The 60,948-nt window shown below is 39.2% G+C and overlaps 4 protein-coding genes across 5 annotated transcripts in view; 2 read left to right on the top strand and 2 right to left on the bottom strand.

Moving 5' to 3' along the window:
- Window positions 1–2,069, bottom strand: part of mfsd2aa (MFSD2 lysolipid transporter A, lysophospholipid a) — a 33,076-nt gene extending 31,007 nt beyond the window's left edge. Inside the window, exon 1 of the mRNA XM_056254988.1 lies at window positions 1,866–2,069. Within this exon, the coding sequence (XP_056110963.1) occupies window positions 1,866–1,958 (93 nt within the window). The 5' untranslated portion in view covers window positions 1,959–2,069. The remainder of the gene's footprint in view (window positions 1–1,865) is intronic.
- Window positions 2,070–8,684: 6,615 nt separating this feature from the next.
- Window positions 8,685–12,205, top strand: mycla (MYCL proto-oncogene, bHLH transcription factor a). The gene is made up of 3 exons (XM_056254990.1): window positions 8,685–9,063; window positions 9,725–10,314; window positions 11,299–12,205. The coding sequence occupies exons 2-3, from the start codon at window positions 9,750–9,752 to the stop codon at window positions 11,862–11,864; spliced, it is 1,131 nt and encodes a 376-aa protein (XP_056110965.1). The 5' UTR covers window positions 8,685–9,063; window positions 9,725–9,749; the 3' UTR covers window positions 11,865–12,205.
- Window positions 12,206–26,754: 14,549 nt separating this feature from the next.
- Window positions 26,755–38,408, top strand: tacc3 (transforming, acidic coiled-coil containing protein 3). Of its 2 annotated transcripts, XM_056254987.1 has the most exons (18): window positions 26,755–26,868; window positions 27,458–27,574; window positions 28,067–28,232; window positions 30,616–30,743; window positions 30,955–32,171; window positions 32,361–32,817; window positions 34,001–34,067; window positions 34,222–34,330; window positions 34,423–34,484; window positions 35,306–35,439; window positions 35,613–35,694; window positions 35,818–35,967; window positions 36,039–36,106; window positions 37,380–37,423; window positions 37,499–37,659; window positions 37,759–37,865; window positions 37,982–38,102; window positions 38,252–38,408. In XM_056254987.1, exons 3-18 carry the CDS (start codon window positions 28,068–28,070, stop codon window positions 38,321–38,323), a joined length of 3,144 nt encoding a protein of 1,047 aa, XP_056110962.1. In that variant the 5' UTR covers window positions 26,755–26,868; window positions 27,458–27,574; window position 28,067; the 3' UTR covers window positions 38,324–38,408. The 2 variants fall into 2 exon arrangements, with proteins under 2 accessions (XP_056110962.1, XP_056110960.1); XM_056254985.1 differs by lacking the exon at window positions 27,458–27,574 and having other exon boundaries at window positions 34,171–34,330.
- A 4,455-nt stretch (window positions 38,409–42,863) lies between these two features.
- Window positions 42,864–52,350, bottom strand: kcnk1b (potassium channel, subfamily K, member 1b). The gene is made up of 3 exons (XM_056254991.1): window positions 51,836–52,350; window positions 47,773–48,168; window positions 42,864–43,193 (listed from the first exon to the last, which is right to left on the bottom strand). Exons 1-3 carry the CDS (start codon window positions 52,188–52,190, stop codon window positions 42,931–42,933), a joined length of 1,014 nt encoding a protein of 337 aa, XP_056110966.1. The 5' UTR covers window positions 52,191–52,350; the 3' UTR covers window positions 42,864–42,930.
- Between the last annotated feature and the right edge of the window lie 8,598 nt (window positions 52,351–60,948).

A 60,948-nucleotide genomic window follows, 5' to 3' on the forward strand; every position in this document is an offset into this window, starting at 1 on the left:
CTAGATGTTAGTTCTTCACAAATGGTTATGGTCTATGCTTTGTCAGTTAACGTTGACCAGTCATTGACAAGATTTTAAACTTCAAACATTAAATCGGCAGTCTCTTTAAACACTGAGAACCTGCACATGGTCTGCAGAGTGTGTTAATCTAGTAACAAGGGTCTGTTGGGAAATTGCTGCATTAACAATATTTTACTAGGCCGTTTGCCTTGTGCTTTACAATAACTTTAAGACTTCTGAAACTTAAAATAAATGTAAAACTGTAAAATATATACAGAGAAAGAGAACTAATGCAGTGCCAGACATGATTTACATATGACTTTGTATGCCATGTAGTGGCATATGTGAAAGTTCACAGTGTAATTTTAACTGTAAAATATTGTAAAAATGCTACAGAAAAAAAAAAATGTTAAAGGGATATTTCACCCAAAAATGAAAATTGTCAATTACTCACCCTCATGTTGTTCCAAACCTATATGAGTTTCTTTCTTCTGTTGAACACAAAATAAGATATTTTAAAGAATGTTGGTAACCAGACAATTGACGGCACCCATTGACTTTCATAGTAGGAAAAAAAATACTATGGAAGTCGATGGGTGCCGTCAACTATCTGGTTACCGGCATTCTTTAAAATATCATCTTTTGTGTTCAGCTGAAGAAAGAAACTCATTTCAAACAACTTGAGGGTGAGTAAGTAATGACAAAAATGTTCATTTTGAGTGAACTAAAGTAAAGTAACTTAACGTAAATTATAATTTACAGTGAAAAACTGTAAACTGAAATTCCCAGAATTCCTTGGTGACACTTCACATTATAAAGTATTTTGTTTAAATAATTATGATTCTTAATTATTTTTGTAATCAGTTATGCACATTTGGGTTTTACATTACATCTTCTGTTGTTTAATGCATTATTTTAGTGTCATGCATGTTACCATGAGGATGTTTTTGTTTGCGTGAATGCACCTTGTATACTAGTATAATTCAGCTTGTGAAAGGGCTACTTGTGATGAACTTCTTTATACCTCATGTGGCTTCCTCTTTTACCACCTGCAATATGGTGGTTGTCAGTATGTTACTCAATAGATTTTAGTAGTAGTTGTGCATTGTTGGATTTACCAGTTTAAATTGCAATTTTCTTGTTAGTAAAAATGTATAGGTTGTTTTGTAAATATATACATTTTTACTGTATTTTTTACAAAATTAATCTGACAACCACAGCTGCCAGGATTTTTTTTGTAAAAACAATGCGATTTATTTTACAGTGTAGTCTTCTCTGACCTGTAATTAGCACAGACTGTGAGACATATCTACGGTACAATATCATGGACAGGATTAGTTAGCCAACAACAGCAAACAAATAACAGGGAACTATTCATTCAAATAATGTGCAACACCGTCTGTAACTTAAGGAATAGTTCAACCACAAAGTTTTGACGCTGTCAGCACCTGCCATCTTTTGTTTTGCACAGGAAAGAAAAAGCTAAAAACATTTCGAACAACACGAAAATGAACACACGTCCCCTTTAAATCCGGCTTTTCTTCGCGGTGTTCACAGACACGCCTCAGTAAAGCTAGGGTGTATAGGAAACAAATATAATGTGAGTAAGTTATATCCCCAAATATATAAGACCATTGGCTTAGCCTATATTTCTATTACAAATATGACATCAATGTCTTTCGTCGGTAGCCAGCTGTTCCGCATGAAATAACGGCTGCCACGTGCTGCTGTAATCATTATATTCAGCATCAATCTAAACTGCCGCCTTATCATTTAATCAAACCATTTGCTCTGAGAGTACCTACTTGGAGCCAAAAATACACAGTGCTAAAAAACATACATCAATGATTTAATTTCTGACTTACCTTAGCTATTTTGATTCCGTCTTGATGTACGGTTTTGGATGTAGGAAACAGACCGGATGATGAGAACTGCTCAACTCCCTCTCCTCTTGCCATTACACTGATCAGAGGTAATTTTATTGCAGGAGCAGAGTGCACTGCTTTATCCTTGTGTTGACAGGGTGTTGCTTCCAAGGTCGAACAGAACGAGATGCTGTTCAGTGTTCAGTCTCCACTTCTGCCTCGTTTGAATGAATGCTGCTGAAGTGTCGTGGCGTGTTCACGCCCACACGCTTTTTTCCCTTGTCACGCATCGAGAGATGTGCACACGCTGTTGCTCCAAAATCACACACACACATAAAAAGTTTATGTTTATGATATAATATTTTCCGAAATGCAGTAGTGCACTTCATGTTCTGCATGTAGTAGCCTAAGTAGACATTGCTCATATTTCAGCTGCACACAGATGGTACGGATACGTACGGAAGCCCTGAACCGCAACATAAAAAATCTGTAAAAAAAAAAAAAAAAAATCTAGCATTTCGAGATTAAAGTCGAAAAATTTCGAGATTAAAATCCAAACATTTCGAGAATAAAGTCAACACATTACGATAATACAGTCTTCTATAGAAGTGTGTGCATTCATAACAGTGCGCGTCCACTGGCTCAGAGCGCGCGCGCGTGTGTGTGTGTGTGTGTGTAAAGAAATGCACTTGTGAAGTCGAACTGCCATGGATCAACACAAAATAGTAGCTTTTTACTTTTATCTGGGCTTTCAACAAAATACACAGGTGCTAATAATCTACCAACAAGAATTACCATGGCGTTGTGAAATGCAGTGAAATGCAAACTCAGGATATTACACAAAACTGCAATGATTAAATATGTTAAATAACACAAATAATCTTTTATACAATTATTTACTTTTTTAAGGAGGGTCCAAAAGGAGGTTTTCACAATCCCATAAGAACCATTTTTGGTTCCTCAAAGAACCTTCCAGTATATACCTTCCAGATTGGTTTTTCTTAGTGGGAAGAACTAGCCTGGATGCCAGCCCGAACCCCGCCCACAACATTTTTTGATCGGGAAGTTCATTCTGACTAGAATATGAGTATGACGAAGGGAAGAACATTTTAATAATCTGAAGAAACTTTTTCCATTTAAAGAACCTTTTGTGCATTGTAAAGGTTCTATGGATGTTAAAGGTTCTTAATGGAACCATTGATGCCAATAAAATAAAATAATTTTAAAGACATCCAAGAGTGATGGTTTATCGAGAAAATTTTTTTTTCTATTCTTTAGTCGATGATTGGACAATTTTTAGTCAAAAATTTTTTTTCTATTCTTTAGTCGATGATTGGATTTTGAGATGTGGGCATTTTCAATGGAGGCAGATGAAATAATTCACCCTTATTTTGCCTCTAAAAATGGCTTCTCCTTTCATTAGAGTCCATCTGTGTGCAGTAAAACTGAAAATTACTGTATTTTCATGAAGGGTGATGAGAGAGCAGTATCAGGAAAACACCACTTTATGACTAATCATGCCCTTCAAGGCCATGCAACATGTAAAGATCTGAGATGATGAGGTCCTTAAACAATTTTTTTTTTAAATTCCAAAACTCACAAGAAGAAATGTGGAAATTCCAAAGCATACAACAATTTCAATTTAAGGAAATAATGTGACATAAAAATAACTTTTGTGCAATACTAATTGCAATATTTGACATATACATACATTATATCAAGAACATTTATTTTATTACTTTATTATTTTGTGTAAGCTGAACAGTTCTGAAGATGTTTGTAAGGGGAATAGATGGAGCAAAGTACAACAATCCCGGTGCAATATGGTGGAGCTAGGAATAATTCACCTTTAAGCAGGAAAATAAATGAAAACAGATAGCAAAAGCTGGAGTGGTTTAAAAATAAAAAGGTAATATCCTGAACTGGCCAAGTCAAAGCCCTGATCTCAATCCTACTGAGCCTCTTTGGAATGACAGAATGTGGAAAGTTTACAAAAAACTGGATGGAGTAAAAAGCTTACTTTGCATATAAGCACCATTGGGGAAGACTGTTCTTTTGACTAAAGAGTGCAGATTCAAGTTCAGATCACACAATTGATGCATGAATGAGACACCTAACAACCACGAGTTGATCAGAGAGGCTGTTCCTGTATTAAAAGTAGGCCTACAGTAGTTGCTTTGGAAAGCATTTGCTAAATATAATTTACAAGAAAGTTACTGTTACTTTTCTTACAGGAGAATTTGAAACACTTAAAGTACTTAAAGAGACTGCTGCCAACTGTTACCTGTGTGGATGATGGAATTAATGAGGGTATAAAATTAGTCAATTCTGTGTTTGCGGTGAAGAGGGAGTTTCAAAAAGAGTTCCAAAAAGACTCATTGTATCTATATTCTTAGATCGACTAAAACATACTCAGACTCTTAAATCACAGCCAATCAGGGTGTGGGTGATACACAGCCCATTTGCAGCTGTTCAGCATATAGCCTACTTCAGTGCAAATCTTTCAAAAGCTTGTCGATCTGTTATATCTGATGTGTAGGCTCTGTGCGTTCAGCTTCTTTCATACTGTTTCTGTCCAATATTTAGGACTTCCAATATTTAAAACTATTTTTTTAAAGCCTTCCTGTAGCTCAATCAGTAAAGCATGCTAGTAGCAAGGTCATGGGTTTGATTCCCAGGGAAAGCAAGAACTATTTTTTTAAAAAGTGCACCCTGAATGCAATTTAATTGCTTTAGATAAAAGTGTCTGCCAAATGCATAAATATGTAGAGGTCATATTATGTAGAGTGGTCTGTAACTTTACACACACACATTCTATGAGTATGCTGTGAACCTGATACTGTGGACATCTGTCGCCTCTAACTCGCACGTGTTCTCATAAGCGTGCATGTATGTTCATTCATGGACACACAGTCTATGTTATCGTTAAGATACATTTCTGAAACGGATTTCTTGTCTGCAGAGCTGTTGTCATTTGTTACAGATGAGATATATTCTGTATTCTTGTTCTCTATTATTATATTGTTTTGGAGAAGTGACATCACAGACATCCCAAGTCTCCCGGAAGTTCCTTTGGAGAAGTGACATGGTCACAGACATCCCAATACCTCCCTGAAATGACTTTTTGCAGGTTGGGATGTCTAGCATTTAAACTATTACAATTCTCAACTATCAACAAACACCATGGCTATTTAAACAGTTTGGTCTCCGTTCCAAAGATGAATGAATTTAAGGGTGTGGCGTCATCTGCTGGACAGCAATGCAATTACAACCAATACAAGCAATAATCAATGCAACTAAGTTTTATTCAAATGAACTTGGATTAGAACATCGTACTTAATGATAAAAAGTAAATGATTCACCAGACACAGCAAAATGATTTTAAAAAATGCCACCTTTAGCGAGATCTCCCCTTCTAACTGACTGAACAAATCAGTATGAGCACATTTCCCTCACAAGCTGTTGCATGTTTCATGACACATGAAATTTCCATGACAATTACAATGACAGTTACATTTTAAACTGGCTTCTCTGATCTCTGTAGTTCGCTTATCATGTGAATTGTGCTGCATGCATGGCTTGTGTTGTGTATATTGCCCATCCTCAGGAAACAATAGGTTTACTGCTAATGTATGTATTTAAACGAGACAAATGACACAACTGATATATATACAGTTGTTCTTTTGAATTGTAATATAATTTCAAAATATTTTTGTTTTTACTGTATTTTGATTCAAATAAATGCTGATTTGATACGTTTCTGATTATTATCAATGTTGAAAACAGTTGTGCTGCTTAATAGCCTAACCATACATTTTTCAGGATTCTATGATGAATATAAAGTTAAAAAACAACAGCATTTGTTTGAATAGAAACCTTCTGTAGAATTATAATTTATTTTAACAATCGTATTGGCCCCAAACTTTTGAACGGTATAATGATGAGACAAACATGTGCAACATAAACTCATGTGCAACTCAAACTCATTTTCAGAGCTCTCACAAAAAATCTTTCTGGTCTCTGAAACCCTCTGAGGTCATTGGCGTTATAGGGGGTTAAAGGTGAGATAAGGGGAATGGGGATTGAGGGGCAGAAACAGGAGTTGGTCTGAAGATCAGACTCCTCATAAACACACCTCTTTGAATGGCAGAGGGATTATTTTGTCAGATCTGTTGTCATCATCCATAGCTTGTGTTTACTTTAACTGCTCATACTTGGTCTTTGATCAGGAAATGTCCATGTGTGAAAACAATTATTGTTCATGTATACAGCATCTCATTTTCACCTAATGAAGTTGTATGCTCTTTTTTTCGACTCCTCTTTAGAGAGTGTGTGTAGATGGTGTTATTGCCGAATGGTGTTAAGCCTCCAACCTTTCTCTACATGCGCATATGCAGTCTGAGGCTCTGTAGAACAATACCAGCTCCCAGCACATGGAGCGCAGCTAGCCTGCAGCGCTAACCCTCCTTAACCCTTTGTTACGGGCTAATCTGTTGCCTTAACAAAGACAGTGGCCTCCAAGTTTTTGCCTCCATTGAAGAGGGGGATGGTGGGGTACAGAAGCAAGGGAGTGGGAGAAGAGGAGAGAAAGACAGAACTGAGTGGGGGATTTGGATACTGTCATGTCTTTGGGTGACTTCTTTTGTGTTGTGGTGATGCTCAGAGAGGGTTGAGTTTAGAGTTTAAATAGCCACAGATGTAAAATAAATAAAGACAATGGTAAAATATTTCAATATATCTCAAATAATTAAAAAAATTAAGATAATGTAAAATAATGTAAAACTTATATATATATATATATATATATATATATACACGTATATATAAGTTACGTATATACATATATATATATATATATATATATATATATATATATATATATATATATATATTAACTTATACATAAGTGTATATATTATATTATACTTAAATATACTTACATATGTATAAGTTAATATATAAGTATATATAAGTATATATATATAAGTGTGTGTGACTATGTGTTATTATAATTACTATAAAAAATAAATCTAATATATATATATTATATTTTATGGAATATGTTCTATTTTATCTAATTGTATTCTTTTATTATTATGCAATTATCTGTGTACAAACCTTTCAGGCAGGAAATACCCTTCTCTGGGAATGAGGAATGGAAGAAACAGAAAAAAAAAAATCTTTTGTTTCTTTCATGCAAGCCAATGCAGGGTTAGGAAGTGTCATGTATCCTTTATGCAGTAGGGGGCGCCCAAATGCAATTGCGTTGAGTATAGACATGTGCTCCTTGAAAGGTGTGTGTGGGGGTTCTTTGTTTAAGTAGTAAGTAGTGCCCATTATAAGCTTTTTGACCACTTGACTGTGTGTTTTGACTGACCAGACTTATACAACAGATGTCCAGAGCAGTTAAAAGAACACAGCATGCTCAAAATGTGTGTGTCCCAGACTTTTAGTTAAAAATAATCTGAACATACTTTTAACACGAAAATGTTGAACTGGTTGTTAGGACAAATCACTGTTCCAGAACTCTCATTTCTCCACCTTTCCTGTGTTTGTGTAGGGGTTTGATGATAATGCAATACGCCCAATTTTCATCTTAACTGCACACGCTACAAAAGTATAGCCTATTGAACTCCTACTGGACACTTTCTTTGTCTTTCCTACATTATCCTGAAACATACATAAGTATACCAGACACATTTCTTTTCTTCACTGGCACTTTTTTCCCTGTAATACAATTATCTGTACACATCTGTTGCTTATGAAAGCAGTTTCATAGAAATGTCAGTGTATGACCTGATAGACCTAAACCTTATCCACTCAGTGCTGTATCTGCTCTGGTCATTTGCATAGATGTGTGATGCCCCGTATGGTCAAGCATTAGATCACACTTCTACTCGACTAGGGTTCACACTCTGCCCTCAGCGAGGACTGCTCTATACTAAAACGCAAACCTCTCATGATGTGAGTGCTGAATCCAAATGAAATGGAAAAACATGGATAACTTGTCTCCAGTATAGCAAAGTAGCAGAGCTCCAATTCCTGACTGAAATCATAGGCTAATACAAAGAAATGGATGGCCAGTTCATCAACAAACTTAAAAAGAAACACTGCTCAATGAGGCATGCACAACCTGCAATTGGTTTGTGGAATAGATGTTTTATTAAACTAAAATGTCCACTTTGAAAGGACATATCTCTCTTGTAAAACAAGAAAATTTGTTTTTTTTTGTAATACCCCTCATTTTAATTTGGGTTTATTACCAGAATAAAATAAATTTCAGTTGTGACCTGCAAAATATTTTTTCTCTGACTGGTGACAATTCAATTTGTAATAATAAAAATTCAGGGGGCATATGGAAGCAGAATGATATGGATGGACTGTATAGGATATGGATTGATGCAAAATATTCCTTAATATAATTTTTTTTCTTTCTCATTTGGTTTTGTTGCCTGTTTTGCCCCAAGATGACAAGAATCAGATACACCTCAATTCTGGTAATTAAGAAAAGAAACTTCTTAATTCTTGTTATTTTATGGTTTATTTTCATTCTCTAGTGCTAGGCTATATCTTATTGTTATTAGAAGTTTATTAATATATATATATATAAAAAAAAAAACAGTTGCATTTAATCAACAGATGCTTTAAACATGCTGTCCTCGCCAGATCAGACACAACATATTGATTGGTGCGTGATGCATCAGAAGACAATTAAAAGGACGCATCAGCTCAATCATGATTAGATTGGAGTAGTGACGTGACGCTTCTATTTTCATTCAAATGCTTATTTTAGTGCTGCGAATTGCCTCCACATTCACATTAAGCGCGTTTCACACGCTCTCCCCGCCCTGTAATTCCGGTGGGTGGGTCCACGCGACGCTCTCGCACACAAAGACGCAGATCTGGCGCGAAAGCACTTTTACCGGCAGTGGGCTGGGGGAGGGTGCGGCTGCACTGCACCACGCGGATCGATCGTTGCTGCCGTTGTAACAGGACACCCGCTTTATTTCTGCAAGGGGAAAAAAAAGTTTTCTCGTTGTTCAGGTTAAACGGCCGTAAAACAGGCGTCTGGTGTGTCTCGCGCGCTATTGTTTAGTGAGCGCGTGTGTACCGGAGTTCTACCGGACGCTGCGCTTCTTTGTTCTGTTCTGCGCGTCCCGTAGACTCTCCCCGGACTGTGCAGGTCTGCGACCCCATGGTAAGTGCATTTTACATCAGAATTCCATAATTTGCTTAAACCGTACCTTAAGTTCGTTTCGTTGTAAACTTTCGTGTTAACCCGTGGGCCGTTGAACGTTTCCTGGATCCTTTAATCGGACCCTTTACCCCCTTGTTAGTGCGTCTAATCTTTACAGAAGTAACTTAACGTTATAAAGCACCACATTTCTACCGCAACTCTTGGTTTCTATGTGACTTTTAATCAGTGATTTAATCCTGCTAGTGTTGATTAACGACTTTGATATGTTGCTTTGGTTGTTTTGTGGCTGCACGAGCGCTCACTAGGCGAACCCCTGCAGTTGTGCGCGTGCTACAGAAATCAAATGTGTTTATAATTTATAGTTGGTGCATTTAATCAATGCAATCGACTAAGAGCGTGCAATTTGAGCATATGCGTTTACATTTGAAGATCTCATTTAAGGAATGCATTTGGTGAGAATGTATTTGCATGTCAAAATTGCATGTAAATATGTATCATTACAAACTTGCTTTAAAGTAGGTAAGTTACATTATGTGCGGTAAGTAATGAGTAAGAAGCATGCATTGTTGAGAGAGCGTTCTGCTTGTAATGTGCATTGCGTCGGATTTGAACTCCACGTGGGCAGTCATCATTTGATCTAATGACCCCGTTGTCTTGACAGATAATCTTGTAGACGTTCTGCAGCAATGCTTGGAGTCAACACTCACACACTGTACGGCTGGGACATGGAGCACTACTTTTACGATGAGATGGACACCGAGGAGGACTTCTTTAAGTCTACAGCCCCAAGTGAGGATATATGGAAGAAATTCGAGCTGCTTCCCACCCCGCCCATGTCACCCTCAAGGACCCTTGTTGGGGACTGGTTACTGCCGCTACCAGGGGACTGGCTCGGGTGGGCACCGCCGAAGCTATTAACATGTGATGATGAGTACGAGGGTCTGCACAAATTTGACCCACTGGACATTTTTGGTAATCTGGGCTCTATCGTTATCAAAGACTGCATGTGGAGTGGTTTTTCCACGAGTCACCGACTGGAAAAAGTGGCTCATGGCGAGCGACCACCGGTGACTGCTCAGATTCAGACCTTGACCACACAGAAAACTGCTCGTGCTCCATCGGGCACGCCCGTGACTGGGACGCATGCGGCGCAGTGCGTGAGCCCCGCCGCAGTCCTGGAACTCCCTGTCCCGCATAACAAGAAAGTGGCTGCGGGCTCCTCTGGTTCTGAGTGTCGCTCGGATTCATCCGGTAAGATATGTGATTACTTCACATGTGATTACTGGCATGAGTCCATTTGTACTTCAGAATAAGCCTGAGCCAATGAGGTGATATATCTGCTATTACTGTGCTATAAAGATGGATGTTATCGGAAGTAATTTATCTAATAACTTCAATCCAGATCAGATTTGGCAGTTAGTTGGTGTTCTTCCATTCCAAAGAAAATTGATCCATAAGAAGCCAAAGCATCAAGCTTTGCCTGTGACCAAGCCACTCGCAGACTAAAAGCCGATGTGGAGCGTCAATTGTTGCAGCGGATTCCTTTTTTCTCTGCTCAAAGTTCTGTAGTCTGCTCCACGCCCAGTTTTCCTTCCCTGCACACTAGTGAGGGGAATTTCACTTTTATAAACGCAGTTGTCACTGCAGGCAAGGTCATGCAGCGTTTACATTCATCATATAAGATGTTCTGTCTTGATTTTTCATGATTAATGAATTAATATTTCTAATTTATATTTTCGTCTAGTTATTTATTTATTTTTTAGAACAAAAAAAAAACATTTTTAATAGTTTAGGTTAACAATAATCAGAATAAGTTTGGGGTATTTTTCTCTTTCTACAAATGTGGTTTAAAAAACCTTGGTAGTTTTATAATATTTTGACCTCTATTTTGCCATTAAAATGGCTATAGAAGCTGGTATGGCATTAAAAACAAACTGGCTCATGTGGCGGTATAGTTGGAATGCAACTTTCTTGCCAAGAACTGTGAAATATTCTACAGATTGCCTTTTATTAGTGAGGTGACGTGTAAACAACCATAACACATTGGTTAATTTAGTGGATGCATTAATTTGATTGGTAGTTTTCCGTTTCCTTTTTTTTTTTTTTGGAAAATAGTTTGCAGAACAGTATGGTTTTATTTTTATTATTAAAGTATGTTGTGCTGGAAAAGATGTCTGAATTAATTTGATATGCTAAGTTCTTTAGCTAAATGTGCCAAATGTTTTGTGGTCTCAGATGAGGATGAGGATGATGATGATGATGTGATTGACGTGGTGACGGTGGACAACCGACCGAAGCGTGGTCGCCCTCCAAGCCGACGAACGCCGGTAACCATTACAGTGAGTGCCGATCCATTTGGACCATGTCCCAAGCACTTCCACGTCTCTCTACATCGGCAGCAGCACAATTATGCTGCTCCCTCCCCTGACACGGATCCCGAGGATGACTTCGATGAGATTGAGTCTGAGAGCAAACGGCCACGTCTGGAGCCTTCGTCCTCTCCCTCGTCTCCACTTTCCTCACCGGCCACATCGGACTCCGAGGACTTCAGCGAGCAGCGTCGTAACTTCCTGGAGAGGAAGAGGAGGGATGACCTTCGCTCGAGGTTCCAGGCGCTCCGCGAGGAGATTCCAGGTCTGTCCGGATCCTCGAAGACCTCTAAGGTGGCGATTCTGACGCAGGCGACGGATTACTTGGTGAAGCTTCATGGGTGCCAACGGCGACAAGCTCAGGAGAAGAAAAAACTGAAAGCCAAACAACAACTGCTTCTCCGCAGGATCAGTGCATTACAGAACTCCTGAAAAAAAAAAAAAAGTCTGCTTTAACACTGCACAATATTTCCAAAGCTCATTATGGACAAGAGAACTCATTGTTTGTCAATCACTGAAATGACACTTAAAACACTGCAGGGAGATCTTTAAAATCACATTGAAATCTGCCCTCTTGAAGGGATCTGTACATGTGTGTGTGCTGCGCTCTAGACTTTAGTCGACACATGGATAACTTTCTTTGAGGAGACAATGACAGAAATGTGCACATGCAATGCCTTTATAAACCTCAGCAGATGGCGATGAAGAGGAAGTTGAGACATTTACCTCCATAGCGAGAAGGGTGGGTGATGTTTGTATGCATGGGGGGGGGGGGGGGGGGGGGGGGGTATTATGAGTGGGGAGCATGGTGTTTGAACATGTTGTGTAGAAAATATGAAATGTCTTGTTCATAAATTGATCTGTACAAAACTTGTTGTAAATACTGTATTCAGAGGATGTTGTCCTCCTGTATCTACTCATCAACTGCACAGAGATTCTATTTTGTTAAAGAATAAAGCATCTAAAATGACAAGTGGTTTTTCCCATTTAATAAATTTGGGCCAGGGCGCGTCTAAAATGAACACTGACAAAGTGCACTGAGTTTTGTACTCTCCAGACGTCTTGTAAGAATAAACCTAAGCTATTGTAATGCAGTTTATGCTAAAATGTAAAATTCCTGGTCAGAACTTTTTTTTTTTTTTTTTTTTACATTTTATTCTGAATCTTAAGAGGCAGCAAATTATGGCTCACGTTAAGATTAGTTTTTCAGATCCTTCCCTGTGTGTGCCTGCTGTTAAAGCTGAAAGAGGAAGTGTTCTGCATATTTACTGCAAAACAGGTAGTTCAAAAATCACCTTTACCCCCATTATCCTGCACAACAGGTTAAACTGAAAACTGATTTGCGTTTAAGGGAGGCTTATTCTCTCACTCAGATATTAAATTTAGTCCCATATCTCATTTCTTGAAATTAATTCTTAAAACTGCAGAAGTGGGATGCAGGAAGCTGAAAGAGGAAGTGATGCTAGCAGCCTTTTCATGTGTATCTGAATTTCTTCACCAAACTGGGATCAGTTTAGTCCATCAGACTTTACTTCATGATTGTCTAGAAAGCAAGCTTTTTATTTTGAGAGCGAGAAATGATGCAGCAAGGACACGTGAAATAGACCAAAAGTGACTGAAAACATTCTTACAAAATGTTCTACTTCAAGTAAATGTTGCTCTTTTGAACTTTGTATTCCACAAAAAAATTAAGCAGTGCGACTGTTTTCAACATTGACAAGTGTTTTTTGAGCACAAAATCAGCATATTAGAATGATTTCCGAAGGATCATGTGAAACTGAAGACTGGAGTAATGGCTGCTGATAATTAGGTGTTAACTCTTTTTTGAATTGTACGTCATGTTTTACTATCCTTTTAATAATAAAATAAATGCAGCCTTGGTAAACATAAGAGAAACAATTGTTTTGGTGAACGCCTGCTACTGCTTTTGCACATTCCCACTATTAAACAGTTGTAACTACTTTCTACTAATTATCTTGTTAGTGCAGCTATTATTGGTGTGTTTATTTTCAAAAAGGCCATATCACTCTCTTTTCCCATTATTCAAAGTCTATTACATAAGAATCCACACATAAACAGTAGCTCTCTCTCAGACATAAAGCCCGGCTGTACCAGCACCGTCTCTGCCAAGCGCTGACCCAGATTCCATTCCCATAGAATCACAGGAAGTCAGACAGCTCCCAAACAACCGGTGACCCACTGATCATAATGAAGCTAATCTTTGCCACACATACTCATTTATTTAGTTCCCACTTCCTAATCCCTGTGTGTGTGTTGTTTTTCTTTCTCCAATCTCTTTCATTTCTCCTTTTCTCTCTGTCGGAGAGTAACTGACAGTTACAACAGGCAGTGTTTATGTCTCTCGGTCTGTCTGTCACCTCACTGTCTGTGGACGTTATGGTCTGGGTGTGGCACAGAAGCAAGTTTATTGCATTTGACTTGCTCTGAAACTGAATCTGTCTGCCCAAACATTTAAGTAAATCAGCAACGGATTTTATTTGGTGTGCTTTTGCCTCAAATCTCAAGTAATCTTTATCCCACAGTTTAAACACAGCCATCTGGCTGCAAACAAGATAGACCCATGCGTCTCCACTCTCCACTTTGCCATCCAAACATATAAACAGTATAACACATTTATCAGATTACTTTTTCAAGTAACTAGTAAAGTAACACTTTACTTTTAAATGAAAAGAAAATATCGGAGTAACTTTTTCAAACAAGTAACACAAGTTACTTTTGTTTTCCCATTTACATTTATTCATTTAGCAGACGCTTTTATCCAAAGCGATTTACAAATGAGGTACAAGTGATTCATCACAAAGAGGCAATAAACACGAGCAGCGCAGGTAATATACAGTTTCAGAGCATTGTTTGGAATAGTACAAGCTAGAACAGGCAGAGATTAAGGAAAAGTAAAAGCATAGGCGAATATTTTTTTTCCAGCAGGAAGCAGTTGAGATGAATCTTCAGCTGTTTCTTCACTTCTGTTTCTTTCAGATATGGGTTGAGACAACGCATTCTCATCCCAAGGCGTCATATACTGACGCTTTTGGCAAAGCGTCTACATCCTCCAATAGTATCCAGCTGCAGACCCGCAGCACCACCAGTTTCAGAACCCCAGCGCCAGAACCGGAAGTAAGGGGCGGAGCTTACGTTCTAACACCAGCGCCAGAACCGGAAGTGAGGGGCGGAGCTTACGTTCTAAACCGAGTAACGCCACCTAACGTTTTGGAGCGTAATTTGCTTAGACACGAAATGGCATTACTACACACGAAACGTCATACTTTATACGTATTATAATGATACATTAAGTAAATAATTCCGCCCCTCCCTCACTTCCGGTTCTGGCGCTGGGGTTCTGGCACTGGGGTTCTGAAACTGGTGGTGCTGCGGGTCTGCAGCTGGATATATCTCACATCCGACGCACATGGCACCCTTTAGCGTCAATATAACACGCTTCGGTTATGGGTAGGTTTAGGTCTGGGGTAGGGTTAGACCACTAGGAGGCGCCATATATCTGCGTCTCATATTGACGCTAAAGGGTGCCATGTGCGCTTTGGCAAAAAGCGTCAGTATATGACGCCTTGGGATGAGAACGGGCTGGTTGGGAAGATCATTCCACCAGCAAGGAACAGTGTAAGAAAACGTTCTGGACGGTGATTTTGTGTCTCTCAGTAAAGGTACCATGAGGCGTTGCTCATTTACGGACCTCGGGCTTCTGGGGGGGATGTAGACTCAAAAGAGTGGAGGGTGCAGAGCATGTGGCTGTTCTATGCAAACATCTTGAACTTGATGCGAGCCGTAACTGGTGTGACGTGGACTCTCTTGGGCTTAATGAAGACCAGTCATGATGCTGTGTTCTGGATCATTTAGTGGTTCGATCGAACATGATGGAAGTCCAGCCGGAAGAGAATTGCAATAGTCCAGCATAGAAATGACAAAGGCCTGGATGAGAAGTTGTGCAGTTCAGTTAGGAAGGGTCTGGACTTCCTGATGTTGTGCTGTGCAAACCTGCATGTTCGTGCTGTCTTTGCATTGTGATCTTTGAGGGTCAGCTGGTCATCAAAGATTACCACAAGATTTCTGACCCAACTTGATGGGATTTTTGTTGATGAATTAATCCTACCTATAGCAGCCAATGATAAACAACAGAAACAGAAAACTGTATTAAGCAAACACTTACACGCTTCCGCCGTCTCGATGGACACCTAGACGGACACCTCTCCTGTCGCCATGTTGAGAGAAATGGGCAGTAAGGTGCAGAGGTTTTGTGTGTGCTGTGTGAACATGATGGTATTTTTATTGTATTTCTAGACTAAATGTGAGGATGCATTTACTCATCTCAAAAGTAACTTTCGCCAACACTGCATACAAACACACTATTAGACACTCTTAAAGTCAGCACAAAATCTAAATTGACCCTATATTTTTCATGCATGTTACTGAATGATTCATCCATGAATTCTTTTTTTTTTTTACTAATTTGAACAATGCTTTTTGATAAACCAATTGCATTTAGATCTGCCTTCATTCCAGTATGCAACATGTCTATATGATGGAAAACGTTCAACTTTATTTTGTATTATATCTAATTAACAATTACTAAATTAAAGTGTTGTCTTAAATACAGGAAACACATAGCCTACTTGATTTTTATTTAAGTATTACACTCCTAAGTGGTTATTAGATTGGATTTCAGGGGTTTCTGTGTCTATGTGTGCTCGTTGGTAAGGAACAGCTGTTTCATTGTGTTGATGCACTCTCAGATGAATGGAGAGAGCCTTCAACTGAACCCAGAGACCCAGTTGTATCATTTGAAACCGCCCCTCTGTGGTGTGATTGGCTGAAGGGGTTGTAGGGGGGGGGCATTAGATTGGTGGGGGGTCTTTGTCTGTTTGGTTGTTGTCTTTAATGAGATTTTGGACTCCTGGTCATCAAACCAAAGCTTCAATTATCAGCAGGACCATGTCTGCACTAACTTCAATGCATTATCATTGATGCCGTTTACAATATGCCTGGATGGAATATTAAATGAGAGGAATTCTGTGTGCAAGTTGGATATAATACAGCAATAATTCTTAAATTTGCGACGGTGTGTATAGCTCGGTAAATACTTTTAATTTCCACAAAAAAAGTGGAGAAAGGTGATACTCTGCTATTCTTTTATGGATGTTATGCCTAGATGGGATCTATGCAGCATGTAGAAAACTAATACTTTTGCAGTGTACATTTGCATTTGATTCTATCTGTGTTCTATGCAAGCACTATAAAAACTCGAAATGATTCTGAGACTCAGTGCACATTTAGATTATCGATTAAAAATAAAGTAATAAACAACTGGGAATGAAAAGAAAGTGTGTAATTAGGCATGTATGGGTTGTGTGTATATGTATCCTTGTGTGATGTAAGCTGAATATAGGTCAGTAGTGTAGGGAGAGGGAGCTCTGGCTGACCTCAGCACAGACATGCCTTTGTTATGTAACTCTCTTCTCTTCCCTGCCCCTCCCTCTATCTCTCGCTATTGCTCTTTTCTCAGATTCAAACTCAAGCTTGATAAATGAGCTTATGGATGCTTATGAGCTACGGATTAATAAACGTTTTTATATACATATAGTCAAACTTGCACATACATAAACATAAACGCATTCTCTCCCGAGTCCCAACCCAATGGCTGACGCTTGCTTAATAAAGTGACATAATTAGTGATCCGATGCTGCCCTCTGGCGGTAGAACGACGCATAACTAATGGTCTTGATTGTGAATGACAAAGCAGGGTTATTATATGCACGATTATATACGCCTATTATATTCACAAACAGTAATGCAGTAAAGGTAAACCTGTTCAAACATTTCAAAGCACTGAATTCTGCATCGCTCTTTAGCAAACAACCTTTTTACTTACCTGTGTAGAGTCACAGATCTCTTCATAATTTCTGTTGTTTGTGCCATTATGAGCTATTTTAGTTTTAATGGCTACCCAGATAGCATGGTGACATTGATACAATGTTGAGTTTTGATCTAAACCATCATTTTGGTTGAGATTGACATTTCAATGTTTAAAGTGTGCTGGATCAGCATTGAAATTTTGATGAAAGCTGACAGCACACATGGGTGGAGACAGTGACATTGAACTGACAGTGATTTGTAGTTGATGAGCACAATATCATTCAGGCATGTATCTCTGCAGAACACTAGTGGGTGTTTCCCAATCAGTGGGGCGTTTTCAAACCACAATGGGCATTTTCAACCGCTACCCGATTTGCTGTAATCCATGGGGGCTTGGTTTAGGGGTGGGCCTTCATGATTTTAGCAAGTCTGTTGAAAAATATTTATCTGTATTGTAGTTTGAAATTGGCCACTGATTGGTAAACGCCCATTTTGTCTTTGCATGTGCACTTCTCAGTAGTCTAATGCTTCCTCATTAGAGAGAAAACAGGTGCATCCAATACAGAACTCTAGTTTGTTGAATCACCTGACATACATGACTTCTCTAGCACAGTTTCAAACAATGGTGCATCTACCTTATTTCTCCGTTTGTTTTGCATGCTTATTTGTGTTGTTATTCACTGTAATTAGATAGATTACAAAGTTATTAAAGTGTTTGAATAAAGCATCTATTTTTCTACATTCTTAAAAAATGCATCTTGCTTTAGCAAAGTTTATAAGGAATTTCCTGAATAAAGTTATTACATAATTTAACAGATTTCTTAAGGTGCAAGAGACATGAACATGAGCAAGAATGTTAACATAGCCCATATTCATCAGTGCTTGCATGCAGAGCACATTGCAGCTTTCTTAGTAATGAAGGCAGATGAAGATGGACAATAAAAAAAAAAAAAGAGAAGCACCCTCCTGATAATGCTGACATTGATCACACACTGAGTTGTTGTCGACAGCATAATCCCCTGACCTGGGACTTGATGATATCCATCACTGCTTAATCAGGTAATCATTCATATTCCTGAATCTGTATTAAATTTGAGAAATAACTAATTTCCATTCAGTTTAGCTTGTTTCCACTGAAACACAATAACAAAAAAACATCTTGTGTTTATTAAGAAAGTGACTGACATGGCTATTTTGTGATATTTAAAGAGATTAGGGTCAAGGTGAATATGCAGCTTCAAAGGGATAGTTCAGCCTGAAATTAAAATTGTCATAATTTATTTACCCTCAAAGTGTTCCAAACCTGTATGAGTTTCTTTCTTCTGCTGCACACAAAAGAAGATAGAGTGAAGGATGTTGGTAACCAGACGTGATGGTTGATAGTAGCCTTTGACTTCCATGGTATTTATTTCCTACTATGGAAATCAATGGCCACCGTCAACTTTCTGGTTACCAACATTCTTTAAAATATCTTATTTTGTGTTCAAAAGAAGAAAGAAACTCATACAGGTTTGAACAACTTGATGGTGAGTAAATGATGACTATCTCTTTAAAGAAATTTTCATTGAAAAAACCTAAGATCTTTTATTCTACAAGATAAACGTGTTATTGGAATGCTGTAGTTTGACAGAAAATGAACTGAGATGTAGTTAATGGCTATAGCTCAGAGGTGTTCCTCTTCATGAAGAGTTTAGCTCCAGCACCTTCTTCTTCTTCTGTTGTTTAAATGGCGGTTTGCAAACCAACTTTAAGGTGCATTGTCCACCACCTACTGGATTGGAGTATGGAGCACTACTTGATAGAATACACTTGATGGAAGAAAAAAAAGAAAAAATTATATCTTTCTTACCAGTTCTGTGTCATTTAAAAATTTGAAAACTTTTTCGTGTATTGTATAATTTGTTCCTTCTAATAATTCCTTAAGTGTATACTTTCTTACACCCCTATCCTTTAAAGACTGAATTAATTCAAGCCTTTCTCTACTGTATGCTACACAATCTAGTAATATGTTTTACTGTTTCTGGATATCCACATTTATCGCAATTACCACTTTCATGTTTTCCTATTTTATGTAAACTTTGATTCAGTGCTGTATGTCCAATCTTGTAATTAATCCTGTATGTAATCTTGTCATAATTACATCCTTTTTCCTGTTATTAACATTTGTCCTTTCCACCCCCACATTACTTTGTATACTATACAAATGTATTCCTCTTAATTCATTATCCCACATCCTCTGCCACCTCTTTTTTACTTCAGTCCCAATCAGCCCCTTAATTTCTGCTTTACTCATCTGAACTCTGATGTTGATCTCAGGATCTTTCAACGCCTCCTTTGCCAATTTATCAGCTTCCTCGTCGTTCCCCTTTACTCCGACATGTGCTGGCACCCACAAAAAACTCACTCTTACGCCTAAGTGTTTTATGTTAAATAACTTCTGCAATACTTCATTTAAAATATCTTGTCTTGTTACAGAAGTTCCACTCTCTAAACTTTGCAGAGCTGATTGTGAGTCTGTACATATCACACTACTATTAGGCTGCCTTTCTTCTATCCATTGTAACGCTAATGATATAGCTATCAGTTCTGTTGTAAAAACAGATATATGATCTGTTACTCTTTTTGAAATTTTAACACTGTCCTGAGGGATATATACTGCTGCAGCGGCTCTACCTGTTATGGGGTCTTTTGATCCATCTGTAAATATTTGTATCATGTTGTTATACATTTGATTAATGTGTTGTTGAACAATAACTTTTAATGGCAAATTTGGTTCATTCTTGTGTATCTCTTTATGAATTAATAAGTCTGTTTCTGGCATTGGGTATAACCATGGGGGAATAGATGATATTACAACAGAAGGAGCTACATCTCTGTTATACCCATTTCCTGCGCCTCCTTATTAGCTACCCAGCCAAAACTATATATACTTCCATATTTATACTCCCAACAGTTTTCCAGAACCTTTTTAACTGGATGTCTTTCATAATGACCTTTTATATTAATCCAGTATCTCATCCTTAACTTTCTCCTTCTAATTTCAAGAGGCATTTCTCCCATCTCTACTTGGATAGATGGTACTGGAGATGTCCTAAAAGCTCCACAACGGATCCTTAGAGCTTGAGTCTGAATTACCTCAATCTTTTTGAGCCATGTATCTGATGCAGAGCAATATATCAGACTTCCATAATCTATTGCCGGTCTTATTAATGAGCTATATATTCTTCTTAAAGACTGTCTACTCGCTCCCCACTCAACCCCAGCCAAGCACCTCATTACATTTATTCCTTTTTTACATTTATCAATTAATTTTTGAATGTGAATACCAAATGTTAATTTAGAGTCCAGCCACATACCTAAAAATCTTAATATTTTAACTTGCTTCAATTCCTGACCATACATTTTTATGCTTACTCTGTTTTTTCTCTTTTTTGTGAAACAAATTACCTGCGTTTTTGCAATTGAGAAGCAGAAACCCCACTCCTTTGCCCATTCTTCTACCTTATTCACTGCCCCCTGCATACTTTTTACAACAAATTTTTCATTTCTTCCCCTTTTCCATAATGCGCCATCATCTGCGTACAGTGACCTCCCTATTCCTGAGTCAAATTGTGTATAAATATCATTAATCATAATGTTAAAAAGTATTGGACTACACTACCTTGGGGAGTTCCATTTTCTATAGAATATATTTGTGAATATGTTGTCCCAATTCTAACTTCTATTGTCCTATTCAATAAGAAATCCTTTATCCAATCATACATCTTTCCATTAATTCCCATTTTATCAAGTTTCATTAATAAACCCTCTTTCCACAACCTATCGTATGCTTTCTCTATATCAAAGAACACTCCAACTACTACCTCTTTATTTACTTGAGCCTTCCTTATTTCTGCCTCCAGACTTATAACAGAATCCATAGTACTGCGTCCCTTCCTAAAACCACATGGGATTGTGAAAATAACCCCCTTTTCTCAATAAAATATACTAACCTTGACATTACCATTCTCTCCATAAGCTTACATAGGTTTGATGTCAATGCTATTGGCCTGTAACTGCTTGGTATAGCTTTGTCTTTCCCTGGCTTAGCAATTGGCACTATGACCCCATGTTTCCATTCAGAAGGAAGCTTCCCTGTTTCCCATACTTTATTAAACAGTCCTAGAATTATCTTTAATGATGTTTCTGATCAATTTTTAATCATCTCTACACAAATTTCATCCTTACCTGGAGAAGTTTTTCTTACCCAGTAAACCCAGTGAAGTGCTCTCTTCAATTCGTACATTGTAAACTCTGCCTCTATTACACCCGAATGCCCTCTTTTTCCTAAGATTGTAGGATTTTCTATAATGCGTTGTCTCCTATATCTTCTAATTTCCTCTGGAATATTATCATTACTATGCACCTTCATAAATGATTTTGCTAATACTTCAACTTTTTCTTTATCAGAAACCACCGATTTTTCTTTATCTATTAAAACTGGTATGCTACTAGATCTCTGAATTCCACTCATCTTTCTGATCATCGCCCATATTTCGTTAATTTCAATGTCTTCACCAATACTCTCACAAAAATCCCTCCAATAATTTCTTTTTGCTTTTCTTATCACACGCCTCACTTTTGCTTGTGCCTTTTTATAGTTTATTAAATCATTAAAATTAATACTACTTCTTACTTTCCTTAGAGCTTTATTTCTTATAAAGACTGCCTCACTACAATCCTCATTCCACCAAGGAACCACCTTTTTCCTATTCCTGGATTTATTTTTTCCTATCGCCTCTACTGCTGCACTCCTTATTGCTTTACAAATATTTGTATTTAACTAGATGACGATCCTAGGGCGTCATATGTCTGACGCTTTACCTTTAGCGTCAGTTACATGACGCGGGTAGGTTTAGGTCTGGGGTAGGGTTAGGATTTCATAGCGTCATATCCTGACGTTAAAGGGTACCCTAAAATGTCGGATGTTGACGTATGGTCAAAAGCGTCAGACATATGACGTCTTGGGATGAGACTGGGCTGTATTAAATGCCCATCTTTGAATTCTCTCAACCTTTTCTTTTTGGATCTCTACTCCTATTTTACATAATATTGGAAAATGATCGCTTTCTATATTATTTTGAGTCATTACTTTCCAAGTACTTTTCCTAGCTAAATTATCTGATACCAAAGTTAAATCTAAAGCTGACATCTTTCCACTTCCTATATCTATTCTTGTGCCTGATCCATCGTTTATACATACTAATCCTCTTAACTCTAACATTTCTTCCACTACCAATCCATTTTGATCAGTAATTTCACTCCCCCATAATGTTATGAGAATTAAAATCTCCACACCATACCATCTTTTGATCTCCTTTCTCATCTATTTTTACCAAATCTCCTATATTTAGTTTCTTACATGGATTATAAAGGTTTACTATTTTTATACTCTCTGAGCCTTCCCATATTTCAACTACCAATACCTCTTGTTCCTGATTAATCTCTACAATCCTGTACCCTATATCTTGTTTTATGAACGTTACTATCCCCCCTCCAGTTCCACCTGTTCTATCTCTACGTTTTACAATATATCCTTGTAATGTAAAATTAAGACATGGTTTCAACCAAGACTCCTGAACACATATTATATCTGGACATCTTTCTTGTTTTGATATAAAGTTCTTAAATTCCTGTCCGTTTGCAATCAAACTTCTTGCGTTCCATTGCAATATTATTAAAGGTGCTCTGTAACTTTTCTACTAAAATGAATCCTTTTTTTATTGCCTGTGTGTGAAGGGGTTGTAATCACACATTAAAATGATCCACTTGTCGAGTTTTGCTATTACCTCTGAAGGCCAGTATTCCTATTTCTATGTGAAGTCTCCGGGTCGGATTTACCGCGAAATCCAACGGATATGACGTGCATGCGCGCTCCCGAGCCTCTCTCCTTATATACAGTCTATTGTAGACGGTCAGGGAGTTACGTCCGGTTAAAGGCGCGTGTTTTTCGGCTTCTATCTCAGTCAATCTTTGATCAATATTCCCAAGACTATAATCGTTCGTAGTGCTGGACGGGGCCTTTCGAACGAGCCCACCCCCGAGGTCCAACTCGCCCGGCTCCCCGAGTTATAGCCGTTCGAAATCGGGGGTCCCAGCGAACGGCGATCCGGTAGGGGGCATCCCCGAGGCCCGCCACTCTAGCGTTCGGGCAAGGGTTCCCCTGGGACCTCCTCCCCCGAATTTGAGCTCTCTGGGTCTTTGCGTTCCAGAGATACGAGCGATTTTCTTCTGAGATCGTGACGTCACCGGCGTCCGCAATTTTGCAGCGCGCCCGATGGTTTTCTGCTAATATCTCCGCGAAAACACCACCAAAAACTATGGAACTTATATGGTTCTTTTCAGCTCGACTAGATGGTCCCAACGAGCTCGGTGCTCGCCGAATCCGTCAAGTATTCGCCGAGATATTTGCGTAATAGACGGTATTGTCTATGAGTTCGAGCACGAGCGCTCTTGTAAAATTTGGTTGCAATCTGAAACATCACCACTAGAGGCCGCTAAAAGTTACGTAGAGTACCTTTAATACCATTACGAACCACCACATGTTGTCTGAGTATTTCCTCACTGTATTTTTAATTTTTCATTTACCATCTCCACACTGATTCCCTCCATTTCCAGATACTTTTCTGCTGCTCTCACAATGATTTTAATTCTCTCTGTCCGACTTTCCGTTTGTGCTGAGCAATTTACCACTTCAGCTATAAATGCTACAAAAGACACTTTATCAATCTCCAGTGGATCCTTCTCAGTTTCTTCAATTCCTTTATTCATTGTCTGATATCCAACTTTCTCAATTTCTGTTGTTTTTGTTTCCTGTTCAACTTTCTTCAGGTCCTCCGCATATGTTAACCCATCTTCCACTCTGACATTTTGTACTTTCACTACTTTTTTCCTCGCTTGGCATCCTCCATACCCTGCGCTGTGATCTCCCCCACAGTTACAACATTTGGGATTTACTCCTTGTTCACATTTACCGTAATCGTGCTCTCCTCCAAATCTTGCACATCTTTGGTTTCCTCTACACACTGCTGCAACATGTCCAAATCTCTGACATTTAAAGGTGCAAAACGCAAGTCTCTGAGTTTTTGCAGAACTACGCCCCCTCTGGCGACAAGGGAAAATGCAACCAATTCTGATTGTACATGTATCTAGCTTACGCTAAAGCATTACACATTTTACGCATCGTCATTTGTTGTCATACATACATTGGCCGTATCAAATATTAGAGACTGGGCTATATATCTTACCGTTTTATCAAGAAAAAAGCCAACTGAGGATCCCGTTTGAGACCAAGAGCAGACCGGAGATCTCTCCATTTGTTGAATGCCTTCCCGAGGTTGACTCTCGTCTTACTCCGACGCCTGTCTGACTCCAATTTGGACCTTTTGGTGGCACTAGACAAAATGTTTCTTTTCTTTACTTTACGTGGAGTTTGCGTTGGGGTTTGGAATGGACTACAAGCCGGTCTCTTTGAATCCATCTTCTACCTTTGACCCACGAGTTGTCTTCGCTGATGCGGAGAATGGCGGCGCCGGCGAATACACAAACCTGCGAGACATAGCCTGGTGAGCGTGAACGCGCATGACGTCACGCCCAGTCTCAAATTCGAGCCCGAATCCCTCTTATATATTTTACTGTACAGGATTATAGAGGCAATCTCAGTGCGCAGAGAAGGGCTCATTCAGCCCATCAGGCAGTTCTTTAAGCATGTATAGGATAGAAAAACAGGTATTTTTAACATGAAAAGTTGCTCAATGCACCTTTAAAATATCTTATATTATAAAAATCTTCATATTGAACGAGCGCTGCTGCGCGCATGCGCGCCAAATAGGAGTGCAATAATTCTGACTAAAATATACATTTTGCTTGGAAAATTAATATGCGATATTTTATAACACTAGAAATATCTTATAATAATTTCTCTTTAGGATGTTGGATAAGTTGCAGTGAACTTCTAGCTCATTACACTCATATATTTTATACTTTTAATAAAAAAAAGAAATTGAACAGAAGTAGCCTAATTCAGGGAAGATTTTTTTAAAGAAACTAAATATATAAAGATACAAAATATATTTTTGGGTATAGGACCTATGCTACTTTATAAAGATGATATATACTTATTTAGAATGCTGAGAATTACAGCTTTTTATGCAATATTTTTTTTGAGAAAGCAAGAATCCCCAGTTTTAAATGAGTGGTTAGATTTAGTTTCTAAAGTACAGTATGGAGGGGATAACATTAAATTAAGAACAAATATATACATTTTGAAAAGATATTATGTGCAACTCTAAAATCAAAGAATATTCCATAAAAAAAAGGAATATATATTGGCCTACATTAACTACATTTAATGTAAACTTCCCTTTTATTTCTAGTTATTTGTTATTTTATTTATTTACTTATTTAATATTGAATATTTAATATTTAAATAATATTACTTGAATAACTATTAGGAATTATGTGTCATTCATTATAAGAGTTTGATATATGTGAATGTTTTATTTTTATTAATATTTATTTATTGTTTTATTTATATGTATGTGTTGGTATTATCACAAAAGAAAAAAAAAAGTAGAAGGAAAAATAAGGAATATTAATTGGGGGAAAATATGATGTCTTTAAAGGAACTGTCCATTTGTATAATTGTGTTAAATGTGTTTGAATTGAAAGACATAATAAAGTACATAAAAAAAAAAATATATATATATATATATATATATATACAAGAGACAGTGTAGAGAAAGAATTCTCTGATAACCGAGGCATTCCTTAATTAAAATGTCTTTTACTACAAAAATGACATGTCCTAAACGGACAACTTTAAAACGCCTTATATGTGTCTATATTGTCTATATTGTAGCCTTATTTAAGTTGATTTTCTGTATACTGTGTATTTATAAAGTCCAATAATGGTATTAGAGACTGTCAGTGGTAATATCATTGTGTTCTTGTCGGTCAGTGTTGAGGATCTGTGTAAAAACTGAGGCTTAGCCTGACAGTTAGCCTGCCCTGGACCAGGCTAGTTTCCCAGCATAAGTTGCCAGGGTAACTGAGTTTGAACTTTTTTAAGTTTGATTTATGAAACCGAATCTACCAAAAATAAGCCTGACTAACCGAAATAAGCCTGGCTTATACTCTAAACTTGGTTTATGGAACAGCCCCTAGGTCGTATTTATTCATAGACATATATATCTATCGTATTTATTTACCTATCTGTCTGCGTCAATGTTTTTTCGCCCCATTGGATGATTTGGATGTCGATCAAAAGAACATCCACTAGGACGGCAGTTTCACGCCCAATGTTATTGGTCAATTCATGTGACCGCCCCGCCTGGCAAACGGCGAATCTTGCTTTTGATTGGCTGAGACTGCGTGTTTAAATTTGAACCGTTTCAAACAAACAGCGGATTGCGGAACATTGTAGACGCACAGCCTCTCTGTGTGTGTCGCGCTGTCTTTCACTGAGAAGAAAAGGTTTTTTTTTGTGTTAAATTTGAGCATTTTGAATAAGGTACGTATTTTAGGAAACCGTGTATACAGTTATAGGATACCTATAATGAAATATTGCGGGATATTGAACGTAACTTAATTAGCAACGTCTTTTACTGGTTTTGCCAGTGCTAACGTTAACGTTAACTTACTAGGACGCTGGTGATACTTTTTAAATTTTAATTACTGTTATCGATCTAATTGACTTATGCAGAGATCTTCACTCTTATTGTGTTCATGAAATGTGTGCAATTATTTGGATAATAATGGCAAGAAAATTTAGTATTGGTTTGGAAAACAAATATAAATACAAATAGTTTGATCTTTGTTTGAGATTTTGAGACATTGTATTTCCAATAAAAAAGTAACTTACGTATTTAGCTTTTTTATTGAAATGTATGGTTGGTTCTTAAATGTTATTTTTTATCAACCCTGTGTCATGTGGGCACGTGGCTGTTAACTTTTAGTCTTAGTTCAAATCTTACTGGCTGTTCTTGTTTGGCTTCTTTACTTTATTGCTTTCATTTCGATTAATTAATCTTGGATATAACTGTGTCCAGGTTAAAACCTGATAATGTTATTTGATGGTGGGCTGTTTATAACCTGTCCAGGTAGGCTGTAGAAGAGAGAAGCTGTCAGAAGTGCCTGTCATTACAAAGCTGACAATTTTATTGTCAGTCCTACATAGTTGAGCAGAATCCAGGGAAGGACAGATGAGGCCAAAATTGGTAATGATTCTTTGAAAATTTTACCAGTCTCTTGTTCCTCCTTGTCAAAATCATGCCATCAAGGGATTGCCACAGTGTCTGATAGACCATATGTTACTATAAGCCAAATCACAAGGCTGTGTTGCTGCCATAAAAAAATGCTTAGTTAACTGCTGGTTTTCTTCTGCTATATCCTTTGACCATCTCTCTAAGGCATGATTCCTTCACAGATAAAGAACCACTTTGTTCCCTCAGCACATAGCTGAATTGCACCGGTTGATATTACATGCTTGGGTTGTTAGTCACAGTGGGTTAGTCTGATCTCTGTCTGATGCTCGAAAGAAATGCAACAGATTTGAGGTGTCTCATGAGTATAAGTGTCTCTGGGTGTTGGGTGAGAAGGTCAGATGCCCGCCTCCGGGTCTTATCAGTAAAACCAGCTGTGAATGGTGCCCGCTGGGCGTGGCTTTCCAAAACCCATGTTGTCATATTCTGTGACTCTCTTTCTTGCAGTATGAGTTCTGAGGCGCTGAAGGAGAATCAGGGAGCTGTATGGATGAACGGCTGTTCTGAAGACGCTTGTGACATTTTCGCATTGGAGCAGCCGACTGGCAGGCCCTCCATCCTGCGGCAGTCGCAGGCTGACAACATCAGCAGGACTGCGCAGAGAGGAGCAAAGGTGGGTTTTCCAAAGGTTTCCATTTGTGCTTTTACCTTTAGTTTTGTGCACTAAATTCTCAATTGTAATGTTTTCTATTTTAATATATATATATATATATTTTAAAATGTAATTTTATTTCTATGATGACAAAGCGGAACTTTCAGCAGTCATCATTACTCCTGTCTTCAGTGTTGAGTGATCCTTCAGAAATCATTCAATATGCTGGTTTGCTGCTCAAGAAACATTTCTTATTACTATCAATGTTGAAAACAGTTGTGTTGCTTAAAGGCCCCCTGAAATCAAAATGTAAGGTTTTTATTTTATTTTAGTATGAATATGTTAGCCTTAAAGGGTTAGTTCACCCAAAAATGAAAATTCTGTCAGTTATTACTCACCCTCACGTTGTTCCAACCCCGTAAGACTTTCATTCATCTTTGGAACACAAATTAAGATATTTTTTTTATGAAGTCTGAGCGCTGGCTCACTCCGTCATAGGCTGCAAGGTAATTTCATCTGCCAGCCCAGAAAAGTGAGTAAAGACATCGTTAAAATAGTCCAAGTGACTAACAGTGGCTCAACCTTAAGTTTATCAAGCGACGAGTACGTTTTGTGCGCAAAAATAACGACTTTATTCAACTATTCATTTTCTTCTGTGTGGGCCTCTGACGCGAGTTCACGAGAGAGCCACGACGCATGCGCGAGAACTGAGAAGATGACGCAGATGGGCCTTGATAGTGTTTAAAATGGTTTTAAAGTGTGCATTTCCTGGATGTCCGAATCGTGAGAAAATGTAAAAGTGTCTTATCAATGCCTTAAAATGAATGGCTTACCTTTCACACTTTCCCATCAAATGATTGTGAGCACCATCTTCTCAGTTCTCACATGCGTCGTGGCACTCTCGAGAACTCACGTCAGAGGCCCACACAGAAGAAAATGAATAGTTGAATAGTCGTTTTCTTTGTTTTTTTGCTCACCAAGTATTCAAGGCGCTTGATAAACTTAAGGTTGAGCCACTGTTAGTCACTTGGACTATTTTAACGATGTCTTTACTCACTTTTCGGGGCTGGCAGATGAAATTACCTTGCAGTCTATGAAGGAGTGAGCCAGCTCTCAGATTTCATCAAAAATATCTTAATTTGTGTTCCAAAGATGAACTAAAGTCTTACGGGGTTGGAACAACGTGAGGGTGAGTAATAACAATTACAGAAGGATTTATGGATATCTACTGTTGTTATCCTGTAAATCAGAATATACTGTCAATAGCCTTAAATGATTTTCCAAAGGTTTTTGGAATAAAATGCTATATAAATTAGGCTAAAAATAATTTACAAATTCCTCTGTAAATGTCTTCATAATATAACTAGATACAAGACTGGAACGTTTGGTGTATATAGGTGCTACTGAAGTGGAGATTTCGGACTTGGAGTATGAGAGAAGTCATTTTGAGAAAACAAGCTTTAAAGATTTAGCATCAGCCAATGAGATTGCGCATTTAGAGTTCAAATCCCCCCTTTTACTTTCACAATTGGTTGCTGATAAAAAGGAAATGACCATATTTGGATCCGACAGCATTGTACAGGAGAGAGAGAGAGCTTTCTAACGGTGTATGTGATGACAGGGTGCAGACAGCGATCGCGGAGCAGCGGAACGCCTTTTTTTAAGTTTTTTATTTTATTTTATTTTAGAACGCCAATTTTTAATTTATCAGAAATCTACAGACGCAAACAGACAAAGTGTAGTAAATTAAAGACCTAAATGTGTATTTTGGACTTTTTTTCACCACAAGTCTGAAAGAAGACATGTTATTGAAGACAAATATCCCAAAATCTCAAAATTGACCAGTGTAAAAAAAAACAACAATGTTTTTGCCTGCCGTGGCTAACCTTAAGGTTATGAATAAGCTGGTGTGTTCCAAAACAAATCCGTTAAAATGGATCACGGATTTTTATAACATCACTGTTGATTTCAGCTTCTCATCAAATCTTCTGTCCAATCAAATGCTCTCTAGAATCTAAAGCGTCCCGCCCCTTTTGCTATAAATACCACCTGGCCAAAGCGGCCGGCGTTGACAAGTTACGGAGCAATGTGGGTTGGAGATGTGTATTCGGTTGCTCAAACGCTCGAGTTTTATTCCATTTTCCAACTGTACGTTGGTTAAGAATGAAATGGCTAGAATTTATTCACACCTGTACTATTGAATCCAACGTATTATCATCAGCGCTCGGTCTCGCTTCCATGGTGCTGTCAAGTACGAATTGTAGTCTGTGAGATAAACTAAATGCTATTTGAAAAGGGGGAGGGGCCATTCTATAAGAAGTTAAGCATTTGTTGACCGTGTATTGTCGGACATGTACTGTAGTGTTTTGATTTACATGCGTAGATCTTTGTTGTTTTTGCATAGGTTTGTTTTCAAACTCCACGGCGAGACCCAGTCACGAAGAAAATCATGTCCCCGAGCCGCACCAGTAGGCCTGCCATCCAAGAGGACAATACTAAAGCACTGAAGACTCACTCAGCCTCTACTGACCAGTGAGCAAATTACTTGCAGCTCAACTTGTTTATGATTTAACTTTTATAATATTTTAGAATAATAATTTAACAAGGCATAATATTTTTTTTTTTAACATCCAATTTATTTCAGTGTCTTTATGCAATCATAAGCTGTAGCAGTCATTCATAATAATCTTTTAAAATGAAAATGACAATCCACTAACATGTAAAAATGAATGTGTTTTTACAGGAGTTCATTGTTGAATAACACCACCACCACCACACCGATTAAAATGCAGAGTAACTACGTTGCCTACCCTGATGATGTCATTCCTGTTCAGAGCAAAGGGGCCTATACCCTCAATCTCGACAATCCAGATGCCATCAACCCTTTCCAGGGGTCCAATAAAATGGCGAATTCACCTCCTAAGTCTTCCGCTTTGGGGCATTATGAGGCTTGGATATCAGAGCTTGTAGAGTCCGATACAACTGCAGCCCTTGTTCCAGAGGTGACCAACTCTGCACTTGATGAGACTCTTCCTTTTATCTCATCAGTGGATAATTCCCTTGCAGAATGTTCTGCCAACATATCTTCAGCAGAGGGTACTGTCATCATCAAGACTGATAATGTTGAAAACAGCATCACAGAGACAGAGGAGACTGAGCCAGCCCCAGCGTCACAGCCGATCCCTACTATGGAAGATCAGCTTGAGGCCCAGGATTTGCCACTTCCCCCCGCAGGATCGTACAACTTGGATTTTGACAATCTTGATTTGCTCAACCCATTCCAAACTGGTGGCTCAAAGATCCCAAACTCTCCTCTGATTGGCAAAGCATCAGTTGTTTCTGATCCACCCCTGCCAATCCAAGAAGCCAAGCAGGAATCAGAGATCTCAATCCAGACCCCAGATGTCCCGCCCCTGCCAAGCCAAGAAGCCAAGCTGGAATCAGAGCTCTCAGTCCATAGCCCAGATCTCCCAAGCCAAGGAGCCAAGCAGGAGTCTGAGCTCTCAGTCCATAGCCCAGATGTCCCAAGCCAAGAAGCCAAGCAGGAGTCTGAGCTCTCAGTCCATAGCCCAGATGTCCCAAGCCAAGAAACCAAGCAGGAATCTGAGCTCTCGGTCCATAGCCCAGATGTCCCAAGCCAAGAAACCAAGCAGGAGTCTGAGCTCTCAGTCCATAGCCCAGATATCCCAAGCCAAGAAACCAAGCAGGAATCTGAGCTCTCAGTCCATAGCCCAGATGTCCCAAGCCAAGAAACCAAGCAGGAATCTGAGCTCTCGGTCCATAGCCCAGATGTCCCAAGCCAAGAAACCAAGCAGGAGTCTGAGCTCTCAGTCCATAGCCCAGATATCCCAAGCCAAGAAACCAAGCAGGAATCTGAGCTCTCAGTCCATAGCCCAGATGTCCCAAGCCAAGAAACCAAGCAGGAATCTGAGCTCCCAGTCCATAGCCCAGATGTCCCAAGCCAAGAAGCCAAGCTGGAATCAGAGCTCTTAGTCCAGACTCCAGATATCCCACCCCTGCCAAGCCAAGAAGCCAAGCTGGAATCAGAGCTCTTAGTCCAGACCCCAGATGTCCCACCACTGCCAGGCCAAGAAGCCAAGCTGGAATCAGAGCTCTTAGTCCAGACCCCAGATGTCCCACCACTGCCAGGCCAAGAAGCCAAGCTGGAATCAGAGCTCTTAGTCCAGACCCCAGTTGTCCCAACATCCTCCAATGCCTCGATGCCACCTAAGGAGAACCAGATGCTACTAGAGTTTAACTTTGACGATGGAGCTGAAGTCAAGCGCAAACCTCCAAAACGCTTTGGGGTCAAAAGACCTGCAGGTGCAAAAACTGTGACCAAAAAAACGGTCACAGAGAAGAAAGAACCAGAACCCAAGAAGTTGTCCCCCAAGAAGCCAGAGGAGACAAAACCTGTGGATGTTCCTTCTGTTCAAGGTTCTTACACCTTTGATTTTGACGACCCAAACTTTAACCCATTTGGTACAAAGGCTGCAATGGGTAGCTCTCCACCACGTGGGGTCAGGACCAGCCCGGTTTTGATGAAAGCACAATCTCCTCTTCAACAGCCTGAGGCTCCTACACAGGATGATCAGCCTGAGAACCGGTACAGAAACTAGAGCTAGAACAGCATGTATAAACACAACACATGTAATTTTAAAAATAATTTTCAGATGCGTGCCTGTAGCTCAATTATTGGTTTGATTCTCAGATGATGTGATTAAATGTATTCCCTAGGGGTGGAGGATAAAATCGATTCTTAGATGCATCGCGATGCGGACGATTCTGAATCGAATCGCAAATGTCAAAAATCGATTTTCAAATGTTAATTGATAACATGATGGGACAGTCTGTGGTGTGCAGCTGTGGAAATAACAGACACATGATGGTTGAGCGAGAAATCCAACCGGCACCCACTGCATTAAAATCTAGCGTAACTTTGGCTTCTATGAAGTTGATAGGTAAAAGGACCTGGACAGGAGCCACAATTTAAGTAGGGTTCCAGGCTGCAACCAAATGGGCAACGAGGTCTCACTGGTTCGACCACCACGTTGTCCAATTAATAAGAGCTGCAACGTCTGTTAGATACGAGAAACATCAAACGGAAAGTAAACAAAAGTGAAACGAAACCGCACTATTCGTTTGAGCTGCGCAGAACGTTTAGCGCAGCGTGAGCTCAGAACAGGTTTAATCGTGGGCCGATCTCAATCACGCGACATTATTATTATTATTATTATTATTATTACACAGCGCTGGGAGATCCAGTGAGAAGGCATTTGAATTCACTGCAGAATTAGTAACATCGCAGCGAGATCTTATTGGAAGCATTCAAATTCTGCACAGAATTCTGTTATAAACCACACGTCAGATCAAACAACACTGACAGGGAAACCAGGACAACCTTAATAGCTTCCTTCCACCCAACTCGGAAAAGGCAAAGCGAACAAACTCTTATCAAAACATTTATTGCCAAATCACTTTCATTTGTTTAATTAATAAAATATTTTGGAAGTAAATTCATTATGGATCATTATAAATACTTTGCTTTAAAAGTACCAAGTAGTCACACAGTAAGAGGAGGGGGGGAGGGAATCTTTATAGAAAAAAAAGATGCATCGATAATCGTTTTATCATTGCATCACAGCCCTCTGAATCGTAATCGAATCGTGAGGTGCCTAGAGATTCCCACCCCTAGTATTCCCTGAATGCAATGAAATGCACTTTGGATAAAAGTATTTACCAAATGCATAAATGGAAATAGAGCTCAGATTTTTCTTTTTCTCCTCCAGATCTCACCAAGCAGTTTCTGAAAGCAATAGAAACATGGCAGAAACTGATCTTTCTGTCACCAAGCAGGTAACTGTGCATTTCAATTTAAGAATTTCAACAAAATCAGTCTGTTACCACAAGTTATGATCGTGTTATTTCATAGAAAATCATTTTACACTTATTCTCCTAGCAGGCAGAAAATATAGAGTCATCTGCTGTGTCCCACACTTGCATATCACAGGAGCCAGAGATCATGGCAACACCTGAATCTTTATTGGATTTTCAGAACCAGACCTGTGATCTTGGTGTGATGGCACCAAGTGAAGAAGAATTTGTGCCAGGGGCATTGTGTGAGTAAACATGGTTGCACGTTTTGAATGACACTGACTCATCAGGTGCAAGCTTTTAACATTGGGAGCAAAATGTTTGCTCTTTGTCTCAGTCATGCCAGACGAAGATTTTGATGGGCAGATGGATTATCTGGAGCAGTTTGGATCAAGCACTGTGAGTGTTTCCATTTGAGTCTTAAATAAATAAAGTAGTAGTAAATGAGTTTTTAAAGGAAATGCTGCACCAAATAGAGTGAAGCAATTAGGTTATAGAGGGTATGCGCGCGATGTCACTGTCGACCGGAGTAACTGCGGTTACACCCACTTAGTGGCAAAAAGACTGAAAAAATCATATCCTGTATATTGTATTGACAACTCATCAATTAAATATTTACTATTGTATATTCTTCATAATGGGATGTTTTTAAATAAACACGGGCAAAAAAACTTTACAAGTTTTAGTGCTGGACGATATGATAATAGGCCTATATACAGTAGTCAACATTTGAAGTGGATCAAAGTTCATCAAAGCTGTCCTAAGACAAGAACGGGTATAGTTCAACAATGTATAACTTTGATGAAAGGTTTTGATGCACTTCAAATGTTGACTACTGTATAACATTGATATAAGTGATCCGTATTTAGACCTTCCTATCTTGTATTTATATAAAGCTTTGACAGGCAAATTTGCTTGGTTTTTCACTGGCGTCGAAACCAGGCACATAAATGTCAGGAAACGTGTTTCTTGGCTACATGTCAATATCCATGGATCACTGGATCTTTGGTAAGTTGTAAGAAACACTCTATCGAATGTTTAAACCTTTAGATAATCGCTTGTTTTTGAAGTTTCCCCTGTTAAATCCAGTCATGCAGCAGGCTCTTTTGCCACTCAGTCTGGCTGAGGGGGCGTGTTCCGGCGGGAAAGTGACGTCAATGCATACCCTCTATTAAGCAACATTTCAGATTTTCAGTGCATCACAGAATTTTTTTTTATAGTTTAAGGAGTCAGCTTTGCGGAAACAGTCACTGTATTTGAAGTTTGACCCGCTGTTGAAGGAGAGTCCAAAGAAAATTTTGGTGGACGGTGGCAACTCTGGATTCAGCCTGCCACGGCCTTCTCTTGCCATCAGGTCAGTATTCTCCACAAACGCATTCAAATGAACGGTTTCTTAATTTTGAAACGTCTTTTGAAATGTTACTGAAAATATTACAAATTGCCTCAATGCAACAGATCTGATCTATATTGTGATCAAAATCCAGAGTGCACACATGAGCGATCATGCAAACTTATTTTGTGTGTTAGGATGATGGAGGCTGCAAAGTCTGAAGTAAAGCAGAAGTCTCACTATGACAGTATGAAACTGCTGGATGATCTGCCTCCCCCAGTAAGACAACACAAACTCCCGTAATCCATGGTTTTGTAACATTGTCACTATATTAGTAGGCACTGAAACAAGCATTTTCCTTTGCACACTGGAGCCAATTTTACCATGTCTAATCCTCTTCAGGCAGTGGAAACTGTGGTACCAGATCCAACTGTTCTGGACTTACTGGTTCACACCTTAAAACAGCCAGTGAAGACTGAGGACTCCATCATAGAGGTTCTGAAGTACAGTCAGAGAGACATGGACGCTATACTACAGCAAGCAAACAGAAAGGTCAGTTCCCACACAAGATTATGAGCACATGTCTCATTGGCCTCTCTAATGCTTTGTTTCTCTTTTCTTAGGCGGCAGAACGGGAAAAAGAAATGCAGACTCAGATTGACACATTGTGTCTGGAGAATCAACACATGTTGTAAGTCCTATTAAGACGAACACTTTCACATAGGGGTTACCATGATCATTGCCTTTCAGGATTGGAAAAGTGATGGAAATATCTAGAACGAATATTTAGTCCGATTGATCTCCCTCTTGTGATGTTTGAATTGTGAACAAGTTGTTCTTTGAGCTTGTTCTTCAAAATATGATTCTCAAATAAGTAGGGTATCGATACTTTTTAGGCATCGACCAAATTGCCTCTACCATAGAGTATCAAAAAATCTCTTGTCGTTCGTTACCCAAGGGGTTAATCTCGTCAATCTCAGTTAGCCAATAATCATGCAGCATGATTGGCGGTGGCAAGGCATCAAGGAAAAACACAAATTTACGCCAGTTACGCCCAGAGACATGGCTCACACATGAGGTGTAACCACCATAGATGTAAAAGATGTGGGAACACATTTCACCAGGTTTGATGCCAACAGTGCGCGATGCAATATTTGCGACAAGATAATTGCTGCCAAGACCGACAACACGAAGCACTTCGACTGCAAGAAGAACGAGCGTGTCACAAATTAACCGAAACTCAGCTTATAGGCTACTTGCCTCACAGACATGAGAAATAGGCATAATAGAAAGCTTGAAATGCTTGAAAAGCTTTTAAACGAACCAATTCGAATTGAAAACTAATAATCTGATTATGTAATCCTAATGAAAGGTGCATTCTCTGTAGGCGTGCGTGCATTCACTACTGCGGAGATTACAAGTCAGCAATGTCAACTTCATCTTTGCAGCCAACACGTTTATTAATAAACAATTAAAAGTGTGCTATTTTCCCCCGACACATTCATAATCATTAGGTTATATTTGCCAGTGCTTTGCGGCAAGCTTTATGCGTGTGCTAAAGTGTCGCCCCCCCCAGTGGCCTATATGAGTCATTGAGTCTGTAAAAGTCAACAAACTGAGAAAATAAAACCAAAGGTTTTTTTAGGTAATGTAATCTTGTTAAAACAGATTTCATCAAATTGGTATAGAAAAAAAGTATCGCTCAGGAACCGGTATCGATATCGAATATTTTTGAACCATACCCAGCCCTATAAATAAGTCAATTTAAAGAAAAGACACCAAGGAATGATTTGCTTACAATTCAAACATCTCAAGAGCTAGATAATGATTCAAAGAGTTTTTAAAAATGCTTTTCCAGTCAGTTGGGATTACTGAATCAATCAAAAAGTGTGAAATCCATAATGAATTATTGACATTTGAACAGTGCACCAATCTCACACATACACTCTTCCTCCTCTTCTCAGGTTCATAGTGTCCGAATTTGAGGCCACCATCACTCAAATCACAGGTGTGACCAGATTTTTTTGATTAAGTACATTATTTGTAGGGAGTATGTTGGATATTAAAACACATGTGTTTCCAGATGAGCATAAACAGAAGGAAGACTTTGCAAAAATTGAGTTGGAGCGAGTCCTTCAGGAAAAAGATCAGCTGTCTAAAGATTTGAATGAAATGGAGCAATCCTTCTCCTCTGTTGTCAAACGTCTTGACAGATGCAAGGAAGTTATTGAGGGATTCAGAAAGGTACACTGAGACTTCTGCAACAAGACTAAAATAACATCTTGATTTGGGATTAAGTTTGCTAGTGTATAACGGTAATTTTTTTCCCCTTCTGTTCTATAGAATGAGGAGACGCTAAAGCAGTACGCTCAGAACTGCATGGACAGACTGCAGAAAGAGGAAAAGCGTTATCAAGCTCTGAAGGCCCATGCTGAGGAGAAACTAGATCAGTATGTGCTCTTCAAACAGTCTGAAATATGTCCTTTCTTATGAACGTAATAGTACAGTAAACCTGGATCGATTAATAAGTATCGGCTAAAAAGTCTCGCCAATGCCACTGTTTCAGAGCAAATAAGGCCATATCCGAGGTTCGCACTAAACAGGGCGCAGAGGTGGCAACACTGCAGGTGCAGTTCAAGAGAGACCAGCTGAAAATTCAGTCCTTAGAGAGGGATCTGGAACAAAAGGTACATAAGCGCACACAAGGGATGTCACTCTTGCAGTGGTGGTACAGCAGATTCTTATAGGTGTAGGGCTGATTTACTTTGTGTTTAACATCTATATTGTTTTTATTGCCTTGTTTTTGTTGTTGACATTTTCTATTTTCTATTCTCAGGCTAAAGAAGTCAAAGATGTCTCAGATCTGTGTGATGAGCTGCTGTTAAAATTGCAAAAGCATGGTTTTTAATGCACTTTGCCCTTTGTGTTCATTATTTGTGTTGGTTCGTTATTTGTATTTGTTGTAAGGATTTTTAATAAATAATCCTAATAAAAAAAGAATGAAAGTACAAACCTTTGTTTTGACTCTTAATATTGCAATTGTTAGATGTGAACTTGAACCTGGGTCCCCATTAGCTCTATTTCCTCGCATCACTGCTTTATCTAAAATATATTGCCTTATAAAAGTGTATGTCAATGCTTAAATCTGTTAATGATTGTGGTAACAGACAGAATAGGTTAAAAGCAGCTAAGTGCTATATCCTTAAGTCTATTTTTAACTTAAGTTCCTTCCAAGTTCCATTGGAAGGTTTTTTTAAATGACCGCTTCAATAGTACTTTATATCTTCTTACTTTTTTTGTGCGTTTAAAAATGTCACCCCACTTCCTCATTTTATTGTATTTTTCTCAATCTATGAGTCACACATTTTATTTAAGACTTCCGGTTAATCCGGGCTTGGCTTTTTTCTTTTTTTAACAAAATAATTGTATTTCAATTGCACTCACAAAAAACAATTTAAAGATGGCTTTCTATTAGATACCGAAGTCTTAAACACCAGAGCATGAAATACAACAATATTGTGTGTTTATATATATAAATTGTATATTTAATGCGATCAATCAATAAGTTTTATTAATTGCACATTGTTTAATGGCATCTTTTTTTATGAAAGAAAGCATCACTGATACCACTATTTCTCCTGAAACTGATTTTTTTTTTAACCCATTAATTATAGGCATTCAACATTACAGTATAATAGAAAGCTATTCTTTAAAAAGGTATATAACTTAATTTAAGTGAACAATTTTCACATAAACCCATTATAAATAAATGCTACGTTTACCTGTGCTTTCAAAATATCAGGGCTCAAATTTTAATATTGGCCCAGTCAGCCGGGTTCAGATTTTTACTTTCACTGTCAAAATGCACAAAGTTATTTTTGATCCATATAACCTTGTAAATAATACTGTTGTGCTTTAAGATTTTTAGGTAGGTCTAACAGGTAGGATACAGAAATTAAATAAAGATATCAAACACTTCAGTTTTCACAGCATAAATTATAAATGAAATCTAGATTAATCCTACTTAAAGCTTTAAAAGCAGTGCGTGATTTTGTTATTTGATTAGCATTATGCTGTCATTTTAAGACCTGACGCACATGACTCGGATCTGACATCCAATTTTTTCACCCTAACTGTTCACGTACATTTAAGAGTTCGTTTAAATTAATTGTGCTTGCGAGGATAACGTTTAATGCGTTAATTTTGACAGCAGCACTAATATATATATAATTTACTTTTTTCTTGCACTGATTTTCTGGTCATTTTGAACATTTAAAAGGATTGGTAATGGTGATTACTTTTCCCTAAAAAATAAATGTTTGCAAGGCTATTAATCCAGTCAGGATTTTTATTTATGGAAATGACAACATATTCACCAGTATTTCACACACATCTAAACAGAGAACAAGACTGTATGCCCTTGTGCATTTCTAAACGTACTACTGATACACCAATAAAAAACAAATCAATAACTAATACATACATGATTTTATGCTGCACTGATTCAATGTTAAAACACTGTAGCTGATCATACAGAGGCTCTGCAGCAAAACACCAAGGGCAAATAAGCACAAAGAATCCAGCACTGACATCACAAAGCATTTCCTTATTCACACAATAAATATGTCACATCAGCACATTCAAGTTCCCATGGCCTGAGCTCGGATTCAGCATGTTTATTAATATAAAAACAGCACTATCTGTAAATAATCCCTACAGTCAGACAAAACAGCTGTTAAAATGAGTCCTTAAAACATTCAGCTTTTATTCTATTGTGATAAAAATGTATGACATTCTACTGTGGTGATAGTGACAACACATCTGCTGTACACTGTGATCTTCCAACGGGACCTTAAACAGTAGTCATCAGTCTGTGCCTACAACATTCATTCTCATAATACAAACACATGCATTCTGTTGTAAACGACACTTCAAGCTTGTTTCAAAAATAGAATTTATTATTTTATGTTTATTAAATAGCCACAAAATTGTTTAGAATGCAAACAGTTCAGTTATAGATCTGAATTATCTAAGTTTTATACAGTCAATTAGTCGATGATACTGAACCAAACTTCAGAAATCCTAGACTTTCGTCAAACATTTTTGGTATGTAAAGACATTGGCCCTCATTTATCATTCTTGCGTAGAAACAAGCGTATATGTTGGCGTAAGATTATGCTTACACTCCTCTCACCGCCTGATTTATGAAGCTGTGCGTACCTTTGAAATCCAGGTGTACGCAATACCTGCCCTTGATAAATCCCGCGGCTAAAAACGATCGTCATTAGAATAACACGCCCCTATATATTCAAGTCTCCGCTTCCCCCACGCCCTGATTTTACGCCATGGACACACGGAAGACGGCAAAGAAGAGAAACTTCTCTGACGTGGAGGCGAAATGACCTATCACAATGCAATATTTTACAGCACGTCTTCTGAATTAGTATTCAATTTCGAATCACGTTACATGTATTGGTGTGTACAATAGTGATGATGATGATGTGATGTGGAGTAGGCCTACCATTCATTCACATTAATAATTGCATGACAATTTGTAATATGCTTCTTATTATTAGTATGATTTGTATTATTAATGACGCTTATTGTTATTTAGAAGAAGAATGTCATTATTATTATTTGTATTATTATTATTATTTAAAAGAAGAAGAATGTATTTTTTATTATTTTGTCAGTCTGAATTATTTGTTGGTCATTGAAAGCCTTTCGTTACCGAACTCAGTCCGTGCGCACCTGCCGATCCTAACCATGGAACGTCAGGGTAAAGCGCACAGGCTCGCAACTGAAGGAATACGCTTATAAATCAAATGCTTTGGTAAAGTCACACAAATTAAACATTGAAGTCCATGTTGCACAAAAATAAACACTGAAGTAAATAATTACTATGTTTTTGTTTTTTTGTTTTACAGTGGGTCATAATATATCATATCTTTTAGTTTGTCAGTGCGTTTTGTGGTGTTAGGAATTGTTTTTCTGCGCATTTCCGCACTAACTCAAAACGTGCGTACACCACCTCCTGAGCTGGCGTAGGATTTGAGTGTGCCATACGCCAACGTCCATATTGATAAATTTCAAAGTCACCGTGGTTTTGGGTGTACGCCAGGTGTACGCTGGAAATTTGGTGTACGCACTTTTGATAAATGAGGGCCATTGTGCTGGATCTCAGTAGCTCAAGACAGAGACACATGGAACCAGCCATTATTCGACCTTGGATTAAAAAAATCCATGTAAACTGAGATTGACTTGCTCTATCAAGCGTCATAACATTGAGACCAAGGTAAAATATCACTTTCTTCACTGTATCAAGAAAAGAATACAGTATGGCATGTTTTTCCCCCCTTTAAAACACCTTTAAACTCTTCTTTAAGGTAAATGTTTCATTTTCAACTGTCATCTAAAACGTGTAATGACTCCCCTCTAAGCATACAAACAGTTTTTTGCGCCTGTACACCGATTTATGCTACAGTATATGCTGCATTATAGTGCATCATAGTCTTAACATTTTAATGCATTAGAGCAATGCAGCTTCATGAGATTACTAGAATATTTTCGTTAGCCACTTGTAGAAGATCATTTTATCTTACTGTTAGCAAACTCACAAGGTAGATCACATGAGTCTGAAATAACACTTAACAGATGATAGATGTGCAACTACTATGTTTGATGACAGGTCTCCATTCCAACAATTGACAGTGGTCTTTATTCGAAGTTTAGATCAGGGCAAGAGTGCTTTACGATTTAGTCTATTTTTGAAAGAAATTGGACTTTAAAATAATATTCCAGGTGCAATACAAGTAAAGCTATGTATTCAATAACAATTGAGGCTACAATAAGGGTCTTACTATTATAGTAAATGGGTCCAATGTTTAAAAAATTAAAGTGATAGTCCACCCAAAAATAAAAATTCTGTCATTTATTCACCCTCAAGTTGCATTTCTTTCTTCTGCTGAACACAACAATAGAGATTTCGAAGAATGTTGATAACCAAACAGTTTTGGTTCCCATTGAAAAAAACTTTTTTTTTGTTGTCCACAATGATAGAATATTTTATATAGTATTAATGTAGTATTTTAGTGTTTACGAATTGGCCCCATTCACGTCCATTGTAAGTGCCTCACTGAAACCCACATTTTTGCTTTCTTAAAAAAAAGTTTTTTGTGGTAATCAAGATTAAATGCCGTCGGGGTTATTTCTACCATTTGGACAATCTCAATAGGCAAGTACATACTAGATTTTAGAGTGCAATTATGTATGCTTTTTAATCTAGTTCCCGGGTTTTTATGGGCTAGGCCTAAGTGTGCTTATGATCATTTGCAGATATTCAGTAAGCACACTGAGCGGAAGCCATATTGGCATCGTTTTGTAGAGGGCTGTTAAATCCGCAGAATCTCAAGTGATATATTCAAGTAATTTTCACATTTTCACAGTCAGTTGCGAGAACCCTCGGCTAAAGATGTCTTCCTCGATTGAAGGTTATGTTGATGGAAGCTAAAACATCTATTTGATCATGGGGTCATCACCTCCCGGAGAGGTTAGGACAGGGAAGTCCACAAAGGGCTCGGTTTTATCTTCCTGGGGCGAGTTGATGGTACCGTCTGGCATGGAGGTAAAAGCCAGGTGGTCATGTTCCATGATGGCCAGGCGATCCTGGGGCTTCTCCTTCTTCAGATAAAACATCTTCCTCAGCTGCTTCAACTGCTGCAGCTCACAGAAGGTCTCCAACACCACCAGCATGGCAATCAGACCGAGGAGGAGATACACTGTGGAACACAAAGGGGAGAGAGATGGAGAGATGAAGGAATGTAAACTTTTCACCGAGTTTATGCAAACTTTTGAGTTTAATGGTGTGTTTCACCTCAAACATTTCTCTGTCTGCGCTACATGTCTGTGTGTGTTTCTTGCTTCATTGTAGCCTGAAAGGAGTTTTATCCAGTCTGGCAAGAAGTTACAAATGGACACTGCAACATCTGATATTAAAAATGTCTTTATATTCTTTTATAAAAATTGCTTTACTTGCTACACCCCTTCCAACCACCTAGCTTAAAGTGTCTATGTCAGGTTACATTTTTTTTTTAGATATATTAAATAAGGGTTAGATGTCTGAGTGAAAATGTAATTATCATTAAAATTATAACTGTAATTACCCTACAGTAAGCTTTATAGCCATTTCTGTCAAGATCATATTTTTAAAACACAGCTGAGCTGTGACGTCAGAAGAGGGAGACGTTCCACAAACGTTCTATTCAAGTATGGAGAGTTTTGAGTCTGAGTCCCACAGCCATACACTTTTGAGCCTCCCAGGCGTGAGACAGATGAGGAGGCAAACAGAAATTTAAATAATTCCTATCTAAGAAACATAAATATCTGGTGAAGATAACCAGTGGAGAGTTGGGCAGGTGTATATCATAACTTAGAAGTGGAACGGTACATGTATTCGTATTGAACCGAAACGGTACGGGCGTCACGGTTCGGTGCATGAATACACGAGTATAAAAATAAATAAAACTCGCGTGCAAAATAATTAATGCGGAACTACTGTTAGATACGCGGGCTGTTGGTGTTGGTGTGAGAGAGAGAGAGAGACGCGAGAGAGAGAGAGACGAGAGAGAGACGCGGGCGCGATCGAACAGTGGAAACATAAAAACTGGAAGAAATGTGCGCTGCAAATGACCGAAGTCTTGGATACCGAAGCAGCACTGATGTCAGCGCGTTTGGTTTGCGCGAACAAAGTTGACCCAGGCACGGAACACAGACCTGCTTTTTGGGGAAAAAGTGGACTCTGTGACCGGTTTTAACTGTGTTTTAGCACCCAGCACAAACGCAGTAATTCACCATTGTGAAAATACGCCTGCGTATACCTAACTAACTACCTAACTTAAATACCTAACTAAATAAATAAATGTCCTAATCACTCATTCTCTCGCTCTATCACTCGTACAATTATCAACACAGCTCACAAACTCGCTTTCTCAGCGCCCTGGGAGACGTCTCTCTCTTATGACGTCAAGCGATCCGTTTGGGCGGAGGAGCAGTTTTAAGTGAGTACTGAAAATAACGAACTTTTTCATCTTATATTCTGCCTTTAGGTATCGAAAATCATACAAAACAATACAACAACTTGTCAAACGTGTATTTCCCCTAACTATTTTGTGTTAATCATAATTACAAATAATTACAAAAATTCATTTACCTGTATGACTTTCGTTACAGCTACACATCTACCACTTTGACGCTTCAAAGTTCATAAAGAGATCATAAAACTAATCCATATGAATTGAGAGGTTTAGGCCAAATTTTCTGGCGATACTCGATCGCTTTATATGAGATTAAATTTAGGCTTTTATTCACATTTAAACATTGAAGCTCATAAACAGAAGCTCAACCAAACCTTGGTTGTTGCGCAAGAAATAATCTCATTGGTTCTTGTAGAAGCTCAAACGTGCTGCGTAACACGAGAGAATGAACAGTCAAGAGAACATTCTTGAGCTTCCGTTTACCATAACTGATGTGCGGGTTGATGAACGTTTATATGTGAATAAAAGCCTAAATTCAATCTGTTCATCATATAAAGCGATCAAGTCTCATCAGAAAATTTGGACTAAACCGCTCAATTCATCTGGATTAGTTTTACGATCTCTATGAACCTTTTGAAGCGTAAAATTGATAGTTGCGTAGCTGTCTTTGGTGGGACAGAAAGCTTTCAGATTTCTTAAAAAAGATCTTCATTTGTGGTTTGGAACGACATGAGGGTGAGTAATTAATGACAGAATTTTGGATTTTTGGGTGAATAACCCTTAAAGTATGGCATATAATGCCCATTTTCACAATCCGATTTTTGATGGATAGGCCTAAAGTTAAGTCCTGTTCTAAATTTCTTCATAAAAAAATACATCACATTACAAAATGCTACATAAAATAGGTTGCAAAATATGTTGCGTTAACTTTAAAGGAAAGGTGTTTATATGCCAACTCAAGGATCATGAATAAAATGCTTTTAGACTGCAGAGTCAGAGCAAAAGAAATATGAGACTTCAAGCCAACTCAGCATGTGTGGGCCTCACAAATGCCATATCCTCCTCCACAATTACGCTAGGACAGCAAATGTGGACCTTTCTCACCGACTCCCACATACAGAATAGAAGGATGGGGCCATCTGCATCAACTAAACCCACACAAGTACGCAAGCCATGTGGGATTTTCATGCAACTTTAAAAAAAAGGAGAGCTGTACTGCTTCTTAAGTAATACAAACACTAGATGGAGCAGAAGAGCAGCAGTGGAAGAACGATTTGACATGCACTTCCTTTTACCTTCCATCTGTTCCTATGACAACAGGCCAGACTTACACATGAAGATGTTTAGGTATACAAAAGGAAGTAAGCGGAGTATTTTTACTTGCATATTATGCAGTTTCACTTACGAGAGGAGGAACTGAATCGACAAGCGTTTACTCAATAAAATACGTCACTATGAGAAAAAAAAGTCTTAAGAAAATATAAGGGCCAATAAATTCGACCACAATGTTAACATTTTAGTAACCAAAAACTACAACTAGAACATAAAATCAGTTTACATTACAAAAATACCACAGAACGTGCTTACTATTGACATTTGTTATTCAAGTCAGTATTTCTGAGACTTTTTAGAGTTTTTTTCAATACACACTTATAAATATTTCTACTGAGGGGCAGCTTGAATCTGATTGGGTGACAAATGTTTTAAGGTGTGCAATTATTTTCAGGGAAACGCACAGCTAAGTTAAATTACAGTTCAATATCACCTTGCCAAATGATTTCAGTTATTTCAAAGGTCCTTACAACAGACAACAGCAAAAGAACCAAAACCCACAATGACACTAACCAAGAAAATAAATGTAGTAAACAACAGGATAAAAACGACAAATTATTTCCATGTTTTTTTGCCACAAAAATTGTCTTGAAATAGGCTACATCATCGGAACAATGTTTTGAGGTGTGGCAACCGTAGTATAAGCAGAATAATTGATTTCGGGACATTGAATTATTGAAAAATAATGCACACCCGAGGTGTAACGGCCAGTCCGCGACGGCCCGTCGTCAATTACTCCTTACATATTCAAGGCTTTCAGTCAAGTTTAAATCCTTTATCTTTTGCATTCTGACAAAAATCCACATGTGTTTCCATTTACCCTTTAAATTGCGCAAATTGAAATTGCGCCCAATGGAAACACTTTAATTTTCGCAAAAACTCCCATATATCGCAAAAAACGTTTTTACGCTCACATGAGGTATTTTTTCAGGCAATTTGAAAAAGGAATATTTCACAAAACTGCAATGGAAACTTTTTCCGCATTTACAGGTCATGGCGCCTACGTAAAAGTCGATCATTGGTGATCAAAGATGACGTGATATATTTGGACAGAAGACGAGACAGAGTTCTTTATTAAAATCATAAAGGATAAAAGAATTACGGTAATACTGGATTCTAAACAACAAAGAAATGCCACAATTAATCAAGACCTTGAAGCAGATATGAGGGAGAAACACCCAGAAACACCTCATACGTGGCTTTCGTATTATAAGTATAAGGGGCTTTCGTTGCCATTAATGCTTGGATAACATGCCTACGTCTCCTTCGATAAAAAGTTTTAGTCACATAACATCGGTTAATGGAAACGCCATCTTTTCTCAATAGTTTTTTATCGACATTTAGAAAATATCGCAAGTTTTGCGCAAATCTGTAATGGAAACGCGGCTGCATCAACAGGGATTTTCATAATTTTCGTGAAATAAACGAACTTCACAAACTGTCTCGTTATTTCTGTTACAAATATTCATATTACCAAAGAAGTAGGCTTACTGGATAAAAGTTTATATTAAAGTTTGAATATAAACACTGATGTCTACGGAAGTGATCAAAATAGAGCAAATCACCTTTTGAAAATAACTTGACGCTTCAAATAACGATTGTATCGATTACATCATTACACCAGTAGTTGGCGACAAGTGACTGTTAAAAAATGTATTTGTCATTGAATCATTCATTTAAGAGACTTGTTCAAAAACGTTGATTCATCCAGGAATGAAACAAGTGAAGTATTTATGGGTGAGTCATTGAATCATTCACTCAAAAAAACAAACAAAAAAACATTCCGATTATTTCAACGTTTTAAATAGACTGCAGCAATTAACATTTTGTCAGAACCTCATGTAAATTTCCTGTTATTTGTTTAGTTATCTGTTCAGAATCGTGCGAGAATCGTGATCTCAGTTTGAAACAAAAAAAATTGTGATTCTCAATTCATCCAAAATCGTGCAGCTCTGACCCAAAACAAAACAAAGCACAAAGAAACCACACCTACCAGTGATGCCCAGTTTGTAGAGCTCACGAAACTTCTGGTTGAAGGCCTCTCCAGGCACATAGTCACCCAGACCGATGGTGGAGAGCGAGATAAAGCAGAAGTAGAAGGATTCCAGAAAGTTCCAGTTCTCTTCTAGGCCAGAGAAGATGGCCGCAGGGATGAGGAAGAAAGAGGACACAGCCACGACAGCCAGCATGGTTGCATGTACGAGGGCCACCAGGGGTTTAGACAGACCCCAGCGCATATGCACGTACATAACGGGCCGCCATGTGCTATAGACCATGATCCTTTGCACCACAGCCGTGAGGAAGAGGAGGGTGAAAGGGATGCCAATCACAGAGTAAATGATGCAGAAAGCCTTCCCACCATCAGAGAGAGGAGCAGTGTGACCATATCCTGTGAATTATAAGGTGGAAATTACACATTAAACATTCCCATTTACTTACTGAAAACGTTTCCTTCTGGACACTAGCAGATTAGCACACTCTATTCTTATCACTGAAAACAAAACCATACTGTCTCACAGCCATCGCCAGACACAGATTAACACATAGATTAAGTCCCATCCTGGATTATCAACGAATGAATCATTCAGTCAGGCACTGTAATTTCATTTCTGTGTGTGTGTCCCTGAAATAAACAGATTATATTGCTCTCATTTCTGCCCTCAGCAGTTTGATGCCTCCCTAGAGCTCACAACTAATGGACAATCTCACATTATGGGCATCAACAATCAGGTTAGTTTGCAGGGTCTCTCTGAATGCCTCGCGCCTCAGACACAACCGTGCTAGAAGGATTCGCGTTACAGAGCAGTCAATTAATACGGAAGCAAGGACATAAATGCCACTTTGAAAAGGAAATGACCAAAGAACAATTTCTAGTGATTCTAGTGATTAAGTTTATGCCCAAACTCTTGAACTCTGTCATGGAAACCATCTATAAAACCTTAATGAAACAATTTAATAATCAATTAAAAAGGAATTTATATGATGATTTTACGCTGTATTGGACCAGCGGGCGCCATCTTCTGGTCAGACGCGGAAATTCAAATACATTACGCGTGCGACTCTCACAGTGCATTCTGGAGAACATGATGTCTTTTATGTGATGACTGCCAAATCAGGTAAAAAAAATGTGGTTACTTCTATGGCCTTATTCCGCTCTATATCAAACCGCCTTGTTCAAATTTCCTTTTTTAGATAAAAAGAAAGAAGATGTGAAACTATATTTTGTGCAACATACATACAGGGAAAGGGGAACTAGATATTGAATGTCTTTGTTAATAATAAAATGGTTGAAAAACTTTTTTTCCTGGTAAATCAAGACAGTGCTTTTACTGATACAACCCCATATCCAGAATTTTTTTTTAACATTTTGTAAAATGCAATAAATTAATAAAATCAAGAATTTGTGATTTGTTAATTCTCTTGAACCTTTATTTAACTGACAGAAGTACAAAGAAAAGATTTCCAATGTTTTCACTGACCAACTTAATTGTATTTTGTAATTATAAACAAATTTCGATTTTGATGGCTGCAACACACTCCAAAACAGTTGGGCCAGAGGCAAGTTTACCACTGTGTCACGTAACCTTTCCTTTTAATTGAACTTTTTAAACACTTGGGAATTAAGGATACGAATTGTTGCAGTTTTGCCAGTGGAATTTTTACCCAATCTTGCCAGATACACGACAGCTGCTCAACAGTCCGTGGACGTCGTCTGATTCTCCTTTTCATGATGGGTCATACATTTTCACTAAGAGACAGATCTGGACTTCAGGCAGCCAGTCAAGCACCTCCACTGTACAGTGTAGTGTCTAGCAAGTGCAGAATGAGGCCAGGCATTGTCTTGCTTCCCAGAAAAGACCTCATCTTGATGGTTATTTCTATAAGCACACATCTATGTCTCTGTACAATCTTTCACACATTTTCAAGTCACTCATACCGTTTGCACTGATGCACCCCCATTCCATGACAGATGTCAGCGGCATCTCTGCACAGAATTGATGTATTTCTTCTTGCGCAACAGTGATTCAAGTTGCATTTCTTGATGCACCAGTATACTTTGTTAAGTGACAACGGTTTTCCAAAGTAGCCTACTCCAGAGCCCACGTGGCAATTTTTAACACAGTAGCATGATGGTTTGGTTTCTCATGCAATGACATCTGAGGGCTCAAAGGTCACGCACATTTCCTGCCTTGCCCCCACATGGACTGAGATTTCTCTGGATATCCTGAATCTTTTCATAAAATTATGTATGGTGGATGGCGAAAGACCCAAATTCTTTGCAATCTGGCACTGAGAAATGTGACTTGGATTGTTTGGCAATTCTCTCATGAAATTTGGAACAAAGTGGTCATGACTCATATTTGCTTGCAAAGACTGAGATGCTCCTTTTATACCACTAATCACTTATAACCTCACTTATTACCAATTCACATGCCTTTGTGGACGGTTTGAAACGGTTTAACCTGGATATTATTCTATAATCATTTTACTTTTATTTTGCCTCTGTCCCAACTTTTTTGGAGTGTGTTGCAGCGTTTGTCAGTGAAAACATTGGATTTTTGTTGTTGTTGTAATCTTTGTACTTTTGCCAGTTAAATAAAGGTTCAAGAGAATGAACAAAATTACAGATTCACAGATTTTGTTGCATTTTACAAAATGTCCTAACTTTTCTGGAAATGGGGTTTTATAAGCTAGAGCACTTCCCCAACAAATGCTAACAAACACCAAATTTAAGTGGTAATTGTGGGCTTTGTTGAATCCATGTGTTAACCTGGTGGTGTTTTCTAGAGCAGTGCTTAACTTATCAGAATGATCAAAACTTTGCTAAAAAAAAACCTGTTGTACACAATATACTACATGCCTTCTACCCTCTGATTAATAGTTCATACATTTTAGTAAGTAAATGGCCTTTTAGTATAATTCTAAATATGTGGTTGTGGTAGACGTGTCTTTTTGCTATGAAATCTTGAATGATTTCGTAAATATAATAACTTTGATATTGTTATTACTTTTGAAATTAATAAGATGAACATTTACTGGACTGAAGCAACTTAGATTTACTTGATTATCCATACTTTTTTTTGGTGAAAAATCATGTTAAAAATTATACATCAGGCTTTTGAGAAATGTTTATTCATTGTATTTCACTGCATTATATGATTTGCCCACCATGATTAAAACTACAGAGCTCTGATCATAAAAGCATTTACATATCATCTTACTAAGATATATTATTGTGAGATATTTGATAACTGATATTTACACACAGACTTGATTTTCATTACAAACTCAAAAATTCATATTACTTTTTAGCCATTTAAATAAAAACATCTGCACCAAGTTGCATATTTTTGCTCAATAATTTATCATTTTATTCATAATTAATATTTATTTAATATGTCAGTCTTTACAGGGTTAAAAAAGATATGGTCTTTCATACTGGATTGGATAGTTGTACATGCTGAGGCTTGTTATGATGAATGGCAAGTTTCATAATGAGAGAAGAGGGGTTGTTTTCATTTAACGTTTTCTTATGTCTGGGAAACACTTCTATAGAACAGAAACTAAAAATCGTTATCTGCATGTCTTCCTCTTCTCTGTATGTGAGCATGCAGGCCCATTTCTGTAGGCCTAGTTCACAATCTGAAGAAGACCAAATTGTAGAGATCTTCTATAAAGTTGTTGTCTGTTTCATGCCCGTTTGAGAATTGGATACCTGTCTGAGGTAACATTTCTGCGTTAAGGCAGGTGTTAAATGACAGACGAGACAGCCTCTCGAAGGGACAAAGAAAATGGAGAAAAACAAGAAGGCTACAAAAGATCTTCTCTGTTATTATCAGAAGTGGATTAAACTTATTCGAAAAGACAAATGAGATGACTGTATTGTGTGTTGTTGTTGATATTAATGCCTTGCTGAAGCCTTTAAGATAAATATGGGTAATTGCAAATAGAATCATCAAATGGTGTGCACCATTAAAAATCATGAATTACAGGGATGCGGGTTAGTTGTGTCATGCAGTCATATAACTTTATGACTTTATCCGCATTGCTCTCACCTGTGGTTGATAAGACAGTGCTTGCAAAAAACAAAGACGACGTGAAGTCCCAGTTCCAACTGGCCGATGCGTTGTTGAGAATAGACACCCCATAGTTGCTGGCCTCCAACGCTTTGGATAGAAACCTCTCCAGCCGCTCCTGGGAGAGGCATTCGTGGTCCTTGAGGAACTGTCCTTTGATCTCTCTGAGCTGCTGGCGCAGGAGGTCTTCATACGGCAGCTCCACAGAGGAGAACACCACCGCACCGAATATGAGATATAGAATATAGCCGAGCACCAGAAACAGAAAATACCATGCCGATTTGTTGCTCTGTATCAAGCGCACACACGAATTACCGGCGAGGGATTGGAGCATCTTTAGTTTTCCTATTTGATCCGATGTTGATGATGTCGGGCTCGCGTGGTTTAGATGCGTTTTAATGCCCTTGTTTAAACGAGTGGCTCCGAATGCAGCGCGAGGAAGATCGAGCTCAGCTCGTAACGGGGACGTGACGTCACTGGCTCTCGCCCACCAGGTAACACATCAAGAGAGGAATTACATCTGGAATAATGGTAATATTTTGTACAAACATAAGAGTATATTTTCGAAAACTTGGTTTGATGAGGGCATTCTTGTGGTTGGACAGTTGTTGAATTATCAGGGGTATTTAATGACTTATGATGAGTTTCTTTCATACGTCAACTTCCCTGTTTCCCCTAAAGAATTTGCCTCTGTAATTGGTGCTATTTCTTCGGGTGTTGTCTCTTTATGGAGAGGTATTACATACTCTAAACGTATGTCTTTATTGCATCTAGCTGATACGATTTGTGGTAAAGTTTGTTTTTCGACAAGCAAAAATAATAAGGCTATACGTTCCTTTTTTCAAAAAGAGCTAGTCAGTAAACCATATGTGATTTCCTATTGGTCAAGGTTTATTGGAAATATTAATTGGAATAAGGTCTGGTTGTTACCTAATAAATATATTATTACAAATAAGGTCAAGGAAATTTCATTTAAGATACTGCATAAATTTTTACCCTGCTAAGCATTTTCTATCCAAATTTAACAAAGACATAGATGTAAATTGTTCATTTTGTTTTTTGCAACCAGAAACTGTACCTCATATTTTTTGGCACTGTCAATACACCAAAAGGTTGTGGTGGGAAGTTTCTAAATTTATAAATAACAAATTGGGATGTAATTTTCTTTTGCTATACGAACATGTAATATTTGTTTTTTTACAATATGAAAAGAGTATGGAAAAGGAAGCGTATATTATTAATCTTTTGATTATTTTAGTTAAGTTTCATATTCATCGGTGTAAATTTACTAATCAGAAACCTTTTTTTTCTGTACTATTGAAAGAATTAGAAAATTATATGGCTTCCATTAAGGATAGTACAAACAAAAAAGCTGTTAAAACCATGTATTTGTTGAATACTTTTCAGATTTTGTGAAATGTCAAAGTCTTTTATTGTTTGTTTGGTCCATTTAGTTTTGCTTCATTCAATTTTTGTATTGTATATCTGTGTATCTTTAACCCTGGCATTTTTATGTTTCTATGTTTTTTTTGTTTTTGTTCATGTTATGTTATTGTTGTTCATGCAAAAAAAAAAAAAAAAAAAAAACATCAAGAGAGGAAAGAGCATCAACTGTCTGTGCCGAGTTTAACATCCTCCTACTTACATCATTGTTGCAATCTCAGGCTGAGGATGTTATTGTGCATGATTGCTGTGGAAAGATGCAAATCGATTTTTGTTCCGAACTTCCGATTCTGGTTCTTCTCAATGATTTTGGTTCTAATAATGATCCTTTTGCTTGTTTTTAGAAATACATAATATCTCATAGCCAACATAATAAACAGAACTCAGAGAAACATCGACCAATTCAGTATGTAATAAAATTATTAGTTTTATAATAAAACTAATAACATTTTAAAGATATGCCATGCTCTTCAACTGACATGATTTTAATCCCAAACCCTGCTAATTTTGTAAGTACGTTCTGTACGTTCACTGATTCTAGCTTCTCTCTTTTCTGTCTCATTCTTTTCCTGTGAACTGAGTAGGCTACACATGCTTACATTTATAAATATAAACTTTATTTCTATTCAATTTTCAAAATTATTTAGGCCTATACTGTGTCACACACACACCTTTTGATGTAAATAAAAGAGGAGAGTGGTAAATGTTATGAACATATTATCATGTTACAGTTCAGCCTATTGTTGATTTTTATTTCCACTTCCCTTTTATCCAAAGAGACGGAACTATTTGCACTGTATTTATCAATGGGAAATACATCATGCTAAAATAATCTGTCATATGTAGCCCTACTGTGTCTCACATTACTGGGGTCGAAATCAAGTCGCAGCAGCACGAGTTACGTGACCAACATATTTCTGCTTTAAATATTGTGCGTAGTTAACAGTGAGTGGTGGTTTCAGACATTATTTTATTAAAGTGCATTTGTCAGTGCCGCACTCATGACTCTTCTGCCTGACAGAAAGAAAAGCTCGGCGGTGCGGTTTGACCAATCAGATGAAAGGGGCGTTTCAGCGCCGCCCACGTGTGCAAATGAAATATCGAACCCGTAAACCGATTTGTAAACCACAAACGAAAGATGAAAAATCGAGCCAAAATGAAATTTTTCGTAAAAACAAAACAAAAAAAAAACGAATAAACGAGCTGGTTTCATTTCTCGTTATTCCATTCCAAACAGGAAATCAAATGACCAAAAGATACACAGACCGACTCTCTTCATTCTTGTTCAAAAAGGAATAACGATAAAATGATCGCCAAAAACGTACTCGGTTACCAACGTAACCTCTGTTCTCTCTAGAGAGGGAACGAGTACTGCGTAATATCTTACGCTAGGAAAACCTCTTTTCCACGAGATATTGAAGCCAAAAATTATCCTTAATTTTTAATCAATGTAAAACTCTTTGCGGCAGCAAGCAGACATAGTCGAGGCAGCTCGCGCGCCTATTGGCTGCCCTGCGGCAAAAGCAGCAGCCTATCGAGAGCGGCTCTGCGTGACATCATGACCAATGGGGGCACTTCGCGCCCACTTTGTCACGTCCCGCCAGAAAGGGCGTGGTCTCGCCCTATAAAAGCAGGTCGATAGGCTGATACAAACTGGTTTTCATCGCTGAAGCGAACCAGAGCGTAGTTTAAGCACGGCAAGATACGCAGTACTCGTTCCCTCTCTAGAGAGAACAGAGGTTACGTTAGTAACCGAGTACGTTCTCTTACGAGAGTATCTCTCGTACTGCGTAATATCTTACGCTATGGGGAACACAGTGTAACACGCCGTGCATACAGGGATCCAACACCAAAGTCCCAAGGGCAGAAGCCCGGGGCGCATGTAGTGCATAATCACCAGACTCACAGAGAGTGAAGGAAGAGGGGCTAGAAGCATCATTCCTTAGCATCCAGAGGAGCTAATCATATAAATATTATACCACACAGCCAGGGTGAAAACTGTCAACCTAAACTGGGTGGCCATACGTGTGTCAACACTCTTGGAGCTGCTGTATCGGTCAGTGAGCGATACGCAGGCCAAACTCAGCATCTGGGCCGGCACAGCGGGGCAGATAGCACTGAATTCTAGACCGCCAAAAGCTTAGCTTGTAAGGCGGGAACCTCCAGGTTATAGTATTTTATAAATGTAGACGGCGAGACCCAGCCCGCGGCCGTACAGATATCTTGCAGGGTAATCCCGCTAGACCATGCCTACAGTCTACTCAGTCTGTCTAAAACCAGACGAGCGGGACACATAAGCTCTTAGTGCCCTGACAGGGCAAAGGAGACTCGTGTCCTTCTCCTCATTGAGAACCGGAAGGGCGGACAGGGAAATCACCTGGGCCCTAAACGGTGTGTTGAGGGATTTTGGCACGTACCCGTGCTTAGGTTTGAGTATGACCTTTGAGTCATTTAGGCCCAAACTCCATACACAATGCGCTTACTGAAAGCGCTTGTAAGTCCCCTACGCGCTTCACTGAAGCGGGAGCCATAAGAAACACCGTTTTGAAAGACAGATGTTTCATGTCTGACAAATGGATTGGCTCGAATGGGGCACCTTTCATGGCTTCCAAAACCGTGAAAAGGTCCCACATCAGGACTGAAGGGGGCCTGGGAGGGTTCAATCTCTGAGCTCCCCTGAGGAAACGCACGACTAAGTCGTTCTTCCCCAGTGACTGGCCAGACACCGGTTTTGCAAACGTTGCTATGGCCGCCACGCATACTTTGAGCGTGGATGGGGTTCTGCCCTTATCCAGCAGCTCTTGAAGGAAGGAAAGCACTTCCGTAACCCCGCAGTCTACGGGTGAAAAGCCCTGAGCTTGACACCAAGCAGAGAACACTCGTTGATGGCCCATGCGTGTAGGGACCACAGATCCGGGCGAGGATGCCAAATCGAGCCCCCTGCCTGAGAGAGGAGGTCTCTCCTCAGTGGTGCAGGCCACGGGGCAGTGCTGGTCAGCTGCATCAGGACTGGGAACCAAGTCTGGTTTGTCCAGAGCGGAGCCACGAGCAGCACTGGGCACCGTTTTCCCTGATTCGTTCCAACACTTGAAGCAGGAGCGAGACAGGGGGAAAAGCATATAGGGGACAGCGGGGCCAGACGTGGGCCAGCGCGTCTTTGCTTTTCGAGAAAAAGTTCGGACAATGAGCGTTTTCGTGGGACGCGAACAGGTAAAGGTTTCGGGACCTGATGCCGCCCTGGTGATTTATGTATGCCACCACTGACATGTTGTCCGACCGGACCAAGACGTGGTGACCTTTTATCTGGGGACAGAAGCGCCGTAGCGCTTTGTCGACTGCTATCATTTCCAAGCAGTTTATGTGAAGGAGCTTTTCCGTTCTGACCACAGGCCAGCGAACGGTCTGCCCTTGAGCAGCGCTCCCCATCCCGAGGTGGAGGCGTCCGTAGACACCACCTTCACACTCGAGGAGGTCCCCAGACTCACACCTGACTGATACCAGTCGGTTACTTTCCAAGGTTCCAGAGCTGAAACGCACTTTAGATCGACCCTGAGGTGAAACAGACCAGCGGTCCATGCCCGGGGCGGAACTCGTGCTTTCAGCCACATCTGCAGTGGGCGCATGCGAAGCAGGCCCAGCTGGAGTACAGAGGCTGCTGAGGCCATAGGCCCAGCATTTTCTGAAACCTTTTGAGTGGGACTATAGAGCCGTGGCTATGAAGTCTCAGGGGTGCGAGAGCCGCGTCCATGCACTTCGTGCACTTCGTGAATGTACGGGGTGCTAGGGACCTGCAGCGGAGCTCGATGAAGTGCTTCATAGCCTGTGACGTTTTCTGCACCTCGACGAATCTGTCCGCGAAATCTTTGACGGCAGATCCGAAAAGGCCCGCTGGCGAGATGGGCGCATCGAGGAACACGGAGCGCTCAGCTTCCGTCATCTCGGAAAGCGTCAGCCACATATGTCTCTCAGCCACGGTGAGAGAGGCCATATTCCTCCCAACGGCCTGTGCAGCGGCTTTTGCAGCGCGTAGAGCGAGGTCTGTAGCGCTGAAACTGCTTGCCCGGCGGCGGTGTACGTCACTCGGCAGGCTTCGGATGGTAGCGCCGTCTGAGCGCGCCGTCCAGCGGAGGGCGGAACGCTACAGCTGCTTCCAGGAATAGAAAGGTATCCTCTATCTTTTGGACCGTCCACAGTGGAGAATGCAGCAGAGACAGAGGTACGCAGCCTGGCGGAGAAGGGGGCTTTCCACGATTTCGCAACTTCCTCGTGAAGTTCAGGGAGGAAGTGCGCGGGTCTCGACTGTGACGGGGCTTCGTCTTTTCTGAGAAAGCGTCCGTCCAGCCTGTTGCGCGGGCGCCTCCCAGTCGAGGCCGATGTCATCCACGACTTGAGATAGCAGACGCTTCAGCTCAGTTTCAATGCCGGCTCGTCTCCCAGAGGGCTGGCGGGTAGCGGGGGGGAGGTCCACAGAGCTCGCCCAATCCTCACTGTCTGATGCCAGGAGAGAACATGCCTCGGTGGGTTCGTCGAGCTCAAGGGCGGACGCGGCGGCAGATTGCGGCCGTTGTCTATCTGTGAGCGACTCGAGCGATGCCGGCGAAGCTGGCGGGCGAACCGGCGAGCTTTGGCGGGCAGGAGAGAGCTCGGGGGCGTGCTGAGCACGGCGCTTCTTGCGGCGCGGTACCACAGCGGGCAGAAGTCCAGGCTCTGAGAAGGATGCCAGGCGAGTCCTCAGAGTCACCATAGGCATCAGCTCGCAATGAGGGCATCCGCCGTCAGCGAGCGTGAGAGCCGCGTGATCTTCACCCAGGCAGGACACGCAGATGACATGGCGGTCCTCGTCGCTGAGTTGGGCTCGGCACGAGCCACAGGAAGGCATCTTGAAAAAGACGCTAGCTCTTTTAGAGTTTTTGGAGAAGTGTGAGTTGCAGCGGCGAACAAACACTCTCAGCAGAGTAAAGGATATAGGCGCCGGAAAGCGCAGCAGGTACAGCGGCTTCAGACTCAAGGGCTCGTCCCGCTGAAAGGCTTGCGTCGACGACGCGGCTTCTCACTCCGGATCCAGCGATGCGTGACCTTTGCTGAAGAGATGAAAATCAGTTTGTATCAGGCTATTGACCTGCTTTTATAGGGCGAGACCACGCCCTTTCTGGCGGGACTTGACAAAGTGGGCGCGAAGTGCCCCCATTGGTCATGATGTCACGCAGAGCCGCTCTCGATAGGCTGCTGCTTTTGCCGCAGGGCAGCCAATAGGCGCGCGAGCTGCCTCGCCTATGTCTGCATGCTGTCGCAAAGCGTTTTACATTGATTAAAAATTAAGGATAATTTTTGGCTTCAATATCTCGTGGAAAAGAGGTTTTCCCCATAGCGTAAGATATTACGCAGTACGAGAGATACTCTCGTAAGAGAACTAAAAACGGACCGTTTTTCGTTTTTTGATTCTGACACCAAAAACGGTTATTTGGTTTTTCGTTTTGAAAGAAAAAAAAAGAAAAAAAGTATTTTCGTTTTATAATTACAAACGAATTACGGATTATCCAGAGATCCCCTGACCGAATCGGTTTATTTCCACTGAACAGAATACAGCAGAAATCAATGTATTGTAGGCCTACATTTCTTGCCAGGATTGGGCTATTTAATTTTTTTTCAGAGACTTTTTAGAAGCAGCATAAATGCAATTCAATAATTTGTCCTTAGACCTTATGTTCTACATATTGAATAAAAGTAGCCAACTCAAACGAATAAAGTGGTAGGCTAACATTTATTTATCGCTGTTTGTTTTTGATTCACTAAAAAAGTGAATCATGAGAGAGTCATTCATTGGGGAATTAGACTATTTTGTTGTTTCACTGAAATGAACCGGCTCGTTAGAGTCGTTAGGTGTGTTTGACTTGAAGCGGCGCTGTGCAGACCTATCAGTGTATGACATCAAAGTATTGCGAGAGCGATTAGAGAGCAGACAGCTTCGTATGCTTACGAATCGCTATCGTGATATTTTCGAAGGCAAGTCAACGCACCTAAGCTGCATCTAAAATCACATACTTCCCTATATAGTAGGCGAAAAAAGTATGAGATAAAAGAAGTAGGCCTATGTCTGAATTCACAGTAGCCTACTCATTAAGGAGTAGGCCTACGCAAAAAGTACGCGGATGACCTACTTCTTTCGACGAGATTCTGAAGTATGCATACGATGGACACTTTACTATCCCACGGGAGAGGATTTGTGAATGGCAGTGAAGCCGGAAAAAAAACTGACAACATGGCGAATGTAGTAGCCTACGTCTACGATTACATTCATACTACAGTAATCAACATTTCAAGTGGATCAAAACCTTTCATCAAAGTTATACATGCATTTTGAACAATACCCGTTCTTGTCTTAGGGCAACTTTGACAAACTTTTTTGATCCACTTCAAATGTTGACTACTGTACTTTCGCAACTGTCTTGATAACGGTGAGGATGTAAAATCTTTGAAGTGACTCCCATGAGCACAGAATTGTGACGAATGTTGAATTAGACTGACGTAAAAGTCACAGAATTCCGATATGACTGTTCAGACTGCGGTCGCATTGCAAAACATCTGACCTGAATCGGATTTAGTAGCCTACCACATATGCAAGTGGCATAAATCGGAATTTACAGTAATAGATCAGATTCCATGTGGTTTGTGCTGTTCACACTGTCATGAGAAAAACAGATCTGAGGAAAAAATGGATTTGGGCCACATTTGCCTGCAGTCTGAACTCTAATTCTAAATAAAGCTTGTGAGTTTGATGGGCTTCCCTCGGTCTCTCTCTTCCAATAATGCAGATAATTAGTACGGCCATGAAGTCATTACTTATTCAAAACCCTAACCCACATCTCTATCCCTCCACCCCGTCCAGAGAGGTGGAGCTGGACGTCATTTGACTGCAGTGAGCACCACGTGGGCGAGGAACGACGAGCAAGGGCACTTCCTGAGGAGTCATGAGTGAGGATGCACAGGTGTATCCTTCCCTCGCATCCTAAGGGGGTGGAGCTAAGATGCGAGGAAAGAAAGCAAAAAAAGGAAACAAGAATGTGCAGATTCGAATTCACAGCACTCATAAAAGAGTAGGCTAAACCAAACAAAATATAGTTACTCATAGTACGTCCGGATTACATTCATACTACCGTACACACATTCATACTATATAGAACCTATAGTACTTTTCAAAAAAAGTATGCGATTTCGGACGCAGCCCTATTATTATTATTCATTCTATTATTCTTTCCAGAATCGGACTACACCCGTGGCGCTGTATTTTTGGATTCACTAAAATGAACCGACTCGTAAGAGTAATTCTTCCGAGAATCAAACTGTAAAATCACTGGCGCTGTGTTTTTTGATCTACTAAAATAAACCACCTAATGAGTGTCATTCATTCAGGAATTGGACTCCATTGATGGCGCATTTGGTTTTAGTGTAACGGTTCAAATTACTCACGGTTCGGTTTGTGTTACGGTTTTAGGGTCACGGATTTGTTATGTGTTCAGGAAAAAATAACTACTGTCAAATAATAAAAAAGAAAATAAGAACAAATAATCTAACTACAAGCAACAGCACAAATAAATACAACAGAGCAAAGATACAAATAAAATAAACAGTGCTTTTCAGGTTTTTTAGGG

Source organism: Rhinichthys klamathensis, unplaced genomic scaffold (assembly GCF_029890125.1).
Source record: "Rhinichthys klamathensis goyatoka isolate OS25496 unplaced genomic scaffold, OSU_Roscu_1.1 h1tg000115l_1, whole genome shotgun sequence".
NCBI lineage: Eukaryota > Metazoa > Chordata > Actinopteri > Cypriniformes > Leuciscidae > Rhinichthys > Rhinichthys klamathensis.

Excerpts from the sequence above, each read along its gene's own strand:
- mycla (XM_056254990.1), top strand. The coding sequence starts at position 9,750 with ATGCTTGGAGTCAACACTCACACACTGTACGGCTGGGACATGGAGCAC. Across the intron at positions 10,315-11,298 it reads GTGTCGCTCGGATTCATCCG|ATGAGGATGAGGATGATGAT; the intron begins GTAAGATATGTG and ends TTGTGGTCTCAG.
- tacc3 (XM_056254985.1), top strand. The coding sequence starts at position 28,068 with ATGAGTTCTGAGGCGCTGAAGGAGAATCAGGGAGCTGTATGGATGAAC. Across the intron at positions 35,695-35,817 it reads TGGATGATCTGCCTCCCCCA|GCAGTGGAAACTGTGGTACC; the intron begins GTAAGACAACAC and ends AATCCTCTTCAG. Across the intron at positions 35,968-36,038 it reads TACAGCAAGCAAACAGAAAG|GCGGCAGAACGGGAAAAAGA; the intron begins GTCAGTTCCCAC and ends CTCTTTTCTTAG.
- kcnk1b (XM_056254991.1), bottom strand. The coding sequence starts at position 52,190 with ATGCTCCAATCCCTCGCCGGTAATTCGTGTGTGCGCTTGATACAGAGC. Across the intron at positions 48,169-51,835 it reads CACTGTCTTATCAACCACAG|GATATGGTCACACTGCTCCT; the intron begins GTGAGAGCAATG and ends TATAATTCACAG. Across the intron at positions 43,194-47,772 it reads CTACAAACTGGGCATCACTG|TGTATCTCCTCCTCGGTCTG; the intron begins GTAGGTGTGGTT and ends TGTGTTCCACAG.